The 53,333-nt window shown below is 37.0% G+C and overlaps 1 protein-coding gene across 6 annotated transcripts; it reads right to left on the bottom strand.

Annotated features, from left to right (window-relative positions):
* Window positions 1-13,885: 13,885 nt before the first annotated feature.
* LOC109070119 lies at window positions 13,886-52,555 on the bottom strand. Of its 6 annotated transcripts, none has more exons than XM_042719548.1 (7): window positions 20,045-20,434; window positions 18,983-19,058; window positions 18,753-18,882; window positions 18,400-18,468; window positions 17,605-17,875; window positions 16,097-16,164; window positions 13,886-13,992 (listed from the first exon to the last, which is right to left on the bottom strand). In XM_042719548.1, the coding sequence occupies exons 2-6, from the start codon at window positions 19,052-19,054 to the stop codon at window positions 16,140-16,142; spliced, it is 567 nt and encodes a 188-aa protein (XP_042575482.1). In that variant the 5' UTR covers window positions 19,055-19,058; window positions 20,045-20,434; the 3' UTR covers window positions 13,886-13,992; window positions 16,097-16,139. The 6 variants fall into 6 exon arrangements, 5 of the variants coding, with proteins under 5 accessions (XP_042575482.1, XP_042575481.1, XP_042575480.1 ...); XR_006154144.1 differs by lacking the exons at window positions 13,886-13,992; window positions 17,605-17,875; window positions 18,400-18,468 and adding exons at window positions 15,536-15,642; window positions 16,448-16,596; window positions 16,941-17,173 and having other exon boundaries at window positions 16,097-16,191; XM_042719547.1 differs by lacking the exon at window positions 13,886-13,992 and adding an exon at window positions 15,536-15,642.
* Window positions 52,556-53,333: the final 778 nt, after the last annotated feature.

Raw genomic sequence — 53,333 nt, 5'->3', positions numbered from 1 at the left:
TTCTCCTCTAAAATGTTCTGGAGAAACAGTGGCTGAAATCCAGCAGAAGACTGGGATGTTGGCACATGATAAAGAGACTCTTTGATTGTTTAAGACATGATCAATTATTTCTTTTGGCCTGATTTCTCATCCATTAATCTTTTTCTGAAGTACTCCTCCTTTTGTGCATCATTGAATCCTCTTATCTCTGTTAAGCCGGTCGATACAGTCAGGAGGAATCTTACTGGCAGCTGCTGGTCTGCTGGGTGATCCAGATGAGAGCAGAAGGAAGCAGATTTCCCTTGATGAGGTTCGTCAGGAGAACATCCAGAGAAGCTGGTGATGATACATCAGACCACTCTCATTATCCTTAAAGTTTACAGGAAGACGACATTCATCAGCCAATCCATCAAGAATGAACAAGACGTTTTGAACTGATTTTCTTCTTGTGCTAAGTCTTCAGTCCCTTTTGTCTCTGGGAAAAACTGATTTATAAGGTTCATCAAACTTAGTTTTTCTTGCTCCTTTAAAGTTCATCTCTCTAAATGGAAGAGGAAATATGAAGCTGATATCTTGATTTTGCTTTTCCTTCGCACGCCCAATCCAGAACAAACTTCTGCACAGAGACTGATTTTCCGATGCCAGCAACTCCTTTTGGGGGGTCAGTACACAAAGTTCTGATCTGCTTTGTCTTGTTCAGGGGCTGTCAAACAATGTTTGTGCACTCAACCGTATCTCCATGTATCTCCTGTGATTCATGACGTCTGGAAGGCAAACTTCAATCTGTCGACACCTCATGTTCAGTATTGACCTGTTCACTACAACCCTGAGTGATATAGAGATCTGTGTAGATGTTCTTTCAGAAGTGTAGAGTCACCTTTGCCGTGGCAAATTCCTTCAAACAACACATTGATACTTATTCTTCTAGGCTACTACCGTTCTTTAGCTGATGAATGAAGAACAGTTCATCTAAAAAGAAACAAAAATACAGATATTGTTTAATCCTTATTTTCTCTCTTCATTTATAATTGTGACAATCTGACAGATGATCACATGAGTCTCTTACTTTCTCTAGAGTATCAGCAGCTTATCATGGCTTGCTTCATCTCTCTCAGGAAGTAGAGCGTGAGATCAAAGAGCTGCTTCTTTCATAACTGCATCTGTTCTCATTAAAGTCCCTTCACAAAGTATTGTAAGTTCTCTTTTTGTAAATTTTCTTAAACTTTTCCAATTCTTTCTTTAGAAATGTGATTAATTTTGCTCTCAAGATCCTACAAAAGTCACAGACAAAAAATGAATGACCAGGAAAAGTCTTCATCTATATTTGGTCAAAAATTATTTATTCAGTTATTAAAAATTTTCATCAAATCAAGTTGATAGAAACATTAATTAGCAGTAAATAATAAAAATAAAAATAATAAAAATATGTTATCATTCTTATTTGATGGGTTCTTAAAAATAAAAATTAGAAATAAAAGTTCTGTCACATTCTTATTCAATAACATTTTTGTTTATTATAATTATTAAATATTCCTGAAAATGTTTTTTATTACCTGGAAGATCTTCAGGAGACTGTCTGTAAAAATTCTTGTGGCTCCTGTGAACGGACGGTAAATCTGGATCTAATGTTTCAAACTTTAAGCCTGATAGTAAATAAAATAAATCAAAATACTGCCATTTTTTAGGAAAAAGAAATTGACCACATTTTGTAACCATTTTAGCAAAGAGAAAAACAATAAATAAATAAATGATACATTTGTGGACTATAAGTTTTATGATAATTATTCACTGACACAGTCTGTGTTTAAACAAAAATAAGAAACAGATCAAAATACCGGTTTGGTGTCGTGATGTTTCTTCACGGAAGCTGGTCCTTCATCCTTTGACCGGTCACTCTTGACAGACACAGAGCTGGACATATTGACCTGATCTTACACTAATGCACAAAGAACAAAACACTTTACTACAGGGGCTCCTTCAGTCTCATTTAAGAGCTTCACTGTTTAGAGGAGTAATGAAGCACAGTATAGACATGCATTTGTCCATCTATGACTATGGATAGATGGAAAGACATATCCATGTTTTTGTTTTTCTGCATGCATCATGTGTGTAAACAAAAATAAGAACATGACCGTTGTGGGTTCGTGATGCTGTTTTCTTCACTGACGCTGGGTCCTTCATCCTTTGACCGTTCACTGGCTTCTTCACAGACACAGAGCTGACACATGTGAGCCTGATCTTACACTAAATGACACAAAGAACCAAAAATACTTTACTACAGGAGCTTTTATTGTTTTATCATTTCATTTCTATCACACAGCATCTTAGTGGGTTAAATAAGCCACACACAACATTATATGTCAAAGATAATAAATACTTTTTGATAAGATGTTTTTTTTCCTCATGAGTCTGGTATGTCACCATGCTTTGGGGTGGCTTTGCCGTCACTCTTCACAGACACATGTGATCCTGATCTTCACTAATGACACAAAGATAGAAGAGAAACTTTTCTACAGGAGGTTCATCTGTGGTTTATATTGACACACATTCTCTCTAGTCCTCACAGAACATTGCAGAGTTTTGAAAGACAGCATTCATTCTTGTTTACAGATGTGACCGAAATCAGTGAGGGGAATAATAATTTACAAATATGAAGAGCGACTTTGACTGATTCTGATTTATTAGATAGTACATTTTACTTTTCATATTTGCTATTTTTTTGACTTTGAAGCTCGAATTTGCAACTCTCTTACGTTGTGTTTCAGAAACTGCAGCAGAGCATGAAAAGTTATCTGTGAGAGATAATTTCCTTTTTCTTCAGCTAACTGTCATTGACAGCAACTTATCTCCTGAGATGAGTGTCATGATATGAAGAAATAGTTGATTAGGTGTGAGCTTACGGTCATGTAGATATTTTATGTAAAAAACAGTGTATTTATGTGTGTATGAAAACTGTTTCAATGTTTTACTTACTTGCAGGTACACTAAGGGAGCATTAAAACGGCACTGCAGCTTCATGAAGAAGTAGCATGCTGTCACCGACACAAGCTAACCTTTGGGTCTACTGGAGGGTCTCGACGAGGCTCAGGAACAGAGTTATTATAATTTTCCCTGTTTAAACACTGAATCCCACAAACAGTGATTGCTTTCAATTACACATATAAAATGTATTATTAAACACACTTATGTAGTAAAGAGCTCTTCTCCACATACCACTTGGACGAGGGTTCCAACATGCGTATAAAAGAACATCCCACTGAAAATAAAGTAAGCCGGTATAAAAAACAACGAAATCTTCAATAGGACTCCAAACAGAAATAAACTTTGCAAATAACATGGTGTAACCTTTGTAGATTTACATGACATTACGCTAATATTTCACATTTGTCAGGATGCAAACATATTCGTCAGAGTGATTAAAGTTAATGTCTGTAAACTTTCAATCAGCAGCCTTTACACAGAAAGAACTGCATTTCTGGATCGAAACTTATTGATTTCACGCCTGTTACAGATACGTCCGCATATTTTAATAATAATCACTTTCCTCAAATGAGTGAGACTCAGAAATGACCTTTGTACTTTGCAAGATCTTACAGGAAATCAGATACAACCTTATCACACTAAGCCTTTAATAAAATGAACAACATACAAAGTATCACTGGGTAATGTAACCTTTTAATCTCTTAAGTGTGTTCATCATTTTTTAATAGTCTGACAACTGTTACAATGTACTGACCTAAAAACTGACGAAATCAGGATGTGGAATAATATTTGACATTAAGTACAGACCCAGTGAAATAGCTGAGTATTAATGGAGCGCAAAACTGTCACAAAACTGATCTGTAAATGAGGATTAGCTGCTGAAGCTTTTATTTCGGGTCTGTTCTCAGGGATAGGAAAACATTTTCTGATAAGGTTTGGCAGAGGCTCACTTTTGATGAGGAAAGAATATCAACCGTTGTCTTCAGTGTTTTAATTAGTCTGGAATGTTTATGAAGCTTATCTTCTTCTGAACGTTGTGATGCAAATCCTTAGGATGAAATAATAAAACACAGTATTTGTTAAGGTTGTGTTCTCGTTTTTCAGGCCAGAAATATCAACCTTGAAAGCTAAACTGCAGGAGCAGTGCTTATGAAATGATTCTCTGCAAAGCAGACTCAGTGTTATCTAGCCTCTGTTTTCTGTGATTGTAGACGTGGCTCTTTCATCTTTCCAGACAAAAACATAGTAAGTTCCTCTTCTCTGACATACAGCAGCTAAACTGTAAGTATTGAATCAGCAGGGGTGGGGCTGGCTTGAGACGGTGGCAACATCTGTCCCTGTTCGTGTGACCTGGAAAACATGATGATTGTCATTTATCTTGAGAATGGAAGAAATATGTTGTATGTTTAGCAGTATAAACATCAACAACAAAAACACTATATAACTAAAGTGAGTTACAAACTAACTTTGCATACTGTCATGTAGTTTATAATGAACCAAATGGTTCTTATTTCTTAAACTGAGATTTATTTTTTTTTTTTTTGTGGATGAATATACTGGTTTTATTGTAAAACACATTATTTTGATTATTCGCTAACACAAAATCAGCAGAAAACCCTTCAGAAACAGGTAGATTCGTACAAAATTTCATGTATAACCCCAGTAGTGAAATGTTTTTGAAAACTTACATGTTATGCGGCATGTGTCTGTCCCTTAAGTAGCCCAGAACTTTATAGCGCCGCCATTTAAAAACAGACTCATTTTTTCTCTGCTTGGGTCAGCGAGCTTGACTAAAATGTTACTAAAAGAATGTCATTTTTCTATTAAAACACTTTGTTTGTAATGAGTTATTGGCATGTGCAGCTCAAATTCTAACTGGACGAGCAAACACTTTCATTAATTGTCAATTATATGCAGAGGTCCGCAGGGCCAGCGGGCTCTACTTCTCGTTTTCGTCTTCTTCGTGGTAATTAAATTTTATATTGCAAGCAATATGATATGTCATTTAATTTGCAAGAAGTCACTTTGGCAACCAAGGCCAAAAGATGAAAACTGACCCTGAAGGGTGACCAGTCTGTCACCGAGATGACACAAACCATATTGATCAAAGAAAATCATACTCTAGTCCCTGATTAACATACCGCATCTTTATATGTATTATACTGTCTATTCAGTAAATAATTCTTGATATGACGAGCCAGTATTCTCAGACTAGAAGCTAGATGTCCTTTGCTATTATATTTGTCATATATTAGCACATTGAAACAGATTGCTCCAAATGTGTCTCAGTGAGTCGAGTCTAGAGACAGTTCAAGTACCACTACTGCAGAAATGCAGAAGATATTTAGTAAATATCATAGTAGAAATATCAAAAATGTACCCTTTGTATAGTCAAACAATGCTTTTAATATATACAAAACAGAAGTTTTTCAAAGAAGTCTTTACACGTCTCTTCTGAGCAAGTTCAGTTGTGACGAACAGTTATAGTTCATGTATAGTTCAGATGAGAAACTGTGAGAGGAAAACACTTCTGTAAAAATATTATTTGCAGTCTTTTCCACAATGTTTTTTTTTTTTTTAATGTTACCCAATGCTGTTTTAAAGGTGTTTCGGTTAAATATTACTTTATCAATCAGTCATTTTTTAATATAACTGACTACCTTTGCCAGACTGCCAGATACATTTTCTTTTCTTTTCTTTCTTTTCTTTTCGGGCACAATGTCTTTTCGTTTGCTTCTTTTCTTTATCTTTTTCTATCAATAACACGTGGCACAATCTGGAGAAGTACCTGGATGACAGACGGTTGATTTTATGGCGAGCAAACTTATGTTGTCCTTTAAACAGTTTGTTGTATCAATCAAACACTGGGAAATTACTACAAATGTGTGCACCATCATTATGCCTGTACAAGAAGAATGAGCTAATATTCATGTAAACATTTACAATAATATTTATGTGACGAGGGGGCGGGGCCAAGAGCCGTGGGAACGGAGAGAGGCCGGTGGAGTAAGTGATGATGCTCCCACTCACCGGTCTCGAGTCCCACGGAAGGAGCATCGGGGAGGGAGGATTAAAAGGAGGAGTGACGACAGTAAAGCACGAGAGAGGACCAGGCCTGGGTTTATGTTGTTTTGTTTCTGTTTGTGTGCGCGGCAGTCGTCCTTATTTTCAGTTTCTCCACCGGCCTTGCTCCGTTCCCACGGCTCTCCCCCCCGCCGCACTCACCAGAACTTAAAATAAAGTTTTTAAATAATTTAAAGCTTCATATGTGCCACCTGCTGTCTATAAAAGACTGAAGTGATGATGAAATCAGACGCTGCTCTCCGGCTCCAGAACCTCGCGCCTGATATTGCCTTGAGCCAAGAACTACTCAGATTTATTTACTTTATTTAAACTTCTACAGTAGTTGTAGAAATATTTACTTTAATTGTACTAAATAAAACTGACTTGTAGTATATAACCACAAGGGTCTGCCTTCCCTGGCATTGATTTATAGCGAAGAAACAGGACCACGGAGAAGTCTTCTGTGGACTTGGTTTTGTGAAGATGAACTCAGATGATTATGAGATAGAACAGATTGACTTACTTTACCTCCCTGAGAATAAAAAAAATGAGGTCGAAAAAACGCTGTAGGTACAATTTAGAACAATATATATCTTAAACATCTCTAATAATACAGTTTTTTTTACCTTTTAACTTTTTTTGGATATGAGCTTCTCACATATCTGCAGAGAGAACCAAAAACAAACTGTGAGTGGCATGGAACATGATAATTAAAAAGAATAAGTAAAAAATCCAAAGAGCTATTTAGTATTCAAAACCATCAAATCAATGAAATCCGATGTTTTGTCTGTTTGTGCTTCAGGGAAGGCAGCACATTAAGATTTAATGGCTGGAAAAACAACGTGCATTGCAACTGTTTGAACACACACCAGCCAATCAGAATCGCAGAAAGAAAAGAGCTGCCGCATGGCATTTAATGAACAGAAACTGTTTAATATAACTTCCTCTACATCACTTACATTTAGTAATACATACCATTCTGTCTCATAAAGGTAGTGCTTTTCCTGACGCACAATGCTCACGAAGAGGTGCTTCGATGGAGATCTGCAAACCACGAGCATCAACAGAACTGGGCTGGATTTCCTGAAGAGAAAAGTTTCAAACACAATTAAGTTTTCTTAATTGCACATAGTACAGCGGCAACAGACACACTTTAGGACAATGTTTAATTTGGATAGAGAAATCTATCTCGTATGTTTTTTCAATACGCGTACTGGACACGACTGCATGTTTCCAGCAACAATTAGGAGTTATAAGCAGAAACTAGCATCTAAATCTGTGTGATATCTTTATTATCATCACTTTTCAAGAGTCCATCGTCCACAGTCTTTCTTTATGAAAGTCATTGATGGGGGGATTGTCCCCTATCCATTCACACATCGACATTTGGTGACCCCGTATGATCTTTATTGTAGCTCACATATAGGCCAAACTTTCAAAACGATTATCCTCTGAACTCACAGAGTAGTAACACATGGTGCTCTTGTGTATTAAGAAAGTGGAAATCCTTAGTTCATAATTTTCTACAGAATCTAGTTTCTGTTGCCAATGAGAAAGCTGTGATTTGCACCACGAATGAGAAACAAACAAGTGCCTTTTGAAAAATATCAGAATTAAAACAGAGCATGCATGAATTGCGCAAACATGGAGCCTTAAGGCTGATTTATACTTCCCGTTTGACCGACGCCGGAGCCTCTACGCTATAGACTATTGCGTGGTTTCATTTATACTTCTGTGTCGTTGTCCGCGTTTGACGCACAATTACACTATGCAGAGGGAGCATGTGACAACCGGGGGAGGGGCTCTAGCAGACCAATAACAGCGCTTGCATCTGTTTAGAATTGACAGATTTGTTTATATTTTTGGATGAGGTACACGTGAGGGTACACGTGCTACAAACAGCTCTACACATATGCTACGGGGGGAGTTCAACGCAGAAGTATAAATTGGGCTTTACTGACACAATTGTGCTTGGTTGTCTATTCATACCTCAAATAATATGTCCATTTTGGTCTGATTGGCATGAAACATGCACCACTCATTTGGTTTCTGATAAAAATATGTACTTTCTTTAAGTTCAAAATACTAATTGAGGACTCAAGGATATCAGTTCTACTGTAAAGAACAATAGAAAAAATCACAATCAATTGTAAAATGTAATGTGTACATTGTGCAGGGGACCAGGGGCCAAAAGAATCTTACAAACCATGACTTGGACATATACTTTGTGGTCAGGCACTTCTGGAGAGAAAAACTATTGACTTGCTCTACTTCTTCACCAGAGTGGTTTTCCGGCACCTTCTTGGTTCCCTGCATTCCACAGAATCTACAGGAAGCAGGTGGACTTGTTAAAAAACAGGGTGGACAACAGGGTGATCAATATTGATACATATTCCAAGGTCCGACCAGCTGTAGAGGACAGCAACACAGGTGGCTCGTGTACAACTCAGAACACACTCCTGGGTTGTTGTTGGGTCACAACATCATTCATTGTGGTACTTTACCGTAATTGGCTGGCTACATCAAATGTAAAAGTAGTTTAAAAGCATCACCTCGCATTTTGTTTGTGGGCTTTGGCATGCAGCACGGACAAGCAATGTCTGAATTTTCTGAAAGAGGCTGAAGATGAGTCAGGACCTCTGACACCTTCTCCAGGTGTGGCACATAACAGCAGGTCACATCCATGGCCAAATATGCAGCATCCTGGAACTCTTTTTGGAGAAACATTGGATATGCAAGATTTCTCCTCTATTACTGTATTCAGACCTTTGGGAAAAAAAAAAGAAATAAAGTAGAGAGCACATTGCACACTGAAGAATAGGCTTCAGATGTTTTCATCTACAAATATTTTTCATTGCAATTTATCAAGACCAATACCAACCTTTGAGGAGGAATCCATGGCCTGCACACAGCAATTTCTACACCTCTTCGTCCAAACTTGTAGGCCTGCTTAGATGTCTCTCTTGCTGCTGTCCATTGGATTCCCCACACATTGCTCTTCCTGCCCGTCCTACCAAAGTAAACATTTAAATAGAAGGGCCCCGCTGCACCCGCTCAAACACACCAACAATTACAGTCTGATTAGATTTTGTCTTTGATTGCCTGACCCATCTCCATTCTGCAAATCCCTGGAGTATAACAAACTAATTGAAATTATTTGCCATTTAGCAACTGCAGGAGGATATTTGCAAAGTCTAACTTTGTCAGATATTGTGTCAGACATACTGTATGTGCGGCAACCAATACTATAGATATACTGTGCCCTCTGGATTAAAATCTAGTTGTATTTTTTTTCATCCAGCTCTGCAACTTCACTCTTTGTGAAAGTCTGATTGCATTGCTAACCTCAGCAAACCTGCCATTGCCAATCTCAACACCTGATCCAAAGATTCCCCTCACCAAAACATCTAATTTTACTTCCAATTAGTTATAAATAAGCTCAAAGATACTGCTGCTCAGCCTGATTGAAAACTTACACTCTGGACAGCCCCCCAGGACTTCCTCAACAAAACTGGACACCTCAGAGTCATGGGATAAAAAAATAACACTCCATCAAAAAACCCTGGCTCTTCACTCCTACAACAAAACATATTCTGGATAACCACTGTAGTGAGTTTTACAATAATAATAATATAAAATAATAATAATATAATAATAATAAATTATAATAATTGATTGAAATAGACACTTAAAAAAACAAGTTTACAACGTCTAACATGGCTTATTATATTCAACAGCTACAGTATCAACAGCTTAATTTTAAATAAAAAATGAGAACTATATATTTATGATGTTAATAGCAAGGGACATACATACATTGGCTGTTTTTAATGTGTACACAAAACTCAATGGTTTGCTTTCTGGAACTTTAGAGTTTTTTTCTGTTGCCATCCATCTGAAACAGACCACCTTTTCAGGACTAACAGGCTGGACAGACACAATGGCTCTTTTCCAGGAAGTTGGTCCTCTTCAGAGTTGCAGTACACATATTGCAGAAAGCTCCTCTGAAAAGCATCTGCATTCACTTTGCCAGTCTGAAAAACTATTGTATAGAACAGCTTAGCACAATACTAATTCAGTCTGTTGATTTGTAGCGCTGTCATCAGCCATGTCTAAAGCTGAAGACCCGTGTCAAAACATAATAAAAAATACTGTTTTTAGTTATTTCAAACTGCAACAGGCATTCAGTAGAAGTTATCTTAGGCTGATGTCAATGGTATAGGATACCAGATGTGCTAAGAGCAGCCCAACGGTATCCACTAAACAACTCATTTTAACGCATTACGCTGCCATTTCGACACATGGCCCCATGTAATAGAAACACTGAAAGAATTAAAACAATTATAGTTAACACACGTGATCTCATTACAACTGACCTGTTTGAAGATGTAACGGGGCGCGCATCAGGTGGCAGGTGAAGAGGCGGACTGAGCCTCGCTGGTGACGTCCAGCGCAGCTGAAGGTGACGCGTGGTATTTAACGATCTGCTCTCCATCCGGAGTAATGGGAAAGGATTGGCGTCTAATATGCACGCAAAAATTGGACTTTTTTTGGCGCACGCATTACACGCAATTTGAAAGTGTAAAGTCGTGTTATTTATACGCCCGATAGGAGGTGAGAACGGGTTGCTTTGGGACACACTATCATCATGTCACACAATTGCGTCTTTAAGAAGCGCTCGTCGCACCTGTTACACGCACCTGTCACTGTAAACTGAACTGTCAATCAACAATTAACATCCTCCACATCATCAACCTTTAGTTTAATTTGACTTCCTACTGTTGGAGAGTGAAAGAAGGAAGCTCGTTGATATGTCAGGCGCGAGGTCTTGCATGCGGAAGAACTCTGCTATATTGTCTGAATAATGATGCATTTAAAAGTTCAAGAACAAATTGGATGTTTATAAAAGTCACAAACTATACTTTTAGAGTAACATTCATGTTTCTAATGTTTGTAAACATTTCGTTATTTTACATTATTTCTGACTGGAAAGGATAAAATGTGTCTTACACATCAATCGATTGGTATCCACCGAATGCAACTTAGTCCTGTGTCTCATAAGTGAAGGACTAAAAATAGATAGATATGTACAAGAATAGAACTGCCATGTAGGCAAACAGACAGTACCGTAGTGAGTTTTCGATTTGAAAATAAATACAAAAAATCAAAGCTCATTCTGGTACAAGAAACATGTTTATGCGGCCACTCCTTTAATGTGAAAAACTTGATGTGGCCCTTGAGTCACAAAGTGTGCACACCCCTGCCTTGAAACAAAAACTTTAAACGGTGTTTGATTCGCCCCTTTTGTGTTTTAAATATTGCAGACGTCTTCTGTGACGATACAAAATAATCAGGCACGTGGCAGAGGTTCCTCAGGGCAGGCTATCTCTCTCTCTCTCTCTCTCTAAATATATATGTCAGAGCATGGGTTATACATTACTATTTTTATTTTCAAGCAATATTATTTGTAATAATGGCAAGAAGGCACTTTTGCAAGATGTTCATCAATGACTGCAGACATTTATTTGATCAAAATTTGAAGAAGAAGAAGTAAACCTACATGACAACTTAAATCACCGCTGTAACTTCTCATTTATTATAATTTGTGTTGTATGAAATAATCCAGGAGCTGGAGCTTATCCCAGCAACCACAGGCCAAAAGATTGAAAATGACCCTGAAGAGGAGACCAGTCTGTCACAGAGATGACACACACAATATTGATCAAATACAATCATCCTCTAGTCCCTGATTAACTATACCTGCATCTTTATATGTTTATATACTGTCTATTCAGTAAATATCTGGATATGAAACAGCCATATTCTCAGACTAGAGGCTAGATGTACAAGTGATATTATATTGTCATATATTAGCACATTGACACAGATTGCTCCAAATGTGTCTCAGTGAGTCGAGTCTAGAGAAAGTCAAGTACACTACTGCAGAAATGCAGAAGATATTTAGTAAAATATCATCGTAGAAATATCAAAAAATGTACCCTTGTATAGACAAACAATGCTTTTAATAATACAAAACAGAAGTTTTTCAAAGAAGTCTTTACACGTCTCTTCTGAGCAAGTTCAGTTGTGACAAACCAGTTATAGTTCATGTATAGTTCAGATGAGAAACTGTGAGAGGAAAACACTTCTGTAAAAATATTATTTGCAGTCTTTTCCACAATGTTTTTTTTTTTTTAATGTTATCCAATGCTGTTTTAAAGGGGTTTCGGTTAAATATTACTTTATCAATCAGTCATTTTTTAATATAACTGACTACCTTTGCCAGACTGACAGATACATTTTCTTCTTTCTTTTCTTTTCTTTTTTCTTTTTTTTTTTCTTTTCTTTTCTTTTCTTCATCGTGGCACAATCTGGGAGAAGTACCTGGCTGACAGAGGTTGATTTTTCTGAGCACTTATGTTGTCTTTAAACAGTTTGTTGTATCAATAAAACACTGGGAAATTACTAAAAATGTGTGCATTCATTATGCCATTTTTTTTTTTTTTTTTTTTTAAAAAACTAAAAGCTGTGTGTGAAAAGCATCCATATGGGAAAACAAAAATTATTACATTAATGTTCATTATTCGGTATTAATCTACAAATAGTAATTTTTTTGCTGTGGTTTGCTTCAGAACATTAGAAAAAATAACAAATTTAATAATAATTAGCTACAAAAATGAAAGTAGGCTACTGTTTAAGCTGTACAAGAAGAATGAGCTAATATTCATGTAAAAATTTACAAATAATATTTATGTGACGAAGGGGGCGGGGCCAAGAGCAGTGGGAACGGAGAGAGGCCGGTGGAGTAAGTGATGATGCGCCACTCACCGGTCTCGAGTCCCACGGAGGAGCTCGGGGAGGATAAAAGGAGGAGTGACGACAGTAAAGCACGAGAGAGGACCAGGCCTGGGTTTATGTTGTTTTGTTTCTGTTTGTGTGCGGCAGTCGTCTATTTTCAGTTTCTCCACCGGCCTTGCTCCGTTTCCCACAGCTCTCGGCCCCCTGCCGCACTCACCAGAACTTAAAATAAAGTTTTAAACAATGTAAAGCTTCATATGTGCCACCTGCTGTCTATAAAAGACTGAAGTGATGATGAAATCAGACGCTGCTTCCAGACCTGAAGAGCTCTCCCTTCTCCAGAACCATCCATGCTGATATTTTTTTGAGCAGAGAACTTTTCTCAGATATGAGTTCTCACTTTATTTAGTCATTGATGGGGTAGTTGTAGAATATTTTACTAATTGTAATAAATAAACGACTTGTAGTGAACACAAGTCTGCCTCCCCTGGCATTGATTTATAGCTAAGAACAGACCACGGAGAAGTCTTCTGTGACCGGTTTTGTGAATATGAACTCAGATGATTATGGAGACAGATTATGAGATAGAAAACAGATCTGACTTACGTTACTTTACCTCCCTGAGAATAAATAAAATAAGGTCGAAGCTGTAGGAAATTTAGCACAATATAGATCTTTGAACATCTGAAAATAAAGACAGTTTTTAACCTTTTAACTTTTCTTTGATATGAGCTACTCGCATATCTGCAGAGAGAAACAAAAACAAGCATGTGAGTGCATGGGACATGATAATTAAAAATAAATTTAAAAATCCAAAGAGATATTAGTATTCAAAAACACATCAAATCAATGAAATCCGATAGACTTGTCTGTTTGTGCTTCAGTGAAGGCAGCACATTCGTTTAATGGCTGGAAAAAAAAACAAGTGCATTCAACTGTTTGAACACACACCAGCCAATCAGAATCGAGGGGGGCCTCAGCCCCCCAGAAAAGAGCTGTTCTGACAAATGCTCACGAAGAGTGCTTCGATGGAGATCTGCAAACCACGAGCATAATAATACATACCATTCTGTCTATAAAGGTAGTGCTTCTTCTGACAAATGCTCACGAAGAGTGCTTCGATGGAGATCTGCAAACCACGAGCATCAACAGAACTGGCTGCTGCATTTCCTGAAGAGAAATGTTTCAAACACAATTAAGTTTTCTTAATTGCACATAGTACAGCGGCAACAGACACACTTTAGGACAATGTTTAATTTGGACAGAAATCTATCTCGTATGTTTTTTCATACCGTACTGGACACTGACTGCATGTTTCAGCAACAATTAGGGTCTAAGCAACATAGGCATCTAATCTGTGTGATATCTTTATTATCATCACTTTTCAAGAGTCCATCGTCCACAGTCTTTCTTTATGAAAGTCACTGATGGGGGATTGTCCCCTATCCATTCCACACATCGAATCTGGTGACCCCATGATCTTTATTGTAGCTCCACATATAGGCCAAACTTTCAAAAACGATATCCTCTGAACTGACAGAAGTAACACATGGTACTCTTGTGTATCAAGAAAGTGGAAATCCTTAGGTTCATAATTTTCTACAGATCTAGTTTCTGTTTCCAATGAGAAGTTGCGATACTTGCACCAAGAATGAGAACAAACAAGTGCCTTTTGAAAATATCAGAATTACAACAGAGCATGCATGAATGCTGCAAACATGGAGCCTTAAGGCTGATTTATACTTCTCCGTTTGACCGACGCCGGAGCCTCTACGCTATAGACTATGTGTGGTTTTCATTTATACTTCTGTGTCGTTGTCCGCGTGGACGCACAATTACACATGCAGAGGGAGCGTGTGAAACCCGGGGGAGGGTTCTAGCAGACCAATCACAGCGCAGTGCTTACTGTTTAGAATCGACGCGTTGTTATATTTTTGGAGAGGTACACGTGAGGTACAAAGTGCTACACACAGCCTACACAGGGCTACGGTGGGAGTTCAAATCTTAGAAGTATAAATTGGGCTTTACTGACACATTGTGGTCAGGGCTGTCATCTGGAGAGAAAAACTATTGACTTGCTCTACTTTCTTCACCAAGAGTGTGTTCCGGCACCTTCTTGGTTCCTTGCATTCCACAGAATCTACAGGAAGCAGTGGACTTGTTAAACAGGGTGGACAACAGGGTGATCAATATTGATACATATCCCAAGGTCACCAGCTGTAGAGGACAGCACATAGGGGCTCATGTACAACTCAAAACACACTCCTGGGTTGTTGTTGGGTCACAACAATCATTCATTGTGGTACTTTACGTTAATTGCTGGCTACATCAAAATGTAAAAGTAGTTAAAAGCATCACCTTAATCGCATTTTGTATTGTGGGCTTTTGGCATGCATCACGGACAAGCAATGTCTGATTTTCTGAAGAGGCTGAAAATGAGTCAGGACCTCTGACACCTTCTCCAGGTATGGCACATAACGGCAGGACACATCCATGGACAAAAAAATGCAGCATCCTGGAACTCTTTTTGGAGAATGCATTTGTGGATATGCAAAGATTTCTCCTCTAGACATATTCAGACCTTTTGGGAAAAAAAAGAAATAAGTAGAGAGCACATTGCACACTGAAGAATAGGCTTCAGAGGTTTCATCTACAAATATTTTTCCATTGCATTTTATCAAGACCAATACCAACCTTTGAGGAGGAATCCATGCTGCACACAGCAATTTCTACACCTTCTTCGTCCAACTTGTTGGCCTGCTTTGATGTCTCTCTTGCTGCTGTCCATTGGGATTCCCCACACATTGCTCTTCCTGCCGTCTACCAAAGTAAACATTTAAATAGAAGGACTGCACGCTCAAACACACCAACAATTACAGTCTGATTAGATTTTGTCTTTAATTGCCTGACCCATCTTCCATCTGCAAATCCCTGGAGTATAACAAACCAACTGAAATTATTTGCCATTTAGCATGCAGGAGGATATTTGCAAAAGTCTAACTTTGTCAGATATTGTGTCAGACATACTGTATGTGCGGCAACCAATACTATAGATATACTGTGCCCTCTGGATTAAAATCTAGTTTTATTTTTTTCATCCAGCTATGCAACTTCACTCTTTGTGAAAGTCTGATTGCATTGCTAACCTCAGCAACCTGCCATTGCCATCTCAACACCTGATCAAAGATTCCCTCATCCGAACATCTAACTTTACTTCCAATTAGTTATAAAATAAGCCAAAGATACCTGATGCTCAGCCTGATTGAAAACTTACACTCTTGACAGCCCCCCGGACTTCCTCAACAAAACTGGACACCTCAGAGTCTTGGGATAAAAACACTCCATCAAAAAAACCCTGGCTCTTCACTCCTACAACAAAAAAACATATTCTGGATAACCACTGTAGTGAGTTTTACATAATAATAATAATAATAATAAATTATAATAATTGTATTTATATGACACTTAAAAAAACAAGTTTACAACGTCTAACATGGCTATTATATTCAACAGCTACAGTATCAACAGCTTAATTTTAAATAACAAAAGGAGAACTATATTATTATGATGTTAATAGCAAGGACATACATACATTCGCTGTTTTTAATGTGTACACAAAACTCACTGGTTTGCTTTCTGGAACCTGTAGAGTTTTCTGTTGCCATCCACTGAAACAGCCACCGTTTCAGGACTACAGGCTGGACAGACAAATGGCTCCTTTTCCAGAAGTTGGTCCTCTTCAGAGTTGCAGTACACATATTGCAGAAAGCTCCTCTGAAAAGCATCTGCATTCACTTTGCCAGCACGAAGCCCATCACGGTCCCTCTTCCACCAGGTCACTTTAGAACAACCTCACACCACATACTTCTTATCAATGTACCTTTTCAAACCCAAGAAAGGATGCAATTGCCAATGCTGTCTAATATCATCAACATTAAATATAACATCCACTAACCTAAAATGACTTCATTTAACATTTGTGAAATTGCTCTTGTGGGTATATTTGAATTTGTGCCTTGTTTGGACTCAAAGACTCTTTTTGCCATACTGTCCAGCCTTACATCTACTTATAATAATAACGAATGCATTTGTCTTTCAGCTTAAAAATTTGTACTCACTCTTCCAAACCACTTTGTTCTCTGGTCCAACATTGCTGTGAAGGCTTTCACTGACATTCCTGGAGCTGTTGTCTTCATAGCTTCAAAGGAATGGAACAGATCTTGGTGGAAAAGTGTCTGTGCTTGCATGGTAGCGGGCCAGTAACCACTCCTTACAAAGTCACTGACTTCTGGAGCCCATTGCTTATTGCAATGTTTGCATGTTAGCACCGGAACGTGAAGATTATAACAGCCTGAGAGCACATTGAAAGACAAATAACTAACAAGGAACTAAAGTAATATGTTAGATAAACAATATTTTTAACCCAGTCCTACCATTTATGCAAACGAGTATGATGGATCTAGCAACAGAGATTGCAACATCACCAGTGTCACAGGAGCATATATTTTGAGGAAAGGCTGTTGGCAGCAACAAGCAAAGGACAATCAGGATGACATTAAAGAATGTTTGGATTTGTTAGCAAGTACTTGGAAAACAATGAATAATTTAATAATTGTGCGTTGATGAAAAAATGCAAATCAACTGAAAAAGAGACACCAACCTTGTTCACAGATGATGTACTTATCATCATGGAGTTTCACAAACTCTGTTGGGGGAATGTATTTATAAAAGCCATTTATGGTGGTCTGCCTACTGTGCAGAGTGTGGCGTTTATGTACCAATTGATCACACTCTGCACAAAACCACTCTGAGGGCAAACATTCCCTGCAACGGATGATGGCTTCTGTCACGTGACAGTGGTTGCACTTCATCTGGACAATGTTCTCAGCTGACAACAAGTTGTGAATGTTTTGTGGCCTCGCCTGTTGCCAACATTGTTGGACCCATTTCTGTCTTTGACACCAACTGGACAAAGATGGCTGCTGAGCAAAAGCATGCCCATCAATGCTCTCTGAATCCCGTAGAAGGTCCTCAAGCCTCTGCATATTAAAATCTTCAGAGAGAGAAAGAGAAAAATAAAAACATACTAGAAATCCAACATCGCAATTCCACTACCACTGACTTCTTTTGAGGCATTTCCATTGCTTTTAATACAGGGACAGTCCAGTGATAGCAGAGAAGGCAGAGGGTGAAAGGATAGTTGGAAATGGACAATCAAATCCATGACCCTTAATATTCTGTGTAGGTGCTGGCTGTAAGTAGTGCTGCCCACTTAACTGTGAAACTAAACAACAACCATGTGATTTTGCTGAGAAACAAAGATGCTGTTGTCTAAAGTTCTCCTATTTCTGTCATGTTGACAGGGCTGAATGCACCAAATTGTGGTAACTTTAATATTTGACGCATGTTTGGGGACTGTAGAAAAAGCATTTAGAAAAGAAGCATCATTAGATGACTAGTTGCTAAACATAGCTAAAGTGCAGGTATAATGAGGCTTCCTTTTTACGTAACTCATTGTTTTTATTTGAAGCATACCATATTATGAAAAGTGTTTTTAAAGTAGTTTTTTCTACTTACCAGGATTTTGGTAGCTAGTACATGAAGTTGTGATGGTGGAACTAGCACATGGAGAAGTACCAGCACCAACTGTTTGGAAGTAAAAATAACATAAACCACATTAGAATTAAGTACAGTTCTTTCAAACTCTTTGCCAGATGTACAAAAATAAAAGCTGAAACCTTTGGCAAACTTGCAACATGGAAACTATCAAACCTAAATGCATTTGGCATTATAATGTAATTTACATTATGAATGTGCAAGCATACAGAATATTGAGTAACAACAGCATTATCAAACCAGCAGCTTCTCTAAATCACACATCACTCTTCATTTCAAGTATTTGACATCAATTTGATAAGATGTACACTAACCAGCAGATGAACTTTTTTTCCTCCGTTTGCTGGTGGTCACACGCTGCCCATCACGGTCCCTCTTCCACCAGGTCACTTTAGATTGTCCTGTGACTTCAGCCTTCTGAGTTTGTAACTCTGTGTTACGTTTCTTTATGCACATGTAATGAAATGTAGACGGGTGAAACATAGGCATTAACTAACTGGAGTTAATTAATTACACATTTGTGAATAACAAGAATGAAACTTGCCTGTATGTCTTCAACAAATGCATCCCCGAGCTGAAGAACAGCTTCTAGTTTGTTCTTATTTCCTTTTGACATTGTACTTAAACAGAAAATAAAGGTGTCAGTTAGATCTGAGATCTACCTGCAACTCAAACTTGCTGACTATTATAATTGAATGGAAAATTTGGACCACATCAGTGATATGAGGGTAAAGGTTTCATTTTCCGGTAGAGGATAGTGGTGTCTTGACTATTTGCAGGAGAATGCAGATTTTCATTACAACCTTTGGTTGTAACTATAATGATATTTCTGTATTCAACTGTTTATTTTACTAAGGCTACAATTATGTCACCTCACATATTAGCTATTATTATTATCATCAACTACAGATTCAAGGTTTTTTTCTTTTTTTTTTTATAAGCAATTACTGTTTTTCAGCTGAAGACAAAGGGTCTAGTCCAAATCTTGCTTAATTTTCCTTTACATTTAATCATTTAGCAGGTACCTTTATCCAATGCCACTTACAAATGAAGAGAGCAATATAAGCAATCAAACCAACAATGTGCAATTTAGGTAAATGCACTATGTATGATGATGACATTAGAAATCAAATATCTTGGGGATAGAAGTCTAATCTAACCCTACAGTGTCATGCATCTGAAAGCAAATAGTAATGTCTGCGCGTGCCTGAATTATTCCATGCGCACTAATTGGTGCACATTATTGACCCCTGGGGGGTCCCATAGGCTTAGGCTAACCATGCCACTTTAGCTAAAAACGTTAGCAAATACTAATTCAGTCTGTTGATTTGTAGTGCTGTCATCAGCCATGTCTAAAAGCTGAAGACCCATGTCAAAACATAATAAAAAACTGTTTTTATTTATTTCAAACTGCAACAGGCATACAGTAGAAGTTATCTTAGGCTGATGTCAATGGTAGGATACCAGATGTGCTAAGAGCAGCCCACGGTTCCACTAACAACTCATTTTAACGCATTACGCTGCCATTTCGACACATGGCCCCATGTAATAGAAACACTGAAATAATTAAAACAATATAGTTAACACCGTGATCTCATTAACTGACCTGTTTGAAGATGTAACGGGACGCGCATCAGGTGCAGGTGAAGAGGCGGACTGAGCCTCGCTGGTGACGTCATCGCAGCTGAAGGTGACGCGTGGTATTTAGACGCATCTGCTCTCCACCGAAGTTAATGGGAAGGATTGGCGGATCATATGCACGCAAAATTGAACTTTGGCGTACGCATTACACGCAATTTAAAAGTGTAAAGTCGTGTTATTTATACGCAGATAGGTGAGAACGGGTTGCTTTGGGACACACTATCATGATTCATGTCACACAATTGCGTCTTTAAAGGAGCGCTCTGTCGCACCTGTTACACGCACCTGTCACTGTAAACTGACCTGTCAATCATCTCGTAACAATTGACATCCTCCACATTTAGTTTAATTTGACTTCCTACTGTACTGGAGAGAAAAGAAGAAGCTTGTTGGTCTTTCATGCGGAGAACTCTGCTCATATTTTCTGAATAATGATGCATTTAAAAGTTAATGACCAAATGGATGTTTATAAAAGTTCACATTGCTGTTGCAGATGAACTATAACACAGATAACAAGAAATAAATATTTTTAACCAGGTTAAATGCTGATTATTAGTAACTCAAACCCCTTTATGTAAAACCTCTCTACCGTCGATCGCGCACAGCATAAACACATTTCATTACACCAAATACACAAAATAATGTTGTTTTTATCAGCATCATATGACCCTTTAAAGAAGCAAAGGAGGATCGGTTGCCAACCTGACAGTAAAGCTCATTAATACTCAAAAACCATTATTCAACAGCTGACCGTCCCAGAATAATGTCTAAAAAAAGTATTTATTTATTGTTTGTGTGATATTTATTCCAAATAAAAAAGGAGTGTGGAGAAATGTTTTTAAAAAAATCAAACAGCAGGTTAAATGTGTTTTCCTGAACATCAGATCATTTAAGAGGATTTTAACATCAACATTGCATCTAAGAAAAAGAAAACGAACAACACCAAGCTGTTTAAATAAATGATTAGAAAATATTACACACAGAAATACTGTTTTTAATAAACTGTTTTAATTTATTTTAAAAGTGCTGTTTGTACTGTTGAGAATGACATGAAAATGAAGAGAAGCACAATATGATCTTTTTTGTACTTATGTAGGAAAAGTCACAAAGTCTCATAAAAACAAACTTTTCTTCAAATAGTGAATAAAATGACACAAACAGTGAGTAAAAGGCGCAGCATTTCTAAACACTGAAGCTGTCAGTCAGTTCAGCACAAACTCACTGTGTGTGAAAACTCCCGTTTTAATCAATTCATCTATCAAAACTGCACAATCCAGCTTTTATTTACACTGTGTTTCTGCTTTGTTTGTTGTAATGAGATCATTTGTGATTGTTAGCAACAGACAGACACAGAGCTAACTTAATATAGAATTAAATAGAATAACAATGTGTAGAAAATGTAAGAGATATCATGGAAATGTTTTAAGTAACATGGAAATTTCACACATTGTAGATGTGCTTTATATCTTTTGATACATTTAAGTGCTGCACTTGACAATCACATTTAAACACGTGAATCATTATGAATGAGTTTAATACAAATATTATTAAACTGAAGAGCCAGACAGACTCATCTGAGCTTCTTCCTCCTCTGTTCCAGCTTTACATTAAACACAATGATCATCTGCTTGAATACTAAAGCAACATTAATCATTCAATATCATGTTTCTAACACACATGCTGCCTTATTTCATTGTAAAGTCTGAGTCTCTTCACCTGTATGGATCACATTTACACATTTATCACACATTTATTTCTCCTCATAGACACAGTAGTGAAGCTCTTCTGTGGATCTTCATCTGATGTTTACTGCTCCTCTCAAGAACACTTCACATTATGATATACAGCATTTATCAGCTTTTGGTGATGCATCTCTATCTATCTACACTGTAAGGTGAAACAGAACAGAAGATAATCAGAGTTCAGTGGAACAAAGTACAAATTAGTTACTATATTTCAATCACTTTTTTTTTAAGTTACATTAAATTAGATTCCTGTTAATAGTAGACTTGAGGACACATTGTTCAAAGTGTGTCTTGTTGTTGCTAACTGACGAGAAGTGTTTAGCTGAATCTAAATTGTGTCTAATTCTTCACTTCTGTGTCAAGAAAGCATATAATAAGTGTGATAATGCACATGCAGCCGGATGTCATCACAGAATAAGTCTCTTCAGGAGGACACAAGTCCTGATCACCCTGTCGGGTTTATTCTGTGATAACAAGCGGCTGGAGGTACATTATCTATTACAGAAAGTAAGTGTAAAGTAATGTGACGTGTTGCTTGTCAAAGTAAAAACACACAAGAGACAGAGACATTGATCATGTGATGCTGGACGACTGTGAGCTGAAGCTGAATCTGCTCTGATTTTACCAGCGTTTTCCTACAATCTGAACAAATATATTTCAAACTGTAATGATTCACTATTACTGATGTCATTAATAAAGCAGCTGTTGCTGTATAAAGCTGTGACAGTGTGCTTTTCTTCTCTTTCCTCCTTTGTGTTCAACATTTTTATCAACTTTACATTTCATTCTGACACAAACCCTTTGAAATAAAGCTTGATGATCATTTGATAAACTCTTTTCAAAAATATCTGAAAGTATATATTTGTTCACATATCAGAGTTAAATGAATCTCTTTAATATCACAAAGTGAAGTTTACTCACCTCAGTTTACAGTTTGAGTCTCGTAGCACATCAATGAGCTTCTGCTTTGAGTCTCTAATCATATTATCACCCAGATTAAGCTCTTTTAGAAACTGCAGAGCTTTTGTGTTTGTCAAAGACTGAGTTAAAGAAGAAACATCTGTAATGCCACATTTAAAAAGACTAGAAAGAGACAAACAGAGGAAGAGAGATCATCTTACAAACAAATCATTAAGGTGAAGAATCTTTCACAAATATAATTTTTGGTCTGAATTGTGGTGGATTTATTGATTTTTTCTGCATTGTGAACGTGTGGAAGGGTTGTCACTTCATTTTCGTGTATTTTTTGGTCTGAATTGTGGTGGATTTATTGATTTTGTTTGATAAATTAAGAAGAAAAGTATTGATTTGATCATTTCCTCATTCATTTCAATGTGGGTCTCCAGAGAGAAACTTTTTTTTTTCACACTAACACACAACCAGATATCAATCCAATTTAATTTTCTATTTGTAGAGCTACCAAGTGTTGACAACCGTACAAAGTCTCATGCCATTTACATTTTTTTTTATTTCAGCAAACATCATTTGGGGTCTCAAAAGACCTTGAACAGCACAGAAGAGTTAAACAAAGTGATTTTCATCATTTTGATTCTTGTATGTGAATGTTACTGACCTCAATCTCTCCAGTTTACAGTGTGAATCCTTCAGTACGTCACATAAGTGATTCACTCCTGTGTTTTTTATTTGATTACAGCTCAGGTCCAGTTCTCTCAGGTGTGATAGGTTTGATTTCAGAGCTGAAGTGAGGATGAGACACTGTTTCTCTGTAATACTGCAAAAAAACAGACTGAAGACAGAAAGAGAAAACACAATGAATCAGACACGTTATGTTCATGAGTGAGTAATTCATCATGTGTTAACAACATACAGTGCAATAATAAAAAACTTTAAAAATGTTTTTCCATCCAAAACCTTACATTTACATTACATTTAGTCATTCAGCAGACGCTTTTATCCAAAGTGACTTACAAATGAGGATAATGGAAACAATCAGAATCAACAAAAGAACAATGATACGCAAGTGCTATAACAAGTCTCAGTTAGCTTAGCACAGAACATGTTGCAAGGTTTTTTTTTTTTTTTATTATATAATAAATAAATAAATAAATAAATATAGACAGATAGAATAGAAAAAGAATAACGCAAACTAGTATTAGATGCCTTTTTTAGCTTTTTGTTAATAGTATAATAAATAATAATAATAATAATAAAAAAAATAATTGATAGAATATATGCAGATGTGCGCATGCGCGACCAAAATAAGAAATGCGCTGTAAATTAGTTCAGAGCGCGCGTTTGCGGACCTACATGTTTGACAGCTGTTAATGCATAATTACTATTTTAGATTGACAAACTGTACTGTATATGAACTGAAAGCATAAATCTAGGCTACCCGCTTACGTTTTCAAAGCGCATTGCAAAACTGTGACATTTTATTCACTGACGCTCTTTAGACTAAACCCGGAAGCGCATAGACTTACTTGCCGGCAACCCACCAAAAATTTTACGTTTGAAAATGAAAAATTTAAATAATTCAAATAAAAAAAACTAAGGTTCAAATTGAAATAATAATAATAGCACTTAATTCTTAAGTTTACCATAAAACAATTATATTTGTATTTAATACTCCCTTCTTATTTTAAAGAGGTGGTTGATTGCAATTTCACTTTTTTAACGATAGTCAGTGTGCAGTGTTGCTGTTTGAGCATAAACAATATCTGCAAAGTTGCAGCACTGAAAGTTCAATGCAAGCGACTACAACAGGGGTAGGCAACAGCAGTCCTGGAGTGCCGATGTCCTGCAGAGTTTAGCTCCAACCCTGAAAAAAAGCTTCACTTGTCTGTAGCCTTAGTAATCCTGAAGACCTTGTTTGTTCGCGCTGCAGTGCAGAAAGACCTGTCAGTCGGATTTACATCTCGTGAATTCAACAATCTCTCCCACAATACAAGTAATAAGTGGCCGGTGAACTGGGCGAAGAATAGAGTGAACTTTATAGTTACTTACACTATGTGTATCTGATATGAATAAAAAAGATCTGCAAATTAAATTCGAATGGATTATTATTGTTGCTTCCATAGACAAATGTGTGTATTTTTCAAATTCTAAATGTATTGTTTTACTAGTATTTATGTGTATTCAAATCAAAAAAACCAAAAATATTCACAATCTCATTACTAATACTGCATAGTTGTGATAATATGACAAGAGCAGTGCACGTCTCTCTCTGGCTCAGCGCCAGCCAACGCACGAAAACGCAGTTTGAATTTTGGCAGTTATGTGACCTCACCGAACGTTCTAAATCCCATATGTGGGACCGTACTCCCAGGGGCACGGAAATAAGAATCCCATATGTGGGACCGTACTCCCAGGGGCACGGAAAAAAGAATCCCGTATGTGGGACCGTACTCCCAGGGGCACGGAAAATAAGAATCCCATATGTGGGACCGTACTCCCAGGGGCACGGAAATAAAAATCCCATATGTGGGACCGTACTCCCAGGGGCACAGAAATAAGAATCCCATGTGTGGGACCGTACTCCCAGGGGCACGGAAATAAGAATCCCATATGTGGGACCGTACTCCCAGGGGCACGGAAATAAGAATCCCATATGTGGGACCGTACTCCCAGGGGCACGGAAATAAGAATCCCATATGTGGGACCGTACTCCCAGGGGCACGGAAATAAGAATCCCATGTGTGGGGGACCGTACGGGGCACGGAAATAAAATCCCATATGTGGGACCGTACTCCCAAAAGGGCACGGAAATAAGGGTCATCAAACTCCCAGGGGCACGGAAATAAGAATCCCATGATGGACTGTGGGACCGTACTCCCAGGGGCACGGAAATAAGAATCCCATATGTGGGGACCGTACTCCCAGGGGCAAGGGCATATATGACCGTACTCCCAACGGAAATAAATATCCCCATATGTGGGACCGTGGGGCACGCGAGTATCCCAATGTGGGACCGTATCCCAGGGGCACGGAAATAAGATTCCCATATGTGGGACCGTACTCCCTCCGGGCACGAAATAAGAATCCCATATGTGGGACCGTACTCCCAGGGCACGGAAATACGCGTGGGACCGTACTCCCAGAAACCGTACTCCCAGGGGCACGGAAATAAGAATCCCGTATGTGGGACCGTACTCCCAGGGAACGTTCTAAATCCCATATGTGGGACCGTACTCCCAGGGGCACGCTGGGATTGGTTAGCTGGGTGGGACCGTACTCCCAGGGGCACGGAAATAAGAATCCCATATGTGGGACCGTACTCCCAGGGGCACGGAAATAAGAATCCCATATGTGGGACCGTACTCCCAGGGGCACGGAAATAAGAATCCCATATGTGGGACCGTACCACTCAAAAGGTTAACTTTTTGCTCGGGTCATCAAATACAAGTTGGTTTAATTCTAAATGATGGCAGTTACAATTCAGTTAGTTTTGCCGTTCTGTCTGCTTGGTTCTGGCTAGGGAAGAAAAAATATATCCTAAAAAAAGATATATCGATACTGACGCGAGTATCGAAAGTATCGATACTTAAAGAAAAAATATCGATACTAAGGTGTGTTTTATTTACCGGTGATTTTGTTTATTTAACAAAAAAAAATTATGAGTACAATATGCAATTGAATTTGACGAATAACCTGTGTTAGCGAATAATTGTGTAGGATAGAACTATTTTCCTGCTCATCTGAACACACGGAAATGTTGCAAGACAGAACCAATCCGTCACAGAGAGCATTCACTCACTTCTGACAGTGCATTCAAACAGGGCTGCACTTCCCAAAAGTACCATAAGAAAGCATTAAAGCTTTTGGGAAAGGCAGCCCTGAACAATGCAAAAACACACACACATACATACATATATATATATATAATTTTATTTTTTTAGTTTTGAACGCTGAAAGATAATATTGATCACGTTCTATTCTGTAATGTTAAAAGAAATCATACACTGTCAGAATAAAAAGGTTGCATTTTATGCATGCAACAGCCTTTCAGTGTCAGTCCCTTATGAAAATGAACCATGGTTTTACTAAAGTGACTATAGTTCAACTGTAGTATTTGTAGTTTTGAATCATGTGTAAACAAAAACATATTTAAACTATGTGTAAACAAAAATATAACCTAATAAGTTACAATTAAGGCGTACTGAATGTTAAAATGCGTTTTAAACAAAGTTAAGTGGTTATCATTACCCATTTAACCCATAGTAATTTAATAAATTTCATAATTTAAAAGTTTAGTTCAGAAGTATCGTATCAGTATCGATATTGATGATATTGCCTTGAAAAATATCGGTATTGTATCGAAAACAAAATAAATGGTATCGCTCATCCCTAGTTCTGGCTGTGCATTATAACTCTCCACGTGAATTGTTTTCATTATCATTATTATTATGAAAGTAATATTGTATTTTCTACTTGCTGTCCTATGCATTATTAACGTGATGGTTTAAATGTTGTATAATGTGCCCTGGGAAATAAATATTAAACAAGAGATGACTCGGATTCATGACTTTATTCCTATTTTATCAGATTATGTTGTTGTGTTGAGTTTAATATGCTTCAACCAGACTCAGAATTGTTTAATGTATTCTTGGAAAAAATGTGCAATTGAACATAAACATAAATGGACATAAATGTTGTCATTTTTAAGTAATATATATTGTGGTGATTCAAGGGAAATGACTGAGTAAATTGAGATAATACTCTCAAATGTACCGGAGATCAAAAACTATATAAAAAGGGAACTCAGAGATGGAGAATAGAATCCATCCGGTACTATGTTGAGCATATTATCTCAAGAGTCAGCAGTCTGAGTAGCCATGTAAGTTACTAACAAGTAAAATGTTATTTCTTTGTAGATTATCTAACAACAAATTGGAAAACAGACAAAACAGAAAAGGTAAGAAACATTATTTGAGGAAAGGGCATACTGATATAATAGGCGCAGACCTGTAACCGAACTAACTTTACCCTGCACTGACGTAATTTCCGATTTTTGTGAAAAAGGCTAACCCTCTTCACTAATATCCTCTGCGTTTCAATTCAGGCTCACATTGAAAAGAAATGTAGACAACACCATTGTTTACAATACAACCGCAGCACATTCTGAGCTTGAGGGGCGCAATGTTCAGACACACACTCGGCGGTTTAGCCAATCACAACACACTGAGCCAGCTGACCAATCTCAGCCCATTGTGTATTTCTGAGGGAGAGGCTTCATAAAATAAGGAAATAATCGAGGCATTTGTGAGAGAAGGGACAGAGCAGTGTGGAATAAAGGTAAATTATGTGAAAAATAGTGTGTTTTTTTTTTAAACAAATCATGAACACATGTTAGACTGCACCCCATAAACACAATCAAGCCTAGAAAAAAACACCCCTTTAAAATAAAATAGTATTATCACACTTTATTATTTAGTTTATTATTTTAGAATCATATTTTTAAGGGGGGTAACCCTCAGATGGGGGGGGGGGGGGGGTCTGATTGTGATTTGATGTGATTTCAGATGGAGCAGCATTTAATACACAGAACCGTAGTTCACTGTCAAGCTATGCAATATCACGTTCATAATCACAGATGAATCTCCTTCAATTATGGTTAATCAGTGCAATGGATCATGGGAAATGTAGTCCGGGTGACACATAACAGTCTGTGTAGTGTGAGTCAATATAATAGGAGGGGGACCTCTGGTGGAGAGCGGACGGAAGACCACGGACAGGATTCATGACAGTTGTGAGGAGAAGAAAAGTTATTTAGATGAAAGATCAGGATTAGAAATACATTACGTGCACAGATAAATAATTTCAGCACTGCAATATTCCATAAAAAATAATAACTGTCAACTTTAATTTATGAAAGTAAACAGTAATCTTTAATCTTACTGTAACTGCTGTAGAGTATAATGATACTAACTCTAGTTTCTTCAGCTTGAATTGTGTGTTCATCAGTAGATCACTGAGGTTTTTCACTCCAGAGTCTCCTAGTAGTTCATTCCAGCTCAGGTCCATTTCTCTCAGGTGTGATGGGTTTGATTTCAGAGCTGAAGTCAGGATGAGACACTGTTTCTCTGTAATACTGCAATCACACAGACTGAAGACAGAAAGAGAAAACACAATGAATCAGACACGTTATGTTCATGTGTGAGTAATTCATCATGAGTTAACACCATACAGTGCAATAAATAAAATGTTGCCATCAAACTAAAACAAAAACAAAACTAGGATTTGAGGATACTAGTTAGATTTCAAGTCTGGAGAATCTTTAGTCAGACCAAAAAAAAAAAACAAAAAAAAAAAAAAGGTTTGTGATTTGTAATGTAATTAAGATACAGGATCAACTATCAACTATAGAACCACAATAACATTAAAAATGTAAACATTGAGTTTAAAATGTAACAAATCAAGAAAACTCTGTTCATAAATCAAAATTTACTTCAAGACATTTTAAGATTGGAGTTAACAGTCAACAGGTAAATTTTGTGATCATATTTTGTCATGTCTGAGTGCAGAGGTGGGTAGTAACGAGTTACATATACTTCGTTACATTTACTTGAGTAGGGAAAATGAGTTACAAATACTTTTGGAGTATATTTAAAGATGTGTACTTTTACTCTTACTTAAGTAAATTTTTGGGGAAAAAATATGTACCTTTACTTCGTTACTGTGTAACGCTCCTCTCGTTACTTTATCTTAATGCAATATAAGTTATAAATGCTTCAGTTTATTCCAAACGCACCGTCTACTTTTCTCTGGGCAATGAGCGATGCCCATTCGTGAATGATTCATTCTTTTGAGTCAATTCTGTTCAAAGGCTTGACCAAACCAGTGAATTGATTCATGAATCAGTTTGAATGATTCGTTCAGTTCCCTGCCGCGCGCGCTGAGCGTCTGAAGCGGTTCACTCAGAGTTGTAACAGAAAGTTTAAGAACATCAAGAGCGTTGAAGACGTGGCTTTGGATCTGCACTGAATTGAAAGCAAATCTGCAAAGGCTATTGTTTGCTAGCGATGAAGATCTTTATTAGATGAACACTGTGTGTGCGGTCTACGGTTTGACAGGTATAACTTAGGCTACACTCGATGACAGCACACGATACCACTATGACATTAGTTTGTTGTACGTGTAACTTATAACAGAGGGAAGCCAAGCTGAATGCAGCTTCCAAAAGACAAAAAATAGCCGATTAATATTTTCTATATTTGATACAATCACACCGGCGTGAGAACGTTCAGCGAGTCTATCATCAGCTGCTAAATTCAGATCTGTGTTCGCTGGCTGAATCTGATCCAGAGACAGACGCGTTTTTACAGCGCTGCGCATTATAACCAATCACACAAGATTCTGTTGAGCTTATGAATGCAGTGACCAATCAGAGGTGTTCAGATGAGTGGTGCTTCCTTCACTCGCTCGCTGACTGAATACCTCTTTCTGGAGAATTCTCTCGTCAGAAACAACAAAGTGCAGATGTGTGTACGAATCAGTAAATAAGATATTGATTTCACAGTGTTAACAGTTTCAGTGATTTTAATGGGAGTTTCTGAGAGTGATTGAACTCTAGACTGTCAGTGAAAATGTTCTTTGATAATGTAAATGTTCTTTGCTCTCTTTCTGTACAATAAAAGATTAGTAGCCGTTTTTGATATCACATTAACTTTCATTGTTAAATTCACATTTAATATAAAGTAAGTCGTATTAAAAATATGTTATGACATGACACCCATATCTGTTACTTAAGTAAACAGACAGGTTTTTATGCATAGTTAATAGATTACATTATTAGGCTACTTTGACCATCGCATATTATCTAACATAATCTATGAAGCTGAGAATCGAGATATTTCATGATATAGTTCATGCGTCTGGGAATGTTTCTAATAAAAATGAGAAAAAAAATAATGCTGAATAATAATTTGCCAATATGCTGTTGTAGCTCCTGTGTGTCACATGACGACCCCCCCCCCACTCGTGCCCCCTCAAAAATAATGAGTGCATGACTCCCCTGCTTATACTTTAAATAAAATATTATTTGTACATTAAATAAGCTGTCACAGAGTATGAAATAAATACCCTCCAAACCCGCGTTAGCTCTGTTCCAGGAGGAATGCCTTTGTCTAGACACAATTAACATTGATATTTCCACAATATTTACACTTGCATAAATATACATTTGTTTACATTTTGCAGAACAGACAGAAGAAGATCCGTCAATGTGCATTTGGTTCGTTGTTCAGATGTTCGTTAACTTAGCCGTCGTGTGAGGAGTTTTCACTCTTCTCTGTGTCAGAGGTTATTTATACATATATAATTCATACTTTAAAATATAATTCATTTCAGTGATGCAAATCAGAATTTTCATCAGCTGTTACTCCAGTTTTCAGAGTCATGATCCTTCAAACAATAATTCTAATATATTGATTTATTACCAGTGCTGGAAACAGTTTTGCTGCTTAATATTTTTTGGAACCTGTGACATTTTGTTTAGGATTATTTAATGAATAGAAAGCTAAAAAGAACATCATTGATAGTGGATCAACATATTGGAATGATTTCTGAAAGATTATGTGACACTGAAGACTGGAGCAAAGGCTGATGATATATATATATATATATATATATATATATATATATATATATATATATAATATATATATATATATATATATATATATACACACACACACACCATAGACTATAACACACACACACACACACACACACACAACATACATTTTATCTATATATCTAAATAAAAATAGACTATAGATATACAGTATATGACCCAAAGTAACTAGTAACTAACTACTTGAGTAGTTTTTTTATCTGATACTTTTTTACTCTTATTCAAGTAACTATTCAGACTAGTACTTTTACTTTTACTTGAGTACAGTTTTAGGGTACTCTACCCACCTCTGATTGTGTTGCATGTCTGAGTGAAACAGCTTTTTTTTTATTATTATTTTTTTTTAACTGCAGGTCAGGAATTCATTTTTGATGAAAAGCTGATAATTGTTTGCTATTGCTGTGATCTCATGTGACTGACAGGTTTTCCCGCCTTCACATCATCAGACGAGAGAAGAGATGTGTTTGTGAGAGAAAGTGATAGTTATTTTCATTAAAGATCACAAGGGTACATTCATTTTTAGAAATAAATTATGTACCCTGATAAATCAATCTCAGTGTAACTGCTGTAGAGTATAATGATACTAACTCTAGTTTCTCCAGCTTGAATTGTGTGTTCATCAGTAGATCACTGAGGTTTTTCACTCCAGAGTCTCCTAGTAGTTTATTCAGACTCAGGTTCAGTTCTCTCAGGTGTGATGGGTTTGATTTCAGAGCTGAAGTCAGGATGAGACACTGTTTCTCTGTAATACTGCATCCACACAGACTGAAGACAGAAAGAGAAAACACAATGAATCAGACACGTTATGTTCATGTGTGAGTAATTCATCATGTGTTAACACCATACAGTGCAATAAATAAAATAATAATAATAAAATAAAATAAAAAAAGAATTGCCAAAACCTTACATTTACATTACATTTAGTCACTTAGCAGACGCTTTTATCAAGTGACTTACAAATGAAGACAATGGAAACAATCAGAATCAACAAAAGAGCAATGATACACAAGTGCTATAACAAGTCTCAGTTAGCTTAACACAGAACATGTAGCAAGGTTTTTTTTAATATTATTATATGAGTATGTAAAACTGTGACATTTCATTCACTGACGCTCTTTAGACTAAACCCGTAAGCACATAGACTTACTTGCCGGCAACCACCCGCCAAATAAAAGCTTGCTGATTTTAAGTTTGAAGATGAAAAATTAAATAGTTAAATTAAAAAATAATAATAATTAAGTTTCAAATAATAATAATAATAATAGCACTTTATTTTTAAGAGCACTAGTTTTAGGTTTACTATAAAAAATAATTGTATTTGTATTTAATACTCCCTTTTTTAAATAAAACAGTATTATCACACTTTATTATGCATTTTTTTTATTAAAAAAAAAAACTAAAAGAGTTCCATAATTTTATCACTATTATTAATTTATTGTTTATTGTTATATTGGATGGGTCACACCATGGTGTCATGTGAGGACCAAACCAAATCTCCAGGTTTTCAGAAGAGATCCAGGCTGAAAAATTTATAACTAAATTCACTAACATAGCAGAGATCATCATCAACATAACATTGTCATCATCTGAATTAAAGAGAAAATAAAGGTTTCATCTGATGTTTAAGTGAATAAAAAAGAGTCTTGACAGCCCTGGAGTTCACATAGTTTTGACTTTGTTCTCTCTCACCAGACTGTGTGTGTGTGTGTGTGTGTGTGTGTGTGTGTGTGTGTAATATATAATGATACTAACTCTAGTTTCTCCAGCTTGAATTGTGTGTTCATCAGTAGATCACTGAGGTGTTTCACTCCAGAGTCTCCTAGTTCCAGCTTCCACTCAGGTTCAGTTCTCTCAGGTGTGATGGGTTTGATTTCAGAGCTGAAGTCAGGATGAGACACTGTTTCTCTGTAATACTGCATCTCCACAGACTGAAGACAGAAAGAGAAAACACAATGAATCAGACACGTTATGTTCATGTGTAATTCATCATGTGTTAACACCATACATATCAAAAAAAAAAAAAATAAAAAAAATGTAAGCAAATATTAATAAATAAATAATTATACAGCCATAAACTAAAACAAAACTAGGATTTGAGGATATTAGTTACATTTCAAGTCTGGAGAATCTTTAGTCAGACCAAAAAAAAAAAAGTTTGTGATTTGTAATGTAATTAAGATACAGGATCAACTATAGAACCACTTTACAATAACATAAAAAAAAAAAAAATCAAAATTGAGTTTAAATGTACCAAATCAAGAAAAGTCTGTTCATAAATCAAAATCAACTTCAAGACATTTTAAGCAGGGTTCGTACAGAAACTGCAAAATGAAATTCCAAGACTTTCAAGGACTTTAAGCACTAGTTTTTTTTGGTTTTCAACTCATTTCCTTATTCCAACTGATTTTTTTTTCCTCATGAATATGTATTTTTAAATTTTTTAACTAATCAAGGGCTGTAACTAATAATTGTTTTGGTAATCAAGTAATCTACAGATTATTTTGATAATTGAGTAATCTGATATTTTTTAGTAATACAAATAGACCTAAGTGAAAAACAAGCTTTAGTATGGCTCTTTACATATAAACTAACGATGAGGAAATAATAATTGGTTCAAATAAAGTAATTACATGGTTGTATTGAACAACCCTGAAAAAATAGGCCTACATAATGTAATATGTCTACACAAAATATGAACATAACCAATTTAAGTATTATATGCAGAGGGCACCAAAGGCATGTACTTTGCGCGTGATTCAACAAAATGTAATTTTAATATTTGGCCTAACTCAGAGCAGAGGGCGCCAACAAATCGCACATTTAGAAATATGCATGAATTCTCCTGTGTTGGCATAGGTTAATAATGCTTTAAATCTAATGAGATAACACACTGTAAGTGTGTAACATCTGCTGGAATGATAAACTCTTTCAGTGTTAAAATGTACTCTGTTAATGTAATATCACATGTTTTAATTCCAAAAATTAGGGAGTAATATATACGTTTCAGGCCACTTTGCTTGTGTGCAGCTTTGATGTGCTTCTGTGTTATATACGATCAAAGCAAGCATTAAAGGGCTTCAGTTCATCTGTGAGGGAGGTGTTACTGCTTTTGGTCAATGTTTTTAAATTAGTCTTCAATCCTCAGTTTTTAGTCAGTAAACATGATCACATTCAGCATGTCACAGCAGAAGTTAGAGACTAAATTTAACTGAAGGTCTATTCAAAAACATTGTATAAATCTATTCTAAGAAGGTGGGAAGCTGTACACATGAACATTATTTTTCTCCAACCCTATAGCACTTAATTTAGGGATAAGGTTCTGTTATTAAAGACAAACCAATGAACACATTACTATTTCCCTTAATTTTCCTCCACCCCTGTGCACTTAAATAGGAATAGTCACCCAAAAATGAAATTACCCCATGATTTACTCACCCTCAAGCCATCCTAGATGTATATGAATTTCTTCTTTCAAACAAATATAATCAGAGTTATATTAAAAAATGTCCTGGCTCTTCCAAGCTTTATAATGTGGGGTCAGACTCAAATGAGAATTAAAATAGACGACTGTAACATTACTAGTCATGTAACATGTGAAATGATGAAAGATACTCACATCAGTGTGTTGAGTGTACAGTGTTTATCCTGCAGTAGAGCAGAGATCTGATTCACTCCTGTGTCTCCTAGTTCATGTTCACTCAGATTCAGCTCTCTCAGGAGTAACGGGTTTTTACCCACAATTCCAGTCACATACTGACAGCCTTCATCTGCAGCAGCAACCAAAAACCTGCAGAAGAGAAGATGAAGCTGGAATCAATTAAGTGTGCATTATATCACAAAACATTTAAAGATTATCAAACATTGTTTGTAATAAAAAGCTCTAGTTCAAGTTTAAACAGTTGAACATTTAAATATACAAATATTTTTAAGAAAGACAAAAGTCAAAAGTAAATTCTTTAAAAGAAACTCAGGGGCAAAAACTCACTAGATCATGATTCTCAAAAATCTGAAGATCTTTCTGGCTTTTAAGCAGGAGATTGAGGAAAGTTAGCAAAGAGATAACTAGCTTGTGACAGCTAAGCATTCATAGTGATATATTTAGTTGATCTTTTCATGCCGGCTCTTCCTATTATTATGTAGCAGAATTCACCAAACACTGGACTAACACAAATGATGATAAAGAGTCAAAGCTGAATGTTTTTGTCCCTTTGTGTGCAACACCATTCCACACAGGCATTAGTAATCAAACATATAGAGCCTCATAACAGACCAAACTAATAGAGCACAAATCACCTGCTCCAGTGGTTCCCAAACTGAGGGACAGTGTACAGTCAGCAGAATATTTTCCAAAATAAACCTCTGCAGGGTGATAAAGACTACGCTGTATAATTTACCCACTTATCATGCAGCCATTTTCCTGATAAGTAAATAATTGAACACAAAATATTACACATAATATGACCTCAACATTTGCGCTCCGTTATCAGTTGTAGCAGTTGTGTTTGTATCAATAACAGACCAATAGATGAAGCGACTGATGAATCAGAGTTGTATTGCAGGGAGTCATGTAGAAATATAAATGAACAAGGCATGCTTCTGCTCTAAGTGTCTACACCAGACACGAGCGGCTCGATTTGACAAAAGCAAATAGAACTCAGTGATGTTTTCTGCTGTGGATGTGACACAATAAATCAAACAAACTGATGCCCCGTTCTATTTCTGATGAACCCCAGTGCTCTGACACAAAGAAGAATTTCAAAAATATTAAGTAGCACAAATGTTTACAACATTGACAATATTCAGAAATGGTTCCTTAGAAGCAAATCAGCATATTAGAATGATATGAGATCATGTGACACTGAAGACTGGAGAAATTATGCTGAAAAATCAGCTTTGATCACAGGTTTGTTAAAACATTCAAATAGATCATTTAAATTGACAATATTATAGTGTTTACTGTATTTTTAATAAATAAATGTAGCCTTGGTGAGCATAAGAGACTTTCTGGAAAAAATAAATAAATAAAAATTTCTACAAAAGGGGGGTCCCGCAGAAAAAGTTTGGGAACCCCTGGCCAACTCAAACACAATATTTAATTCATACAGGCCTACCTCATGTTGCACATTTGCACTTTTTGAGAAAAACAATGGCACAATAAAAATAAGACTCTTCAGTAGTTATGTGAGGTTAAAATATTTTGCCTGTAATTTTTTTTTCTCATATCACAATATAATATCGATATCTCCTGGACAGTGTAAAATATTGTGTTATGAATTTTAGCTGATATCACCCACCCCTACTCTGGATAGTTTTATTTAACTGATGTCTGTGTTGATGCAACAGTAATTCTGCTCATTATAAGAGGAACTGCAGGTTCAGACAGGTGTGTGTGTGTGTGTGTGTGTGTGTGTGTTATCACTGATTCTCTCCTGACACACATCACATGTTTTTGTGGTCTGTGATAGATCTGCTGTAGTAGATCTACAGTGTTGTGAATCTGAGCTTGATGGAAATTAATGTACAGTGCATTCAGTAACATTTAAACAATCAGGATAATAAATCACACTGAATGTGTTTTTTTTCACGAGAAATGTCCACAAAAACACAATCATAAATGTTAATTGAGGCACCAAACTACTGAACACCAGCACATCTAGTGACCCAAAATGTCTGATTAACCAGTAACTTTTAACACAACTAAACTGTGCTGACATTTATCATTAAAACAACATCAGCTGCAGCATCTCATCTTTCATGTTTGAGCTCTTTTCAACAACAAATTGTGTACCTTACTGAATTAGTGAAATAATATAATGTAATATAATATAATTCACACGCGTATCATTTATTTAGCATTACTTCATCAGGTCTCACCTCAGAGTCTTGAGTTGACAGTTTGGATCCTGTAGTAAATCACTGAGCTGCTTCACTCCTGATGGTCCAGGATCATTTCCTGTGAGATCCCAGCTCTATCAGGTGTGAAGGGTTTGATCTCAGAGCTGAAGAACAGAGCTTTATAACCTTTTCAGTCACGACATTCCAAGGTATGTTATCCCTGGATAACAACCTGTAAAAGATAAAATACATGGCTTTGTGGAATACTTGATTCTGATTGGTCAGTCACGACATTCCAAGGTATGTTATCCCTCAATAACAACCGGCAAAAGCTAATAACACAGGCTCATCCGGGTAACAGCAGTCGGCACTGTACTCTTGCTTGAACTATTTTTTCTTGGTGGTAGATTTGCACTTGTTTAGCTAATAAAATATTAAAACTCGATTCAAAATGGTGTACAATTATTTAATTATGTCATCACGGACTCGCGGTTTTCGCTCTCGTTTCAAACAGCTGCTGCCATTTTGCTACGATGGTTTTGTACGCTGTAATGGATTATAAGAGAACTAACAAAACTGGTAAGGTTTTTAAAACATTTTCGTCTTAATTCTTTTATTGCCTTAATTATTTTGTTTAGTTTGAATTTGCAGCTTGCTCACAACTGCTGTCTTCACGGAAGCTTTGCGTTCAAATATTTCAACTCAAATCAATATTTTACATCTAATATTTTCCACTTCGCGTCGGGGTCCTGATCACCCTGTCGGGGTTTATTCTGCGAGAACAACCGTCTGGATGTACATTATCCCTTACTTATAACACAGATTGTCACACAGGTTCATGCTCTAGAATGAAGAAAATAAATGCACTATGGGAATTTTGGCCTGAATGGACTCTTTTCACAGTAAAGCTGGGTAAATTACAGGTGCATCTCAAATTAGAATGTTGTGGAAAAGTTCATTTATGTCAGTAATTCAACTCAAATTGTGAAACTCGTGTATTAAATAAATTCAGTGCACACAGACTGAAGTAGTTAAGTCTTTGGTTCTTTATAATTGTGAAGATTTTGGCTCACATTAACAAAAAAAAACCCACCCATTCACTATCTCAACAAATTAGAATATGGTGACATGCCAATCAGCTAATCAACTCAAAACACCTGCAAAGGTTTCCTGAGCCTTCAAAATGGTCTCTCAGTTGGTCTCTCTACCCTAAAATGGTCTCTCTACCCTAGTGAAACATTGGTTCACTATGCTACACAATCATGGGGAAGACTGCTGATCTGACAGTTGTCCAGAAGACAATGGTTGACACCCTTCACAAGGAGGGTAAGCACAAAGATTCATTGCCAAAGAAGCTGGCTGTTCACAGAGTGCTGTATCCAAGCATGTTAACAGAACAGTTGAGTGGAAGGAAAAAGTGTGTGGAAGAAAAAGAATATGATAATCCTTATGAGGACTGTCCAAGCAAAATCAATTCAAGAATTTGAGTGAACTTCACAAGGAATGGACTGAGGCTGGGGTCAAGGCATCAAGAGCCACCACACACAGACGTGTCAAGGAATTTGGCTACAGTTGTCGTATTCCTCTTGTTAAGGCATTCCTGAACCACAGACAACATCAGGCATCTTACCTAGGCTAAGGAAGAAGAACTGGACTATTGTCCAGTGGTCCAAAATCCTCTTTTCAGATGAGAGCAAGTTTTGTATTTCATTTGGAAACCAAGGTCCTAGAGTCTAGAGGAAGGGTGGAGAAGCTCATAGCCCAAGTGCTTGAAGTCCAGTGTTAAGCTTCCACATCCTTTCACCATACTCTATGAAATTTCATCTGCTGGTGTTGGTCCATTGTGTTTTTTGAAAACCAAAGTCACTGCACCGCCGTTTACCCCCAAGAAATTTTGGAGCACTTCATGCTTCCTTCTGCTGACCAGCTTTTTGAAGATGCTGATTTCATTTTCCAGCAGGATTTGGCACCTGCCCACACTGCCAAAACCACCAAAAGTTGTTAAATGACCATGGTGCTGGTGTGCTTGACTGGCCAGCAAACTCTCCAGACCTGAACCCCAGAGAGAATCTATGGGGTATCGTCAAGAGGAAAATGAGAAAACAAGAGACCAAAAAATGCAGATGAGCTGAAGGCTACTGTCGTAGAAACCTGGGCTTCCATACCACCTCAGCAGTGCCACAAACTGAATCACCTCCATGCCATGCCGAATTGAGGCAGTAATTACAAGCAAAAGGAGCCCCTACCAAGTATTGAGTACATGTAACGTAAATGACATACTTCCAGAAGGCCAGTAATTCACTAAAAATGTTTTTTTTTTTATGGTTCTATTAAGTATTCTAATTTTGTGAGATAGTGAATTGGTGGGTTTTTTTCGTATGAATGTGAGCCAAAATCTTCACAATTAAAAAGAACCAAAGACTTAAACTACTTCAGTCTGTGTGCAACTGAATTTATTTAATACACAAACTTTTTCACGACATTCTAATTTATATGGAGAAGCACTTGTATATACTGGTGAACGTTAACTACAACAAATGCAATTTTTCCATTTTCATTTTCCACAATTATAACTTACAGTTGCAATCAAAATTACTCAACCCTCAGAGATTGCAGTACTTTACAAATAGAAGCTTTTCTGAGGATCCAGGATAAAATAAAAAATTGCATCTATAACAGTTCACTGGTATTACTAAAAGTTCATACTGTCAACATATAATGTAATGTTTTTGAGTTATCAAAGTTTTGGACTTTCCTGCAGGACAGTCCTCACAGTAATTTCATACAAATAGACCTAAGTGAGAAACACAGCTTTAAGGGTGACTATTTATATTTAACTATCAATGAGGCAATAATAATTGGTTCAAATAAAGTATAGCAAAACCAAGTAATTACATGGCTTTAAAGAACAACCCTGATAAACTAGGTCTACATAATGTAATATGCCTACACAAAATATAAACATAACCAATTTAATTGTATTATGTATTATAATAAATACCTGCAGAGGGTGCCAATGGCATGGCCAGTAGTTTCACTTTGCTGCGGTGATTCAAGGCTGTTAAATCCATGTAATTTTAATATGTTGGCCACATGCAAACTAAGAGCAAGGGTTAGAACACGTTTATTTTGATATAGCGCGATGTACAACAAATCCCAATTTAGAAATCTATGTTGATGTAATCCTCCTGTTTTGGGCATTAGGTTAAAAAATGATTTACTATTACAAATCTATGAATAACATGCACTGTGTTACCAGATGAACCCTAAGCACAAAACACTCACAGCATATGCAGAGGAAGACGTTTGAGTCCTGAGCGGCATGAGATCGAGATGCGCTCCACTCTTGTAAATGATAACAGTGCAAACACAAAAACACGTCAGGACCTTTATATGAGTTCCCAAATGAAACCCACAACGAAAAGCACATGCAATAAAAGTTGTGAACAAATATAATGCAGAAACCATCAAAAAGGTTACCACAAACAACTTTATACTAATCATCGCGGAGAACCGCTTTTGGCCACTAGGAGTAATTATCGTGAGATCTGGTGCCTGCCTAAAAGCCAGCAAAACGGCTCTGTATTTATATAAGATGTGCTGCATTTGTTAATTTTGGTTAAACTAAAAAATAAACACTAATTTTCATATACTGCACTTTATAAAATTCAAGTATTTTCAAAGTACGGACTCCAAAAATATGTCCCTGTTGTCAAGGGTTTCCTGAGACTTCAAGCACATGGTACGAACCTGTTATAAACAATTTTGTTTGTACCAATTATGGTGAAATCTGTTACTATCATCTGCCAAAAAAAAATGTGGAAATTAAGTGAACGCAAAACTAGGTGCACCTTTCATGTCGCGCGTCACCAGCCTTTTTTGGATTTTTTATTAACAGCCATTCAGAACTTCTACTCTTCCTAATTAAACATGCAGCCTTTGTGATTGATAAGTGCACTAACCCCTCAAAAATGTTGGAAACCAAAAATTAAGTTTTCGGAAAGGCTAAATAAGCCCACGCTGGACCACATTGAAATGCTGTGATAGGACACTGACTATCGAGTTCATGCTTTGAATTAAAGCCTACAAATTTCACTGAGCTGAAACAGTTCTGTCCTCAATTCTGTGGCAAATTAACGAGGTCCATGTTAACAAATGGATCTGAATTCTAACCAAACAGTAGTGAATGTCACAAAACTTACCTCAGTATCTCTAATTTGCAATTTCTATTCTTCAGTCCACTGCAGAGCAGCTTCAATCCTGAATCCTGCAGATTATTATTGTTCCATGTGTCAGCTCTTTCAGACTGGTATCTGATCCAAGAACTGTAGCCAGAGCTGGACAGCTTTTGTCTGTTAAGCCACAATCATTTAGCCTACAAGAGATATAAATTAAATGAGTTAGATACATGTGTCACGATCGTCAGCTGGAGTGCCCCTGAACTCCAGTAGAGGGCACTCTACTCAGGACTAGGGCTGGGCGATATGCAAAAAAAATATATATATATCTCGATAGTCAAAATTTGTATGATATTCGATGTATATCTCGATATGTTTGCATTTGCACAGCTAATTTAAGCAGTTTAAAAAAATCTAGACCAAGTGATCACTTACTGCTTTTTATTAAATAAACGCATATATGTAACTAAAGTAGTGCAAAACACGTACAGAAAGTACATTGTCAACTTTTTAGTGCATGCAATTCACACTTTAAACTATGCAACTGGAAGAAATAACTAAACTGAGATATGTATTTTTGTTTTGTTATTATGTAAGTTTTTTTTAGCTAAGAACACAAGTCTGGTCAACTGTCTGCGGTTTTTAGAGAGAAGCTCTGTGGCATGAAACTATGTGTCCCACTGACACTAAAAACACACACACACACACACACATGAAATATATATATATATGAATACCAAAGACTTTTGCACTCTCTCAGTCTATATTATGAAAACTAGTAAATAGAACTGTGAAATTCTCTAATATTCCAAATGGCCATAGTCCATGTTTCTCAATTCAAACATCAGCGGTCGAGTAATTTATTCAGCGATCACAATCGCAAACTATACAGTCGAGATCTCATGACAGAACACAGGCTGGCTGAACGACACTTTCATTAGATCACTAAACTCCAGCTTGTTAGTGTTTTTTCAGATCATCGGCTGCGGCGTTTTTCCTTTCCGCAATAAATAGTAACCACGTTCGCATGGTTGCCAGGTTGCTTAAAATAAGCAAACACCGGGCAGAAAATGTGACAGCGAAGCCTCTGATTTTTGGGGATTTTAAACTGTTGTCATCCTGGCAACCGCCCTCTCCATGAAAGCTCTCGTAGTAGAGACGCGTAGAGCAGTCTCCAGTTACATGTTCCTTTTTTGGATGTTCGGCGCATTTCTTTTGGAAAAGTATGCTTGAATTTTAGAATATTCGATATTCCCGATATTTTCAAATTTTACATCGTCGTCAAAATTATTCCGATATTATCCCTAATATTCGATACATCGCCCAGCCCTACTCAGGACTCTTGCATTTGGTGTCTGAACTCAATTTCCCACAATCCTGTGCCTAAGGCTAATCACCACCAGGTGTTCCCCAATACCACTCCCCTATATATACTGTGTTTGGACTCTTAGTGATTGCGAAGTCTTGTTAAGCCCAGTCTTACATTTCTGAGCGTTTTCCTTTTAAAAGTGCTGCTCTATTATCTGGATGAGTGTCTTGAGGTGGAGAATCTGGAGGTTAATCATTTATGCATTAAGGTTATGCAAGAGTATGTCTCCTTTATAGCAGAAGTTTAAGAAGTTGAACTTCATATTGTAGTACAAATAATTATGGAACAATGTGTTTTATAATAACATGATGTGCTTCTTCTGTAGCTAACTAAACAGCTAGTTTTGGCTGAAAGAAGGCATTTTTACATAAAAACCCATGTTAATCTAATAAAATAGCATTGCACTTTAATCCTAAACAACTGCGTAAGTAAATGTGTTCTGATTTAACCCTAAAAGAGATATATACTTATAATTGATATATGATTAAAAGGATAGTTCACCCAAAAATGAAAATTTGATGTTTATCCGATTCCCCAGGGCATCCAAGATGTAGGTGACTTGTTTCTTCAGTAGAACACAAAGAGTTTTAACTCAAACCGTTGCACTGAATGGGAAACACGGCTTTGAGAGTCAAAAAAACATACACCAAAAAAAACAAAAAAACAAATTAAACCCTGCAGATCGTGACAATACATTGTGTAAATAGGGCTGTGACGGTTGCCGTGACAACTGCGTCAACATGGTAATTCACACACTCTATAGCAAGCATAATACAAAGTTTTGTATAAAAGTGTAATAACTGTAATAGTTGCAAATTCTATGGTAAGTCTATGGTAATTCACAAATTACCTCAAACACCATACACAGCGTTTCCTTAAGATTGGCAGGTTTAAGCACAGAAAAATACAGTTTATGCATTCAGCAAATTAATTAAGTGTTGGGCGATGGACCTTGTTGGGAAACCAAATACTACATCGCCCAACCTCAACCAACTCCACCCATCCCACCCATCACAATTGTTTTTGGTCAGGTTTGGTGAGGCTTTCTCCAAACTGGCCAAATACAAATCTCCAAACTGGCCAAATACAAACGAGCTAGCGATAAATATAAGATGTCAACAAGAAGTATGGCAACGATTCCTATTTCAAAGAGAGCATGCAGATGAGGATTTAATGAGCTTGCTTGGTGGCAAAAAAATAAACCAGACACAACACAGCCACGTTGCAACAGGTTTAGTCTGTCTAGTGTCTACACAGGACATTTGAACTCTGTGTCAGTACCTCATAGACCGGATGGGGATTTATCATGTCGTGTCATGCTGCATCCAGTGTAGCATCACAGATTATAATGAGTATTTTGTCGCGCTGCGTCGCTCGCGTCCGTTAGACAGGGTGTATTTAACTTTCTTATTTAGGCTACTTTCTTGTTTAACTGTATTATTTCTTTGATATTTATTTTAGTGTTTTGCAGGCGGCATTCACTGACAGAAGTGCTCAAATAAACACGAACTGACGAGTTAAATAGGGTGTGTTATATGAGTGAGACAGTGCTGGGCTGATTTCAGAGAAGTGTATAAATATATATACTGTGTATAATATATATATAAATATATTACATGCATGCACAGTTTAAGTCAGCTTTAATCACCTTTTTGGTAATTCCATGACTTAACTGACCACGACACTGCATGCACATAGTTTATTTTGCGGTTTGATATGAAAGGATACGCACAAAGCAAGCGTGCAGCGGCGCCTTTGAGCACAGGACCGTTTCCGTGCTTGCTTAATTGCATCTGGCGCTAAAGTGAAGTGGAGCGTGTGTTTGAAACGTCTCCTGTTCTCAGTCATTGTCATGAGAAAAAGTGACAGAAGCAGCAGTTGTGAGTGGGGTGGCCAGCCCTAGCCCCACCCCTATGTTAAATATTATTAATGCATTAAACTGAAAAAAAAAAAAAAAAATCGCCTTCGTTACAAGCACATTTTGACTAATATATTTATACATTAGTTTATTTTTATATATATATATATATATATATATACAGTGGGTACGGAAAGTATTCAGACCCCCCTAAAATTTTTCACTCTTTGTTATATTGCAGCCATTTGCTAAAATCATTTAAGTTCATTTTTTTTTTACCTCATTAATGTACACACAGCACCCGATATTGACAGAAAAACACAGAATTGTTGACATTTTTGCAGATTTATTAAAAAAGAAAAACTGAAATATCACATGCTCCTAAGTATTCAGACCCTTTGCTCAGTATTTAGTAGAACAGCACCCTTTTGATCTAATACAGCCATGAGTCTTTTTGGGAAAGATGCAACAAGTTTTGTCACACCTGGATTTGGGGATCCTCTGCCATTCCTCCTTGCAGATCCTCTCCAGTTCTGTCAGGTTGGATGGTAAACGTTGGTGGACAGCCATTTTTCAGGTCTCTCCAGAGATGCTCAATTGGGTTTTAGTCAGGGCTCTGGCTGGGCCATTCAAGAACAGTCACGGAGTTGTTGTGAAGCCACTCCTTCGTTATTTTTAGCTGTGTGCTTAGGGTCATTGTCTTGTTGGAAGGTGAACCTTCGGCCCAGTCCTGAGGTCCTGAGCACTCCTGAAGAAGGTTTTCGCCCAGGATATCCCTGTACTTGGCCGCATTCATCTTCCCCTCGATTGCAACCAGTCGTCCTGTCCCTGCAGCTGAAAAACACCCCCACAGCATGATGCTGCCACCACCCATGCTTCACTGTTGGGACTGTATTGGACAGGTGATGAGCAGTGCCTGCTTTTCTCCACACATACCACTTAGAATTAAGGCCAAAAAATTTCTATCTTGGTCTCATCCATCTTGTAGTCCTTCAGGTGTTTTTTTTTAGCAAACTCCATGCGGGCTTTCATGTGTCTTGCACCGAGGAGAGGCTTCCGTCGGGACACTCTGCCATAAAGCCCTGACTGGTGGAGAGGGCTGCAGTGATGGTTGACTTTCTACAACTTTCTCCCATCTCCCGACGGCATCTCTGGAGCTCAGCCACAGTGCTCTTTGGGTTTTCTTCTTTTACCTCTCTCACCAAGGCTCTTCTCCCCCGATAGCTCAGTTTGGGCCGGACGACCAGCACTAGGAAGGGTTCTGGTCGTTTCCATTTAAGGATTATGGAGGCCACTGTGCTCTAAGGAACCTTAAGTGCAGCAAAAACATACATAAACATTTTTGTAACCTTGGCCAGATCTGTGCCTTGCCACAATTCTGTCTCTGAGACTCTTTCAGGCAGTTTCCTTTGACCTCATGATTCTCATTTTGCTCTGACATGCACTGTGAGCTGTAAGGTCTTATATAGACAGGTGTGTGGCTTTCCTAATCAAGTCCAGTCAATATAATCAAACACAGCTGGACTCAAATGAAGGTGTAGAACCATCTCAAGGATGATCAGAAGAAATGGACAGCACCTGAGTTAAATATATGAGTGTCACAGCAAAGGGTATGAATACTTAGGACCATGTAATATTTAAGTTTTTTTTTTTTTAATAAATCTGCAAAAATGTCAACAATTCTGTGTTTTTCTGTCAATATGGGGTGCTGTGTGTACATTGAGGGAAAAAAAATGAACTTAAATGATTTTAGCAAATGGCTGCAATATAACAAAGAGTGAAAAACTTAAGGGGGTCTGAATACTTTCCGTACCCACTGTATATATATATATATATATATATATATATATATATATATATATATATATATATATATATATATATAAATATATAAAATAATTTAATATCAATACCACGCCACCGGCGGTTGTTGGTCCATGAAAAATCAGCCACCGTCACAGCCCTACTGTATGTGTAATAACACGAAATGATCAGTCTGTGCAGGAAACTGAACAGTATTTATATAGTTTTTTACCTCTGATTCACCGCAATGTCCGAACTGTCCTGAGCGTCCGAACTGTCCACAGACCGATCGTTTCGTGTATTTACACATCAATGTATCATCACAAGCTGCAGGGTTTAATTTGGTTTTGTTTGTGTATGGTTTTTTGACTCTCAAAGCCATGATTCCCATTCACTTCAATTATATGACTGACAGACTGCAACAGTTTGAGTTAAAAATCTTTGTTTGTGTTCTACTGAAGAATCAGAGTCCCCTACATCTTGGATGCCCTGCAGGTAAGCAGATAAACATCAAATTTTCTTTCAATTTTCTGGTGTGAACTATCCCTTTAATAATCACTGTAAGATCAGGGGTGTCCAAACCTGCTATGTATCAATGTAGATTAATACAATTTTAAGATGAGAACAAAACATGACAAGATATATTAAATAACTTACAGCGCTCTTTTGGAGGTTTTGATGACCGCTGATAATCAATGAGACACTCGTCTGATTTCTTGAATTTCTGAAGCTCAAACTCCTCCAGCTCCTCCTCTGATGTCAACAACACAAAGACCAAAGCAGACCACTGGGCAGGTGAAAGATCAGCAGATGAGAGACTTTCTTGCTAAGGTGGTTCTGAATGTCTTTCACCAGAGTTTGTCGTTCAGTTCATTCAGACAGTAGAACAGATTGATGGATCTCTCTGGAGACAGATTAGCTTCAAATTTCTGCTTGATGTACTGAACTATTTCCCTTTTTGGCTCTGCTCATTTCTATTTTTCTGTCGTCAACAGACCCTGTAAGAGTTCTCTGATTGGACTGGGAGTGACAAACCAAGGAGAAAATCGAAGAAAAAGATCCAGGGTGTCCATTATCACTCTCTAGTGCCTTGTCCACTGCAGTCTTGCGCAAATCAATCCTGTTTTTTACTTTTCTTTTTTTCTGGTTTTTTAGACTCATGAACAAATATACTTTTCTTCTTCATGTCTAGAAACAGATGTGCATAAAGGGCTGCAATAAACTCTTGAATGCTCAAGTGAACGAAGCAGTACATGGTCCAAGAATGATCCCTGTTTCCTCCTCATTAAAGATCTGGGTACACATGCCTGAGTACACTGATGCCTTATAAACGTCAATACCACAGGCCTTCCAGATCTGTGTCATAGAAGATCACATGTGTTTCTTTCCAGCTGATCAAATGCCAGTTTCCCCCAGTGAAATATGGACATCTTTATCCCAGGAAACATCTGGTGTATGTTCTCCATCATACTTTCGTCCGCTCTGCTGGATCTGAAATCTGAGGAAGGTGTGCCTGTACATTTGTGTCAGATTACTTAGGAGTGTCGTTCAGTATTTGACTCCTGCAGTGTTTTGGAGGCCTCATCAGCCTGATTGTTTTTCACAATAAAAAAACATTATTTTCTTTTCTCCTCTAAAATATTCTGGAGAACAGTGGCTGAAATCCAGCAGAAGACTGGGATGTGGCACATGATAAAGAGCCTCTTGATTGTTTAACATGATCAAAGATTTCTTTGGCCTGATTCTCATCCGTGAATCTTTTTCTTCTGAGTACGTCCTCCTTTTGTGCAGATTGAACCTCGTATCTCTCCCTGTCAGCCGGTCGATACAGTCAGGAGGAATCTTAATGGCAGCCTGCTGGTACTGCGGTGACATCCATATGACGAGCAGAAGGAAGCAGATTTCCCTTGATGAGGTTCGTCAGGAGAACATCCAGAGAGGCTGGTGATGAAACATCAGGACCACGGTCTCATTATCCTTAAAGTTTACAGGAAGTCGGTTCATTCCTTTTGTCTCTGGGAAAAACTGAGGGTTATAAAATAGGTCCATCAAACTTAGTTTTTCTTGCCTCCTTTACAGTTCATCTCTCTAAATGGAAGAGGAACTATGAAGGCTGATATCTTGATTTCTTTTCCTTCGGGCCCAATCCAGAACAAAACTTCTGCACAGAGACTGATTTTCCGATGCCCAGTAGCAACTCCTTTTGTCAGTACACTTTCTGATCTGTTTGTACTTGTTCAGGTGCTTCAAACAAATGTTTTGCACTCAACTGTATCTCCTGCTGATTCATGACGTCCTGGAAGCAACTGTTCAATCGGTCTCACCTCATGTTCAGTATTGACCTGTTTCACTACACCACTGAGTGATATAGAGCTCTGTTGTTAGATGTTCTTCAGAAGCGTAGAGTCACTTGCTTTGCAATCCTTCAAATCACACATTGATACGTCTTCTTTAGCTACACTTTAGCTGATGAATGAAGAACAGCTCACCTAAACAGAAACAAAAAGACAGATATTGTTTATATGCCTTATTTTCTCCCTCTTATATTTATAAAAAAATGTGACAATGTTTACAGATGATCACGAGTCACTTACTCCTTCTAGAGTATCCAAGCAGCTTCATCTTGCTTCATCTCTCTCAGGAAGGTAGACGCGTGAGATCAAAGAGCTGCTTCTTTCATACTGCATCTGTTCTCATTAAAAGTCCTTTACACAAAGTACTGGATGTCCCTCTTTTTGTAAGATTTTTCTTAAACTTTTCCAGTTCTTTCTTTAGAAAGAAATGTGATTATTTGTGCTCTCAAGGAGCCTACAAAGCAAGACAAAAATGCATGACAAGGAAAAATCTTTATCTATATTTGGTAAGACTTATTTATTCAGTTATTACAACTGTTCATCCAAAAATCCAGGGATGAAACCAACCTTAATTTTTGCTGTAAAATATTAAATAAAAATAGGCTTTCATTCTTATTTAATGGAGTTCTTAAGAAAAAATTAGAGAATAACAGTTCTGTCCACAACACACTCTTATTCAATAAAATATTTGTTTTATTATAAAGTATGAAATCTTCATTTGAAAATGTGTTTTAGTACCCGGAAGATCTGCAGGAGACTGATCCTGTTAATTTTTTTTCTGTGTGGTTTCCTGTGAGGACTGTAAAATCTGGATTCTAATGTTTCATAATGAAGCCTGATAGTAAATCAAATAAATTCACAATACTGCATTTTTAGGCAAAAAAACAACACGGACCAAAATATCTTGTAAACATTTTTAGCAAAGAGCAAAAACAATTACTGTGATAAATTTATATGGACGCTTATTGTTATGATCATTATTCACTCTGATCCACTGTTTTGACACATTCCTATGGTGGAAACAGAAACTAAGAAACACATCAAATACAGTTTGGGGTACGTGCGGTGTTTCTCTTTCACTGAAGACTGGTCCTACAACCCTTGTGAACCGTCACTCTTCACGGACAGCAGAGCGGGACACATGTGATCCTTGATCTTTTACACTAATGGACACAAAGCAAAAAACACTTTACTACATGAGCTCATTCATTCTCATTTAAAGCGCTTCAGTGGTGAGGATTGTGAATGGAAGCACAGTAATCGACCGGCATTTTGTTCTCTATGACTATGGATCGATGTAAAGACCATATTCATGGTTGGCTGGCCTGATCTATTTTCCATGGTTATTTATACCTCCTTGTGCGGCTTGTGTGATTGTGTTACTGGAAAGAACCTCCAGGAACCTGAATTCATAAAAGAGGAAATCATGATTTATTGTTTTATTTCATTATTTTCTTTTCTATGAACAAGGGAATCTAGTTGATTGGGAGACATAAGGCCACACAACATTATATTGTCAAAGATTAATAAATACCTTTTTGATAAGATGTTTTTTTTCCTCCACTGAAGCTCTTATGGTATTTTCACCTGCTTTGGCACGGTCACTCTGCACAGGACACATGTGATCCTGAGCTTCCACTAATGACACAAAGAGGAGAAGAGAAACTTTCTACAGGAGCTTCATCTGTGTTTTATATCGACACACATTCTCTCTAGTCCTTCACAGAAATGTTTGCAGAGTTTTAAAGATAGCAGTCATTCTTGTTACAGACTCACATTGTTAACACTTTCTTTGAAGTACTTAATATATGAGACTAAATATCATTTTACAAATATTTGACTGGATCTAATTAAAGAGATTTTATTTTCATTTTCTTTTTTTTGACTAAAATAGAGAGCAGAAATGTCAGTGCTACACAGTCTGTTAGCATACTTCAAAGTAAAGGGACCATATATGAACACTATTTTAAAAGTTTCCACTTTGTTATTGGGTGTAATAGTACAGTCCTTTTGTTATTAAATTAATGTATCCCCGAGTCAACGTCTGAGGTGAACGTTTTCACAGAGATAAAGCTTTTATTTTGGCAGACTCTCTTACCTTTCAGATTATTCTTCTCACTGTTCAACTGAAAGTGTCACATAAAATACAGTTATTTAGGTGTGGTTTATATGTATTTTATGTACAGTGTATTTAGGTGTGGTGTAGCTGATGTTGTACACAGGAAGCTGGGAGAGAAAATGCAACTGGCGCTTCATCAAAGCGTGCTGTACACAAGATAACCTTTGGGTCATACGGCTCAGGAACAGAGTTATTAATAAATCTTAAAACACTGATTCAAAAACAAGCCGGTTTGATTTCACATCCAAAACACACAGTTGTCTCCACAACATGAGGACAACACTACAACTCACTGAAGCCTCGTCTTCTCTTTGTGTCAAGATTTCTTTGAACAGCATTTGTGACGATAATATTTCACATTGTGACGCACATTTCTTCGGAAATTAATATCTGGACCCTGCAGACTTTGTAACTTTTGAAGATCTTACACAGATATAATTACCCACTAAAGAAAAGATTAAAACAATAAAAAGGCAGCTATCACCCCATAATTCCTCATTTTCATGCTGACAATAAGTACAGACCAAAATCAGTTTGAACTACTTACTTAAGTACAGACCCAGTGGCTGAAGAGCGACTGTAAACTGACTGTAAATGATGATTTGCTTTTCAGTTCTGAGATATTTAACATCTATTGGCTATTTTTAAAAGATCAATGTTATTTTAATTAGGAAGTTGATGAAGCTCTGAAGTTCTGCAAATCATTTGTAAATATAAAACAAAACAGTTTGTTAAGAGTTTTGTGTTTTCCAGCAAAAGCTCTGAAACTGCAGCAGTGTTGTGAAAATGATTCTCTGAAAGCAGACTCAGTCCTTACCCTCTAGTTTCTGTAGAGACTCTTCTTTCCTCGCTTTTGAACTCTCTGTTAAGGGAATTAGTTTTCTCTGAACATACTGCAGATGAACAGCTCACACACTGAGATCTTTGTGTGTCTCTGAAGACGACAGATGCTCATCATGACCTGGGACATGACAATGAGATCAAGATCATGATAGTTCAGAGGAAGCAATGATGAAGAGAAAATAACTAGTGCTGGTCTTTGAGTTAATCAATCAATCAATAAATAAATAAAATATGCTACAAAATATACTTGCCATGTAATATCTCGTCAGATCACTCACAACACACGTCCTTTAGTTTACAATACACATTACTTAAGAAGGTTAAAAGAATATTAATTTGGTAATGTTGTATCGTCTCCGTCTCTCGTCCGGAAGAAATTGTCGGATTTGGACCACAGAATACTTTCGGTTTTTCGCTCTTAAAATATAAAAAAGGGGAAAATAAAAACAACACTTTTAGAATTATTTTTGACTGCTATATTTTTACAGATTTTTTTTACAGACTTTGTAAAATGGTTTAACACCACGTCGATCGTCTTTAAACGGTTTGTTTTAATATCTTTCTTCTTCTCGGTGGTTTGTTTCTTCGGCGACAGACAGGTGTAAGTTATAACTTAACAAATCACGCTTCATACAGCTCTGAAATGCGTTCATCATTTCTCCTAAATAAGTGTAATGGTGAAAGTATTCAGACTTACTTGCAGTAGTTCAGACGATCTTGTGCTGCAGGAACAGAATCCAGAAGTCTTTAAAACACTTTCGGTTTGTGATCGCGTTAAACACCTGTGGCGATCTTCACGATTGATGTTTGTCACTGACACGACTTCATCTTGGAGAAAATCAAAGTCCAGTTAACAACAGATCTCGTGCAGCAGCGCCACCAACTGGACAGGAATGTGAAGCACAAACCACACCTGCTTTCTTCTCTTCTCTTCCTTCTAACAGCAGATCCCAAACTAAAAACAGTGCACTAGCGCCACCGCTGTTTCTTCATATTACTCCTCTCCAATCTGCTCCATTCACCGTCCTTGCTCCTTACTGCTGGACAACTTTGGGAAGGCATGGTCGATGAATTTAATTGACAGATAATAATATCATATGTACAATAATAACCAAACCAAACATATCAATCTGAAAGGTAATGAATTATAGTGTATATAACATTATATACAATTATATACCATTATATACAATTATATTTTCTTTTCAGTTCTTTTCATTACAGCATAGTCTATGAATTCAGATTGAATGATTTCATTCAGTGTACTCTGTATTTATGATGAAAATTAAGATATATGAAATGTATGATTCTTGAATTTAGTTCAGAACTCAATTACAGTAAATGTAACTTTCAGTTTTCTACATACAAAATAGGAAAACGCCCAGTTATTTTCATCTTATTTTCTGAATTTATCATCTCTGGTTCAGTTTTACAGATGCTGTGATTGTAGGAATCTGTGCTATTTCAACAATCTGTCATATTTTTGGCGCTTGCACGCAGGTCTCAAAGTTTTTACGGTGACAACACGTGGCTTATGTAACAAGAAGAAGCGCGCACC

This window comes from Cyprinus carpio, chromosome B3 (assembly GCF_018340385.1).
Source record: "Cyprinus carpio isolate SPL01 chromosome B3, ASM1834038v1, whole genome shotgun sequence".
NCBI classification, from domain to species: Eukaryota; Metazoa; Chordata; class Actinopteri; order Cypriniformes; family Cyprinidae; genus Cyprinus; species Cyprinus carpio.
Note: the sequence above shows the minus strand (reverse complement) of the source record. Positions and strands in the feature narration are given on the sequence as shown.

Coding starts and splice junctions, on each gene's coding strand:
- LOC109070119 (XM_042719545.1), bottom strand. CDS start 19,054: ATGTCAAAAGGAAATAAGAACAAACTAGAAGCTGTTCTTCAGCTCGGG. Junction 17,876..18,399: donor TACTAGCTACCAAAATCCTG/GTAAGTAGAAAA, acceptor CTCTCTCTGAAG/ATTTTAATATGCAGAGGCTT. Junction 17,282..17,482: donor GTACATCATCTGTGAACAAG/GTTGGTGTCTCT, acceptor CTCTGTTGCTAG/ATCCATCATACTCGTTTGCA.